This window comes from Pleurodeles waltl, chromosome 12 (genome assembly GCF_031143425.1).
Source record: "Pleurodeles waltl isolate 20211129_DDA chromosome 12, aPleWal1.hap1.20221129, whole genome shotgun sequence".
NCBI lineage: Eukaryota > Metazoa > Chordata > Amphibia > Caudata > Salamandridae > Pleurodeles > Pleurodeles waltl.
This window is the reverse complement of record NC_090451.1, coordinates 714,463,191-714,535,279: the sequence shown is the minus strand read 5'-3', so window position 1 is coordinate 714,535,279 and position 72,089 is coordinate 714,463,191. Positions and strand designations below refer to the sequence as shown.

Below are 72,089 nucleotides of genomic sequence, written 5' to 3'. Positions count from 1 at the left end.
TGGTGCTTTGTGTGTAAAAACAGAAGCCATAGGCCAGGGGATAAGTCCTGTCCAGGTAAACCCCCTGAGCCTACCACCACTAATACATCAAGCTCTAGTGCCCCTAGCAGTAGTGGTACTAGTGGTGGGACTGCTGGCAACAGTCAAGCAAAGGGTGTAGTTGGGTTCACTTATGGGTCCATAGTGGAAACTGATGTCATCAGTCCCAAGACAGTTTCTGTCACACCTAGTGGCATTGGCCTTGCCACACTGGCTGCTTGTCCCCTTACAATGGATAAGTACAGGCAGACAGTTTCAATAAATGGTGTTGAGGCCTTGGCCTACAGGGACACAGGTGCCAGTTTCACTTTGGTGACTGACAACCTAGTGCACCCTGATCAACACATCATTGGACAACAGTATAAAATTATTGATCTCCATAACTCCACTAAGTTTCTTCCCTTAGCTATAATTCAGTTTAGTTGGGGTGGAGTTACTGGCCCTAAGCAGGTGGTGGTATCACCTAGCTTACCTGTAGACTGTCTCTTAGGTAATGACCTAGAGGCCTCAGGTTGGGCTGATGTAGAGTTTTATGCCCATGCAGCCATGCTGGGCATCCCTGAGGAATTGTTCCTTCTCATTTCAAGTGAAATGAAAAAGCAAAGGAGAGAAGGCCTGAAAACTCAGGATCCCTCTCCATCAACAGGTAAAAAGGGTATCACAGTATCCCCTAACCACCCTACCATTCAGGATACCATTCCTGTGGTGGGAGAAACCTCTCCTGGGGTGGCACCTGTTCCAAGGGAATCATCAGTTGGCAAAACTGTACTCCCTGAGGTGGAAGTACCTCTCTGTGGGATAACTAACATTGGTGAGAAAAAGAGCACCATTTTAGTTAACATGGAGCATCCCTCCAACCCTCCCAGAGAAACTTTAGTGCAGAAACTCTGCACTGCCTCACAACACTTAGGACAGCATCCCTGCCCTAGTGTGGAGCTGATAGGACAGCATCCCTGCCCTGCTCCAACTCAAGAGAAACAGCATCCCTGTTCTCTCTTCCAGCCAAATGGACAAAGTTTTTGTCCAGCTATGGCTTTACTGAGACAGCATCCCTGTCTGGCATTTCCATCACTACAAATAGGTTCAGTGGACAATTCCCACTGCTCTAAACTAAAACTTACTGATAGAAACTCTGAAAATACATCTTCACATTGTTGCTTAGCTAAAAAACTTCAAACAGGGTGGTTTACATCCCCACAGGGAAGTAACCATATAGTGGATGATAAAGGGAGTAACCAGTCTATTGCAGAGCTACTCTCTACTTATCACCACTTAGACAATAAAGTCTCAACTGGCCAAGGTTAGCCTTATTGTCCTTCGTTTGGGGGGGGTTGTGTGAGAAGGTAGCCTCTTTCTAGCCTTGTTACCCCCACTTTTGGCCTGTTTGTGAGTGTATGTCAGGGTGTTTGTCACTGTTTTCACTGTCTCACTGGGATCCTGATAGACAGGCCTCAGTGCTCATAGTGAAAACACCATGTTTTCAGTATGGTTGTTATGTGTCACTGGGATCCTGCTAGTCAGGACCCCAGTGCTCATAGGTTTGTGGCCTATATGTATGTGTCACTGGGACCCTGTCACACAGGGCCCCAGTGCTCATAGGTGTGCATGTATATGTTCCCTGTGTGGTGCCTAACTGTCTCACTGAGGCTCTGCTAACCAGAACCTCAGTGGTTATGCTCTCTCATTACTTTCAAATTGTCACTAACAGGCTAGTGACCATTTTTACCAATTTACATTGGCTTACTGGAATACCCTTATAATTCCCTAGTATATGGTACTGAGGTACCCAGGGTATTGGGGTTCCAGGAGATCCCTATGGGCTGCAGCATTTCTTTTGCCACCCATAGGGAGCTCTGACAATTCTTACACAGGCCTGCCACGGCAGCCTGAGTGAAATAACGTCCACGTTATTTCACAGCCATTTTACACTGCACTTAAGTAACTTATAAGTCACCTATATGTCTAACCTTTACCTGGTAAAGGTTAGGTGCAAAGTTACTTAGTGTGTGGGCACCCTGGCACTAGCCAAGGTGCCCCCACATTGTTCAGAGCCAATTCACTGAACTTTGTGAGTGCGGGGACACCATTACACGCGTGCACTACATATAGGTCACTACCTATATGTAGCTTCACCATGGTAACTCCGAATATGGCCATGTAACATGTCTATGATCATGGAATTGCCCCCTCTATGCCATCCTGGCATTGTTGGTACAATTCCATGATCCCAGTGGTCTGTAGCACAGACCCTGGTACTGCCAGACTGCCCTTCCTGGGGTTTCACTGCAGCTGCTGCTGCTGCCAACCCCTCAGACAGGCAGCTGCCCTCCTGGGGTCCAGCCAGGCCTGGCCCAGGATGGCAGAACAAAGAACTTCCTCTGAGAGAGGGTGTGACACCCTCTCCCTTTGGAAAATGGTGTGAAGGCAGGGGAGGAGTAGCCTCCCCCAGCCTCTGGAAATGCTTTGTTGGGCACAGATGTGCCCAATTCTGCATAAGCCAGTCTACACCGGTTCAGGGACCCCTTAGCCCCTGCTCTGGCGCGAAACTGGACAAAGGAAAGGGGAGTGACCACTCCCCTGACCTGCACCTCCCCTGGGAGGTGTCCAGAGCTCCTCCAGTGTGCTCCAGACCTCTGCCATCTTGGAAACAGAGGTGCTGCTGGCACACTGGACTGCTCTGAGTGGCCAGTGCCACCAGGTGACGTCAGAGACTCCTGCTGATAGGCTCCTTCAGGTGTTAGTAGCCTTTCCTCTCTCCTAGGTAGCCAAACCCTCTTTTCTGGCTATTTAGGGTCTCTGTCTCTGGGGAAACTTTAGATAACGAATGCATGAGCTCAGCCGAGTTCCTCTGCATCTCCCTCTTCACCTTCTGATAAGGAATCGACCGCTGACCGCGCTGGAAGCCTGCAAACCTGCAACATAGTAGCAAAGACGACTACTGCAACTCTGTAACGCTGATCCTGCCGCCTTCTCGACTGTTTTCCTGCTTGTGCATGCTGTGGGGGTAGTCTGCCTCCTCTCTGCACCAGAAGCTCCGAAGAAATCTCCCGTGGGTCGACGGAATCTTCCCCCTGCAACCGCAGGCACCAAAAAGCTGCATTACCGGTCCCTTGGGTCTCCTCTCAGCACGACGAGCGAGGTCCCTCGAATCCAGCGACACCGTCCAAGTGACCCCCACAGTCCAGTGACTCTTCAGCCCAAGTTTGGTGGAGGTAAGTCCTTGCCTCACCTCGCTGGGCTGCATTGCTGGGAACCGCGACTTTGCAAGCTACTCCGGCCCCTGTGCACTTCCGGCGGAAATCCTTCGTGCACAGCGAAGCCTGGGTCCACGGTACTCTAACCTGCATTGCACGACTTTCTAAGTTGGTCTCCGGCGACGTGGGACTCCTTTGTGCAACTTCGGCGAGCACCGTTTCACGCATCCTCGTAGTGCCTGTTTCTGGCACTTCTCCGGGTGCTACCTGCTTCAGTGAGGGCTCTTTGTCTTGCTCGACGTCCCCTCTCTCTGCAGGTCCAATTTGCGACCTTCTGGTCCCTCCTGGGCCCCAGCAGCGTCCAAAAACGCCAAACGCACGATTTGCGTGTAGCAAGGCTTGTTGGCGTCCATCCGGCGGGAAAACACTTCTGCACGACTCTCCAAGGCGTGGGGGATCCATCCTCCAAAGGGGAAGTCTCTAGCCCTTGTCGTTCCTGCAGTATTCACAGTTCTTCAGCCTAGTAAGAGCTTCTTTGCACCAACCGCTGGCATTTCTTGGGCATCTGCCCATCTCCGAGCTGCTTGTGACTTTTGGACTTGGTCCCCTTGTTCCACAGGTACCCTCAGTCTGGAATCCATCGTTGTTGCATTGCTGATTTGTGTTTTCTTTGCATTTTCCCTCTCACACGACTATTTTGTCCTTAGGGGAACTTTAGTGCACTTTGCACTCACTTTTCAGGGTCTTGGGGAGGGTTATTTTTCTAACTCTCACTATTTTCTAATAGTCCCAGCGACCCTCTACAAGGTCACATAGGTTTGGGGTCCATTCGTGGTTCGCATTCCACTTCTGGAGTGTATGGTTTGTGTTGCCCCTATCCCTATGTTTCCCCATTGCATCCTATTGTAACTATACATTGTTTGCACTGTTTTCTAAGACTATACTGCATATTTTTGCTATTGTGTATATATATCTTGTGTATATTTCCTATCCTCTCACTGAGGGTACACTCTAAGATACTTTGGCATATTGTCATAAAAATAAAGTACCTTTATTTTTAGTATAACTGTGTATTGTGTTTTCTTATGATATTGTGCATATGACACTAAGTGGTACTGTAGTAGCTTCACACGTCTCCTAGTTCAGCCTAAGCTGCTCTGCTAAGCTACCATTATCTATCAGCCTAAGCTGCTAGACACCCTATACACTAATAAGGGATAACTGGGCCTGGTGCAAGGTGCAAGTACCCCTTGGTACTCACTACAAGCCAGTCCAGCCTCCTACAACCTTAAGTTTCAGATACATTGAGTTTTGTATCAAATTAATGTATATAATAAATTCCACAACTTACAATTGTTGGATTTAATATAACTAGTTCAGGGAAAGAGTTTTAAGACTCTGCCTGAATGTTGTCAACTTCAGCGCTGCAGTGCCATTCTCTGGTTGGCCAGCCTCTGGCAGCCTGGCCAGGCTGCCTTGATGAGGTGTGAATTGGCCTGGGCTGAACACAAAGGATGTGCCTGGGGGAGGAGATCTGCCTCAGTGGATAGGGAAGCAGGAAGGGGGAGGAGAGGCGGCCAAACTGGTCTTCAAAGGCAGGGAAGGACATTTTGAGCAGCCCAGCAACACCCTCACATCCTACAAACCCAGACAATTAGGTGCCCTCTTGATTAGATTAGGAGAGGGCAGGAGAGGGGTGTATTTAGGATTTTTAGCCACACCAGTAGGTGGGCTCAGCCACATCTAACCTCCAAAAATCACTTTCAGCCATGTTGGAGTTTTGAGGAATGTTGCTCCCTGGGGTTGATTTTGCCACACTTCTCAGGAAGTGGTCGTCAAAGGGGGAGGAGCCTGTCTGTGACTGGAAACCCAGGACCCCCTGTTTTTCACCCAGGAACATGGATAAATATGGCAGCGCTGCACCCACACCTCAGATCCCTACAAGGAACAAGACAAAGAAGAAGAAGGCCTGCCCTGCTGGACCCCTCACCTGCACCTGGACACTGCAGTCTGAAGGACTGCACCAGCTGGACACTTTGGCTTCACCACTAAAAGGACTTTACCTGTCTTCTACTGCTTCAAGAACGGACTCCATGTTTGCTACAGGTACAAAGGAGCTTCCCACAGTACCCTGCATCAAGTCCTGCAAGCAGAGCCCAGCTGATTAGCCTCCAGCAGCCATTTGAGGATTCTGAGCAGGTGCATTCTAGGAACTGTAGTCCTGATTCCCAAGGAGCAACTCAGGTCTTCTGGAACCTTGGATCAAGTTGTGGACACTTCAAGGACCCAAAAAGGTCCTCTGGAAGAAGATCCAGAAGTTTGGAGCCGTTTGGAGAAACAACATAAGTTGAAGAGGTTCATTGTGGGAGTTGTAGTCCCAGGCCCCAAGAGGCAAACAGAGCCTCTCAACCCTTGGCGGGTGCTGTGGACCACTTTCCTAAATCAAAAAACCTTTCTGAAAGTAAGTGTGACAGTATTACCTCGTGTGTGGCCTGAACTCTGGACTTTGTCCCTTTCCAGGGATAAGCTAGTTGCTTATATGCACTAGAAAATATTAATTCTTTAAAAATTCATATCTCCTGTTCCCCTTGTTGGATTTTTATTGTGTTTTGTGTTTTACTTATTTACTGTTTTGTGATTTTTAAATACTTTACATATTTGTCTCCTAAGTTAGGCCTTGTCGCTCATTGCCAAGAGTCCAAGGGTTGAGCTGGGTTAAATTTATTGAGACTTACTGGTCCTAAGTGGACGTTAGTGGCCTATTGCTAAGTGTAGGTACGTACCTGCCCTTACCAATAATCCACTTTCCTACACTGATCATCACATTTGTTAGAATACGCTTATTATTTGTTGTATTAGATTAATAGGTAGGTAAAACGTAATGAGTACGTAGCTTTGGACATCGAGACAGTGCAGTGGGAGAGACCTTCCTGTACCAGGCTGACTGGACTGATGTTACATCCTAGGACACTCAGATGATCGCTTCTTTGCTTGGTGTTGGGAAACTAGGGAGTCCACCTGCTCATAAAGGGCACTGTCTCTGGATTGCTCAGTTGGAAGGGAACTGATGGAGAGTGTTCTAGAAACTTCTGTCATGCTTTTACTATGTGTTCTTTACAGTGCTTATCAGATTCCGTCCTGACTGTTGAGCGGAGACTCCTTCTTGTCTCTGCTGATTTACCTGCTCAGAGTATTGAGTTTCAAGCTGGAGCACTCATTCTTTTTTCCTGAATCTTAAACTTCGTTCCTCTGATGCTGATAAAATTTCCCCTTGCCACTTTCAATAGTTTATTTAGAATAAGGAAGCCCGGTTATGGAACCTGCCTGGCTGATATTTTACTTGTTATATGCAATTCTAATTTACATCTTTTCCCACTAATGTACAAATTCAGATGGCATGATCATTTAAATGTGTGTTTTTTTACAATATTTTTCCTCCAGTTTTGCTGATTGATTTAACCTGTAACCTGAATTAGACCGTTAATAAAACCCCTAATGTTTGGACAGCATCCTCTCTGTCGTTTCTTGTGAAGCCACATTGGTTTCAATTGTACTTGAAATGTATTGCACTTCAGGTTGACAGTGAAAAGTGCATATGACTAGTGAGGAGTCCTCTTTGATGCCTTAACTAAGAGATTAAGGGGGTCATTCTGACCTCGGCGGTAAAAGGCCCTTACCGCCGGTCAGAAGACCGCCATAACACCGCCGCGGCCGCGGTCAACCGCCACGGTCATTCTGACCCACAACGGCCAAACCTCCAAAATTCCGTCCTCCACTGCAGGCCGCCACATCAGCGGGCAGCGATAAACTGGAGATGACCAAACCTCCACCGTCACGCCAACAGAAATACGCCCATGCCATTACGACCCACGAATCCACACGGCGGTCATTCAAACGCGGTATTCCATTGGCGGTACACACCGCCGCGGTCAGAATACACACACAGCACCAAAAAACAGCCACATTGGACAATTTGAAATACACACACCTGATACACATACACACACCACTCCCACACAATCAACCAACTATAAAACACACACCCACATCACCCACAAACTCCTGCGACCATAATTACTGAGAGAAGGAGAGAGAGACACAGCAGACAATCCAAAGCAAGACACACTGAGGCACACTACACCATCACACACACCACATAGTAGCACAAAGCACCACTCACCAACATACTTATCATCACATACACCACCCCACACCACACCCACACCACCCCATGGCACCCCAAAGGCACCCACGCTTTTCGGACCAAGAACTCCGGGTCATGGTGGAGGAAATCCTAAGAGTGGAACCCCAGCTCTTCGGCTCGCAGGTGCAGCACACCAGTATAGCTAGGAAGGCGGAGCTATGGCAGCGGATCGTGGACAGGGTCAACGCGGTGGGACAGCATCCCAGGAATAGGGAGGACATACGCAAAAGATGGAACGACCTACGGGGGAAGGTCCGATCGATGGTCTCCAGGCACAACATCGCGGTCCAGAAGACTGGCGGCGGACCCCCACCCACCCCTCCCGAATTCACATCGTGGGAGCAAGACGTCTTGAACATCCTGCATCCTCAGGGCCTCGCAGGAGTAGCCGGAGGAATGGACTCTGGTAAGTCCAATCTCAACTACTAGATCCCCCCCACCCCACCAGCATGCCAACCCACACCCCCACCCTCACCCCCAACCCCCCAGCACACATCCTCCCTGACAATGTCTCACCAGCACAACCCACCCATCCCAACACCAACTCCTGCATGCCAACACAAATCATGGGCACCCATCACCTAAGCATGACCACTGCACTAACCCCCCCCCCCCCCTAACTACCCTCACAACACCTCCCTCAAGGGAATGCCTGCACTGGGGGACAAGGGCACCCATAACACGCACGCTATTGCACACACAGAAACAATAACCAAACTCTCTTACCCCATGCAGGACCCGAACGACAACACACCAGCCAGGAGGGTCCAGAAGTGTCCATCCCACCACCGGAACAGGCCCACACTGAGGATAGCAGCTCTGTCGACAGTGAACCTGATGACCAGCCCGGACCATCGGGGACCTCTGGGCAGTCGGTTCCCCTCAGGCAGCCACAGGCCACACCAGACCCGACCCCCTCTGCCAACACCAGCACAGCTCCCACCCAGCGGGCCCATGCCTCTGTCTCTAGGACAGCTCAATCAGCGGTGTGTCCGCCACTACAGGGCACCCAGGCTAACCCAACACCCCAACAACAACAGGGACCTGGGGGCAGTGGTAGCGGGCACACCGTCCAGGGGACAGAGGCCGGGGGAAACCGGGCAGCTCGGAGGGCTGCTGTGCGACAGGGGGGGGAGGAGAGGCCCAGGGAACCCACTCTCCAAGAGGCCCTCACCACCATCATGGGGGCATACCACCACTCCCAAGAAACGATGGCGACGGTACTGGCCAGGTTCACTGAGATCCAGGCACAGCAGGAAGAACGCTACATGGGGTTCAGGGAGGAGCTGAGAATCATCGGGACCGCAATGGGGACCATCGTCCTGGCCCTCCACAGGATAGAGGACGCGTTGCGGGACCATGGTGCACCACACAGGGCCCCTGTCACTAGGCCGGACCAGGAACAGCCTACCACCTCCGCCGGCGCTAGTGGACAGGAGGTCCCAACACCTCGACAGCCCCCCAGAACCCCACCTCCTGCTGAAGAACAACCACCCCGTAAGAGGAGCCTGAGACCAAAAAAAAAGACAGAGTAGGATGTCAAGACCCCCGCCAGCAGGACATACCCCCTCAAGTCTTCCCACTGTCCCACATTGCCACCCTGTCCAACCATGAACTGCCTATGCTCCATCCTTCCACAGGCAAAAGAACAATGCACCTGTGAGACTGAGAACTGGACTCTGCCATGGATATTCCTCCACCCCCACCCATCACCCTTAGAATCACATGTACCGATATCTAGCACTGTAAATAAATCACATTTTGCACACAAATCTGTTTTGAGTCATGCTGTATTATTAACAAATGTATTACATATTACTGTTCAATTTCTGTTCTGTGAATTAGTCATGACAACATACCAATGTCAATACGCTGTATTTCATGGGCGAACCAAGCAGAAGTCAGGTACTGAGTCAGACAGCACTGAGAAGGGAAGGGAAAGGCAAAAATTAATGAAAAACATCTGTGGGGAACTACAGAAAGTACAGATGCAGGAGGCTATAAGCAATTGTGAAATGGCGTGGGTGATTCTTACCTGGGTGTTACTGGAAATACTGTTGTATCACTCTGTCCCTATTGTCTGTGTCGTCCTCAGAGTCTTCCTCCTCTTCACTCTCCACAGGCTCCACGGCTTCTACAACACCACCATCTGGACCATCCTCCTGCAGGAAAGGCACCTGGCGTTGCAAAGCCAGGTTGTGGAGCATACAGCACGCCACGATGATATGGCACACCTTCTTTGGTGAGTACATTAGGGATCCACCTGTCATATGCAGGCACCTAAACCTGGCCTTCAGGAGCCCAAAGGTTCGCTCAATCACCCTCCTAGTACGCCCATGGGCCTCATTGTACCGTTCCTCTGCCCTGGTCCTGGGATTCCTCACTGGGGTCAATAGCCACGGCAGGTTGGGGTGACCAGAGTCACCTATTAGCCACACACGCTGTCTCTGTAGCTGGTCCATCACATAGGGAATGCAGCTATTTCGCATAACATACGCGTCATGCACTGACCCTGGGAACTTGGCATTTACATGGGAGATGTACTGGTCAGCCAAACAGACCACCTGGATATTCATTGAATGGTAATTCTTCCTGTTCCTGTACACCTGTTCATCGTCATTTGGGGGGACTAAAGCCACATGGGTCCCATCAATTGCACCAATGATGTTGGGGATGTGTCCAAGGGCATAGAAATCAGCTTTCACTGTAGGCAAATCACCCTCCTCTGGGAAAATGATGTAGCTCCGCATGAGTTTCATCAGGGCAGACAACACTCTGGATAAGATCTTGGAAAACATAGGCTGAGACATCCCAGATGACATGGCCACTGTTGTCTGGAATGAGCCAGTTGCAAAGAAATGGAGGACTGACAGAACCTGAACCAGAGGGGGAATTCCTGTGGGTTGGCGGATGGGGGACATCAGGGCTGGCTCCAGCTGGGCACACAGTTCATGGATGGAGGCACGGTCAAGTCGGTAACGTAGTATTATATGGCGTTCTTCCATTGTCGACAGGTCCACCAGCGGCCGGTACACGCGAGGATTCCTCCTTCTCATCGCTAGTGGTGCCTAGGAAGGAGAATATGGAGTACAGAGTCAATCCACTCACAGGTACGTACAACACAGCTTGCACAGTACAGGTACATTTATGGTTTGATATGTTTGTATGTGTGCCATTGCAAGGCCTAGGCCTGTGTGACGCATTAGAAATTAAGCCATGTGGGCCCTTGAAATGGCCGATCCCTGACCTGTGAAGTGGGACAATGGGATGTGAGGTCACTGCGCTGGCGGGGCACACCGTGGCGGTAGGCGGTCGAAGACCGCTGTGCGAAGACGCATTGGTTAACATTGAAGCCTATGGGTTTCAGGAGCCAATGACGATGTGCGCCGGCGGTCACGGGACTCACCGCCGCGGTACGCACCGCCGCGGGCGTGACCGCCATTTTCTATCAGCTCAATCATTCGAGACCTGATCATCCACAGGAGAGGACCTATACTGCAAGTGCTGCTGTGAACTCGGTCTGGAAGTGACAATGGCTGCTGCTACTGGTGAAAGGGCCCCCGCCTTCAGTTCAGAAGAGTTGGAGAAGCTCGTGGACGGGGTCCTCCCCCAGTATGCGCAACTCTACGGTCCTCCAGACCAACAGGTGAGTACACTCAGTGCACATTGAATGGGTTATGCCTGTGTGGAGGGGGGGGGATGTAAGTTGGTGGGGTGTGGAGGGAATGGGGAGTGCAACGCACGACAGATGAGAGAATGGGAACCATGACAAGGTTGGGGAGGCGGGGCATGTACTCCAAACATGCAGATATGTGACGGTTTCTCTTTCCCACCCTGTACATGTCAAACAGGTGAGCGCCCACCAGAAAAACGATATTTGGCGTGCCATCGCCGAGGAAGTCCGGAACTTGGGGGTCCACAACAGACGGGGCACCCACTGCCGCAAGAGGTGGGAGGACATCCGCCGCGGAACGAGGAAGACCGCAGAAACACTGCTGGGGATGGCCTCCCGACCTAGGAGAGGTGCCACCATGACCCCCCTGATGTCCCGGATCCTGGCGGTGGCCTACCCTAATTTGGATGGGCGCTTGAGGACAGCACAGCAGACACAAGGGGGTGAGTATCCGCACATTCTCCTATCTGTATGCGCATTGGAGGCGTCTGGGTGGGGGAGGAGGGCTGTGGGTGACATTAGGCCCGGGCGCTCTCTGTAGTGTAGTCCGCTCCCTTAGGCATGGCCCTGTGCCCCCGCCCCCCACCTCTGTAGGGTGCCAAGTGCAGCTACCCATGCTCCAGCATCACCCATGTGCGCGTGTGTTGTCCCTAGACCTGTTTGCCTAGTCAGAAGTACTGAGTAGTGTACCCCAAGTTCGCGACTTAGTGCACGAGGCACCTGTGTCTGTCCTCTCAGCAAAGGGTATTGCTAAGGCATGCACTCAACTTAGTTTAATTTCTCCCCCCACCCTAAATCTTTGTCTTCTTGTGTTTTAGCATCATCAGGCGGAGGAGATTTGGCGTCGGAGCAGGAGGGAGCTGCAGGTCACCAGGCCCCGGTGGGCACTGACACAGACACCGAGGGCACCAGTGATCCGGAGGGCGAGGGGAGCACCACAACGGGGGCCGGTGGAGACACCAGCGACACGGACACGTCCTCGTTTGGGAGCTCCCTAGCGGGGGCGGCACCATCTGTGCCCCCCGCAACAACAGGTACAGCCGCCACCCAGCGCACCAGCACCGCCCTCCCAGCAGCCCCTCAGTCTTCGCTCCGTGGCCGCTCGGCCAGGAAGGCGCGCGTCTCCTTCGCCCCAGGCACCTCAGCCCCTGCCTCTGTTACCCCTGCTGCCCTCAGTGCGGAGCTCATTGACCTGGTGAGGACGCTCATTGTTGGGCAGACTACCCTTCTGAATGCCATCCAGGGGGTGGAAAGGGAGGTGCATCGGAGCAATGCCTACCTGGAGGGCATTCATTCGGGTCAGGCTGCCCATCAACGAGCGTTCACTGCTCTGGCCTCAGCACTGACGGCAGCCATTGTCCCTGTCTCCAGTCTCCCTCTTCTATCTGCCTCCACCCTTTCTCTGTCTCCTGTACCTCAACCTATCCCATCCACACCATCAGACCAGCCTGCACACACCTCAACACCCAAGGCCAGCTCATCCAAACATAAGCACCACAGAAAACACAAGCATTCACCCAAGCAACACACAGATGCAGACATATCAACAGTCACTACCACCTCTGTGTCCCCGTCCTCCTCGTCTCCCTCCTCCCTCCCTGTGACGTCTACACTCACACCTGCATGCATCCCAACATCAGCCAGTTCTTCCACCACCAGCAAACCCTCCACTACAGTCCGCACACCTGCAGTCACCACCCCCACTGGCATTTACACGTCCCCTGTGTCCTCTCCCACTGTGTCTGTCACCCCCTCTTCCAAGACACATAAACGCAGGCAGACACCCAAACAACAGCCAACCACCTCACCACAGCCTACGTCCCAGTCACCTGAACCCAAGGACAGCACACCTGGCTCTCATACAACCACATCCTCTTCCTCCACTTCTCTCACCACTACTCCTACCCCTTACCTTGGTCCCAAGAAAAATTACCTCTCCAGTTTTGACCTCTTTCCCTCCCCCGACCCACCCCCTCCAACTGGGAAAAGTCCCAAGGGCACCTCAGCCACCACCAGCCCAACTACTACAGTGCAAGTGGTGCATGGCATGTGGAGTCCACCCTTTGGCGGCAGTAACACTTCGGTGAGCAGCAAGGGGACAGCCAGCCCCCCCCCCCAGGCAAGAGGACCCGGAAATTGAAGGGCCGCCGTGAGCGGACAGAGACGGCTGCCCCCAAGGAGGTGACTCCGGCCACTTCACTGGCCACAGCAGCCAGGGGAGGCAAGGGCCCGAGAGCCCCATCTAAGGAGCGGAAGGACAGCAGGGCGGAGAGGACAACCACCAGGAGCGCGGAGCAGGAGGGCCCCACAAGCCCCATCCCGGCTGCAAGGGACGACACCAAAGGGCCCAGGACTCACTCCCCGAAGGGGCCTGACACAGCACGGTCGGAGGGCGAGTGAGCAGGGTGTCCAGGCCAGGTATGACTCCCTTGACATACTGCAAGAGCACCGCTGAACAGGGCCCCGCCGTGAAGACAGGTACCGCTGAAGAGGGCACCGCCGTGCAGAAGAGCACCGCTGAAGAGGGCCCCGCCGTGCAGAAGAGCACCGCTGAAGAGGGCCCGCCGTGCAGAAGAGCACCGCTGAAGAGGGCCCCGCCGTGCAGAAGAGCACCGCTGTAGAGGGCCCCGCCGTGAAGACAGGTACCGCTGAACAGGGCCCCGCCGTGAAGACAGGTACCGCTGAAGAGGGCCCCGCCGTGAAGACAGGTACCGCTGAAGAGGGCCACGCCGTGCAGAAGAGCACCGCTGAAGAGGGCCCCGCCGTGCAGAAGAGCACCGCTGAAGAGGGCCCCGCCGTGCAGAAGAGCACCGCTGAAGAGAGCCCCGCCGTGCAGAAGAGCACCGCTGTAGAGGGCCCCGCCGTGAAGACAGGTACCGCTGAACAGGGCCCCGCCGTGAAGACAGGTACCGCTGAAGAGGGCCCCGCCGTGAAGACAGGTACCGCTGAAGAGGGCCCCGCCGTGAAGACAGGTACCGCTGAAGAGGGCCCCGCCATGCAGAAGAGCACCGCTGAAGAGGGCCCCGCCGTGCAGAAGAGCACCGCTGAAGAGGGCCCTGCCGTGCAGAAGAGCACCGCTGAAGAGGGCCCCGCCGTGCAGAAGAGCACTGCTGAAGAGGGCCCCGCCGTGAAGACAGGTACCGCTGAACAGGGCCCCGCCGTGAAGACAGGTACCGCTGAAGAGGGCCCCGCCGTGAAGACAGGTACCGCTGAAGAGGGCCCCGCCGTGAAGACAGGTACCGCTGAAGAGGGCCCCGCCGTGCAGAAGAGCACCGCTGAAGAGGGCCCCGCCGTGCAGAAGAGCACCGCTGAAGAGGGCCCCGCCGTGCAGAAGAGCACCGCTGAAGAGGGCCCCGCCGTGCAGAAGAGCACCGCTGAAGAGGGCCCCGCCGTGAAGACAGGTACCGCTGAACAGGGCCCCGCCGTCTCAAGCACCGCTCCGCTGGGCCCTTCCTGTCAAGCACCGCTCCGCTGGGCCCTTCCTGTCAAGCACCGCTCCGCTGGGCCCCGCCGTCTCAAGCACCGCTCCGCTGGGCCCTTCCTGTCAAGCACCGCTCCGCTGGGCCCCGCCGTCTCAAGCACCGCTCCGCTGGGCCCGCCGTCTCAAGCACCGCTCCGCTGGGCCCTTCCTGTCAAGCACCGCTCCGCTGGGCCCCGCCGTCTCAAGCACCGCTCCGCTGGGCCCTTCCTGTCAAGCACCGCTCCGCTGGGCCCCGCCGTCTCAAGCACCGCTCCGCTGGGCCCCGCCGTCTCAAGCACCGCTCCGCTGGGCCCTTCCTGTCAAGCACCGCTCCGCTGGGCCCCGCCGTCTCAAGCACCGCTCCGCTGGGCCCTTCCTGTCAAGCACCGCTCCGCTGGGCCCCGCCGTCTCAGGCACTGTTTATGGTTCACTGTGCCCACCATGCCTCCTCCTTGACCAGTGGACTCTGTAATCCACCTGAGAGACTGTGGCTTTGCACTCCCCAGGATGGTACAGTGGGCAACCCACCCACTGTAGAGACATTGAGAGACTGTGGCTTTGCACTCCCCAGGATGGTACAGTGGGCAACCCACCCACTGTAGAGACATTGAGAGACTGTGGCTTTGCACTCCCCAGGATGGTCCAGTGGGCAACCCAACCACTGCAGAGACTTGAGAGACTGTGGCTTTGCACTCCCCAGGATGGTACAGTGGGCAACCCACCCACTGCAGAGACTTGAGAGACTGTGGCTTTGCACTCCCCAGGATGGTACAGTGGGCATGGTGGCTCCTCGTGGATCTGGCGTCGTGGACTCATGTGGCTGTGGTGGCCCCCCCTTCCCTTCCCCCTGAGGTGCCTGTAGTTTTGACATCGGATGCCCCTGCAGTGTTCTCTCCAAAGGACTCAGGTCTCGTGTGTGGGCTTTGCCCTTGTTTCGCAGAACCTTGGCCCACGTACATGTTAGATTCGTAGGATGTGCAGGACTTGTTACTTCAGTGATACACTGATGTGTATATCTTTTTGGTTTTTGTAAATATTTTTCACGGTTGCTCAATTATTTCCAATTGCTTTTTTTGTAAATGAAAATGTATTCCAAATTTGGTTGTGTCATTGTATTTTTAAAGGGTCTTTGTGTGGTGTCACTGTGACTTCCTGCTCTGCATTGGTGTGTACATATTGGAGGGGTGGGGGGGGTCGCATATGTGTATGCCCGTAACCTTTCTTCCTCCCCCCTCCCGTGTGTCGTAGGTGCAGTACTCACCGTTGACGTCTGCGCCGGAGTTCGTACTCGTGGTAGATGAGCAGGTAGACGAGAGCAGGTATGATGTTCAATTCGGGTTCCATGCTGTCCGGATTCCGCGTGGAGTGTCTCGAGGTGAGCGTTTTCCATTGGAAATGTCTGTTTCCGCCGTGTTTTTATCGGAGGTGCTCCCGCCCCGGAAAAGGTGGCGGATTGGTGGGTCGTGATAGGGTGGGCGGTACATTGTCTGCCGCCTGGCTGTTGGCGGTGACCGCCGCGCTGTTTGTTTGTTCCGCCGTGGCGGTCGGAGTGTTAATGCGGCGGGCTGTGTTGGCGGTTCCCGCCAGGGTCAGAATTGCATTTTTTTGACCGCCGGCCTGTTGGCGGGTTGGCCGCAGCTTTATCACCGACCGCCAGGGTCAGAATGACCCCCTAAGATTCAAGGGTCCCTGCTCCATCAACTGACCGCTGGGAGTTCGCCGTTACAAAAGACATTCATGGCTTTCTGCAGTGTCACCTCGATCAACTACAATGAGATCACCATTACAAGAGGCATTCATGGCTCTCTTCAGTGTCACCTCGATCGACTGCAGGGAGATTGCCATTACAACAGACATTTATTGCTCGCTTCGGTGTCACCTTGATCAGCTGCAGGGAGATCGCCATTACAAGAGGCATTCATGGCTCTCTTCAGTGTCACCTCGATCGACTGCAGGGAGATTGCCATTACAACAGACATTTATTGCTCGCTTCGGTGTCACCTTGATCAGCTGCAGGGAGATCGCAGTTAAAAGAGACATTCATGGCTCCCTTCGGTGTCACCTTGATGGACTGCAGGGAGATCGCCATTACAACAGACATTTGTCACTTGCTGCGGTATCACCTCGATTAGCTGCAGGGAGATCACTTATACAAGAGACATTCATGGCTCTCTTCGATGTCACCTTGATCGACTGCAAGAGATCATGGTTACAAGAGACTTGGAGTGCTCTCTGCAGTGTGTCAGCTCGATCAACTGCAGGGAGATTGCCATTGCAACAGATATTCGGTGCTCGCTGCAGTGTCACCTCGATCGGCTGCAGGGACATTCAAGACTCTCTGCGGTGTACCATTGATCGACTGCAGGGAGATCACCATTTCAACAGACATTCGTCACTCTCTGCACTGTCACCTTGATTGGCTGTAGGGAGTTCGCAGTTACAAGAGAAATTAATGGCTCTCTTCAGTGCCACTTCGATCAACTGTGGGAGATCCCGGTTATAAGAGACATTCAGCTGTGTCACCTCGATCGACTGCATGGAGCTCATCGGTACAAGAGACATTCATCGCGCTCTGTGGTGTCACCATTTATCGACTGAAGGAGATCACGGTTACAAGAGAAATTCATGGCTCTTTGCTGTTTACAGTTCATCAACTTGTTGCTTGCTGCGGTGTCACCTCGATCAGCTGCAGGGAGATCTCCGTTACAAGAGAAATTAATGGTTTTTTTCCGTGTCACCTTGATTGAGTACGGAAGATCGTGGCTTCAAGAGACATTCCGTGCTCACTGCGGTGTCATCTCGATCGACTGCAGGGAGATCACTGGTACAAGAGTCATTCATGGCTCTCTTTGGTGTCAACTTTATCGACTGTGGGAGATCGCGGTTACAAGAGACATTGAGCGCTCTCTGTGGCGTCAGCTTGATCGACTCAGGGAGATCAGCCTTACAGCAAACGTTCATCCTTTAAAAATGTTTGCCTCAATAATTCTGGTTTAACAATGCTCTTGCAAATCACTCTCTTAAGAAGGGTTCTCATTAAATGACTAAAGTGGAGCACCCCTGGGCCCTGCCCCCCAAAACCTGTGACTACACCCCCGGGTCCTGCCCCCCAAAACCTGTGACTACACACCTGGGTCCTGCCCCCCCGACCTGTGGTTACAATCCTGGGCCTGTCCACCAAACCTGTGACTACACTCCTGGGCCCTGCCACACCCTCCCTCCCCCAGACCTGTGATTACACCCCTGTGCCTGTCCACCAAACCTGTGACTACACAGGTAGGCCCTGACCCTAGGATGACCACCCATCTGTAAATTTCACGGAGTGCCTGTAATTTCGCCCTGCCGTCTGTTGTCCGTGATGAAAGGCTTAACGGACAGCATTTGTCCGTAATTTTAGCCTTTCACCTAAAGGACAAAATGTAATTAGAACAAATCGGTTTCCCCATCTGGACTGGAAGGCAGGGAGTCTCCTGTGCTCTAAGGGAGGGAGGGGCAGACAGATAAGAAAAGGCCTTCTTGCCAGGGGATCTCTTTCCCTAAAGAAATGCAAATGTGGGCAACTAGTAAATCTGCAAATGTAAAGGGCTTGGAAATCTGCATTGACTTTAATCTAAGGAGTCACTTGAACCTTTCTGATGACAAAGATATTTTTTAGAGAGGTACTGTAAGATTGTTTCAAGGTGAGCTATGGAGTGTGTTGTTTTATTGGACTGTTATAAAAAAAATGTTAGTACTAGGTATAAACTGTATATTACTCAAATCTGTATTTTAGAAGGACTTTTTAATTTATTTAACCGAAATGTAATGGTGCATTTTGTAGCAGCCCATATCATGATGTGTGTAATGTATGTTTAAAATGGGGACTTACACATTCACAGTTCTTTCAGGGACCTCGGTACCTCATAGTACTAACAAACATTGGCAAAACCAGTAGGTCTCGTCTACACCAGAGTTATTGGCTTTTGCCTATGTGTTTTAGCTTTGTTATACACCAGAGTGGCTGCTGTTCAGCATGGCTAAAAGTTAGTGGCATAGTGCTGTAGAGTGGACTAAAGTGGCATTGGAGCAGTGGCGTAGAGCACAGTTGTGCAGAGTAAAGTGCAGTTGGGTACAGTGCAGTTGTTTAGAGTGCATTGGCATAGAGTGCAGTGGCATGGAATGGCGTGGGGCAGAGTAGAGTGACAAAGTGCGGCAGAGTAGAGTGGCATACACTAGAGTGGCAGAGAGTGCAGAAGTGTAGAGTGAAGCAGAGTAGAGAAGAGTGCTGTAGAGTGCAGTGGCATGGAGTGATGCAGAGTAGAGTAATAGAGTGCAGTGGTGTAGAATGCACTAGTACAGAGTAGAGTGGTGTAGAGTACAGTGGCAGAGAGTGCAATGTTGCAGAGTAGAGTGTCAGTGCAGTGGTGTAGAGTAGCACAGAAAGAAGTGGTGTGGAGTACAGTGGTGCAGAGTAGAGGGCAGTGGCGAACAATGCAGTTTAGAGGGTTTGGGCATAGAGTGCAGTGGCACAGAGAGACATGGGGCAGAGTAGAGTGGCATAGAGTGCAACGGAGTAGAGTGGCATACAATAGAGTGGCAGAGAGTGCAGTAGTGTGCAGTGTGCAGGGGCACAGAGTGCAGAGTAGACTCAAATGGCATAGAGTGCAGTGGCATAGACTGATGCAGAGTGGAGTAGTGTAGAGTGGTGCAGTGCAGAGTAGAGTATAGTGCTGTAGAGTGAAGTGGCACAGAATGCAGTTTTGCAGAATAGAGTGGTGTAGACTACAGTGGCGGAGAGTGCAATGGTGCAGAGTAGAGTGTCAGTGCAGTAGTGTGGAGTGGTATAGAGAGCAGTGGCGTAGAGTACAGTGGTGCACAGTAAAGGGCATTGGCAGTTTAGAGTGCACTAGTGTAGAGTGCAGTGGCATGGGGCAGAGTAGAGGGGCATAGAGCACAGTGGAGTAGAGTGGCATACAATAGAGTGGTGCAGAGTGGAGTAGTGTAGCGTGGTGCAGAGCAGAGCTGAGTATAGTGCTGTAAAGTGTAATGATGTAGAGTGGAGTTATGCAGGGTAGAGTGGTATAGAGTGCAGTGGAATAGAGTGTATTGGTGCAGAATGCAGTAGTACAGAGTAGAGTGGTGCAGAGTGCAGTAGCGTACAGTGCAATTTTTTAGAGTGCATTGGCGCAGAGTGCATTGAAGTAGAGTGCAGTAGTTTAGAGTGCAGTGGGGCAGGGTGGTGTAGAGGGCAGTGGTGTAGAATAGATTGTTTCAGAGAAGAGTGCAGTGGCGTTGAGTGGAGAGGTATAAGGTAGAGTGCAGTGGCATAGAATGCAGTGGCGCAGAGTGCAGTCGCGTAAGGTAGATTGTTTCACAGTAGAGTGAAGTGGTGTAGAGTGGGGAGGTGCAGGGTAGGATGGAGTTGTATAGAGTGGCATATAGTGTGATGGTATAGAATAAAGTGGAGTAGAGTGCCATGGCACAGAGTATATTAGAGTGACGTACAGAGTACTGATGTAGAGTGCAGGGACATGGTTGAGTGTTACAAAGTAAAGTGCACTAGCATAGAGTGTATTAACATAGAGTAGAGTCGCGTACAGTGCAGTGTTGCAGAGTGGAATAGAGAGGAGTTGTGCGGACTAGACTGCCTAGACTGGAGTGGTATAGCGTGCAGAGGTGCAGAGCGCAGTGGTGTACAGAGGTGTAAAGTGCATTGGCATAGAGTAGGGTGGTACAGAGTAGAGAGGTGTAGTGTGAAGTAGCATAGAGTGGATTGCTTCAGAGTGGAGAAGAGTGCAGTGGCATGGAGAGGTGTAAAGTGGAGTGATGCAGAGTTGAGTGGAGTATGCAGGGTGTGGTAACACACTGCCATTGCAGATGTTTTTGATTGAAATGACAATTACACTGCACAGATATACAGTTTTTCAAATACAACTATACTGTTCACAGATGGTGATGTGTGGAAATTGCTTCACCTAATGCAGTGATTTGTTTTAATCATATAAAGGTATTTGTTTCCAGCTCAGTTCAAAATTAACAAAAGTGCTTCATTTGCACTCCTAAATCTGATATATTCTGAAGTGTATTTAAATGTTTTCATGTGATAGAAAAAACTCTTTCCTAACCCCAGTATCCAGCAAGATTGTTGCAGAAATCCTCTCACTTTGAAGTCAGAGAAAGAAAAGTAAACACTAAGGGGCATATTTATACTCTGTTTGCGCCGAATGTGCGTAAAAATTTTTGACGCACAATCGGCGCAAACCCTGCCCCATATTTATACTTTGACGTCCGACGCCGCGGGTGCCAAAATTCCACCATATGCGTCATTTTTTGGAAGGGGGAACCAGCCTTGTGTTAATTATATGCACAGCCTGATGGGCGCCGTTTTTTAACGCCTGGGTCAGGGCAGGCGTTAAGGGACCTGTGGGCTCAGAAGGAGCCCAGAGGTGCCCTCCCATGCCCCCAGGGACACCCCCTGCCACCCTTGCCCACCCCAGGAGGACACCCAAGGATGGAGGGACCCATCCCAGGGAAGTTGAGGTAAGTTGGGGTAAGTATTTTTTTTCGGTTTTTTTTTGTGGCATAGGGGGGTCTGATTTGGGCCCCCCTACATGCCACTATGCCCAGTGACCATGCCCAGGGGACATAAGTCCCCTGGGCATGGCCATTGGGCAAGGGGGCATGACTCCTGTCTTTGCGAAGACAGGAGTCATGTCAATGGAGGTTGGGCGTCAAAAAAAATGGCGCAAATCGGGTTGAGGCCTGAATTTTGCCTCAGACCTGACTTGCCCCATTTTTTGACGCCCAACCTCCATTTTCCCATATGCCGGCGCTGCCTGGTGTGAGTCATTTTTTTTTACGCACACCAGTCCGCAGCGCCGGCTAACGTCATTCCATAAATAAGGCGCCCGCATGGTGCGTTGGAATGGCGTTAGCCGGCGGTAAAATTTTTGACGCACAACTGTGTTGGCACAGTTGTGCGTCAAAAAGTATAAATATGGGCCTAAGTTCACCGAAGACAGAGCCTGACATTTCACCCTGTTCTTTGAATGCACAGCAAATGTGATGAGATAAGAACAAGATTTTCAGGCCTGATTACAAAAGGGAGCACTCAGAAGGACACTGTAAATAAGGTTTAGATAAGGGAAGAGATGAACTCAAGCTACATAGCCTAAAACAAATAAAGCCAGCTAATTGAAAGCAATGAAATGTGAGTTACAAACCACAAAGCCAATGGCAAGCCATGGGAGGAATGCATTCCCAAGGAAGCTCTATGATTGTACTTAAAGTGACAGCTGTGGGATACTTTGTGGGGAAAGTCCAGTATTTTAGTCTAGTCCGTATCTTGCAAAGGTTTGGCCACAATCACCCATGTAGTATGAAGAGAAAGACCTGGAGTGGTTTCCAAGCCAAGTTGCAGGAAAGGTCTGTACACCCATTCTATCAGTTTGCCACCAGTTCCTATTGTGTAGAGCTTCTGGCACACCTCTTGTAGGGTTAGTGCTAGGTGGCAGGCATGAAATGGGGCATTTAATGATTATTTAAGGTGGTTGTAAGTGAGGTGTTGACTGGGGTGAAGATGGTAGTCTGCCACAAGGGTTTAGAAGTCTAGTAGCTCGCCATGCAGAAATAATTCCCCCAATTTTAAGACGCCTGCAGCATGCCACTGATGGAATTGTTCTGAGCACAGCCGCCCTGTGCGAGTGGGAAGGCTTAGCAAAGGTAGTGCAGGAGCACAGGGTTTCTGCGTGTCCGTGAGTTTACAGGTTCTAGCAAAGCAAGAGAAAGCTGTGCATGATAACCCCGGATGGTGATCCGTAGAATGGTCAGTAGGAAAAAATTAGCAGTTCAGTAAGCCTTCCTTAAAAGTCTTTACAGATAATCCCCATTTCATGCAGGGGGGTGGGCAGAAAGCCAGAGAGCCACCCATTGGACCTGTGCAGCTGAATAATAACGTTCTAAGTCCAGAAGGCCTAATCCACCTGCAGTCACAGGTAGCTTTAGAGTGGAAAGAGCTACTCGACGGCGCCCCAGCGACCAAATCAGATGTGTGGCATATCTGAAGAAGGAAAGAAGGATAAGGAGGAGGAGAAGGTTTGCAAAATAATACTATCATTGGGGTAGCAAACCATCTTCACTATTGCCACGTGGCGCACTGAAGAAAGCGGAAGAGAAGATCGAAAAGCACACTGGGCTCGGAGGGACCGTGACGCTCTGCTGAGAATTCCATCCTGCAAATCAGTGTGAGAGTGGTTGATAGTAATCACTAAATATCAAAAGGTAACTGGTTCCCAGTTCAATCTGAGGCCTAATTGTATATAAAGGGGGAAACAGGGAAAAACAGTACGTTATGTTAAAGAAACACTATTTGCATTTAAAACAATTTACATTTTGTTTGTGCAATTAACAACCCAAATATTTTGAATATACTATGTGTACTTGACATTTAGGGATAACCCAGATCGCTAGTTTAGCTTTTGCTCAATTTCAAAACCATTTTAAGACATGGGCAAAGTGGGCAATTGCCTTGCACAACGTTGCAAGGGGTCTGACCCGTGCTCACCCTTCACAAGCACGAACAGCGGACCATTGCACCAGAAGAGTTGGCCAGGGTGGATGGGTGTTGATTGTTCAACCACTTGACAGTGCCCCTTCTGTTTCTCTCCTGTGTGCAGACAACTCCCCAGGTACCCAATACCTTAGAATAGTCTTGGTGGAACCCTCTTGTCTGATTTTACGAGTTGTTCCACCTTGTTCTTCTCTTCCTTATTTGTCCGGTTCTTAGCAACAACCTCACATTTGGTCTTGGTTTCATCCTTTTCTATTATTATCTTTGATTGGTAGTCCAGGCTCCCAGCTCTGAGATAAATGTAGAGTCCCAGACATACACTCTATTGCTGTGAGACTACAGACAAGTTGTGGGTACATCACATCCAGACATTAGGTGTGAGACTGTCGCCCAAGTCCATGGGTGGTTGGGGTAAGCCAGATGTTTTTGTTCAATTTGTTTAAACTAGCCGAAGGTTAATTACCTTAATGTTTCCCAAACTGTTTGCCAGGGGTTTTAAAATGTTCAGAAATATAATCAAAATGTTGTTGTTACTTTCTCTTTGAGAAAGTTCGGGCAGATTTGGGTAGGGGTGATGTCCTTGACACAGTGCTGAAGGGCATTCATTTCCTACTGAACAAGCAGGTAATGTGACCCCTGAATGTAGCATACCAGAGGCAATCACAAAAAGACCACAGTGAATAAATAGTGCTGTGTTAAAAAAATAGTAAATAAATGCACTGACAACATGGTGAGGCATGGCCTCTCTTGGGTGTGTCTGTAAAAGTGGTGTTTGTTCTTGAATTTTTGCCCTGAATTTTGACCCTTCGTCCTGATTTTTTTACAGTCCGGTCCAGAAATTGCCTCAATGCCAGGTGGTCACCCTACCTGGCCCCCAAAACCTGTGACTACACCCCTAGGACCTGACCCCCCAAACCTGTGACTACACCCCTCTTGGAGAGTCTGCAGGTAAAGATGCGCGCTGTGCTCGGTGGTGGCGTTTAAGCGAATCTCTGCTGCCCTTGGGGCAAATACTTGTAGCCAAGTGAAGCAGTGAACAGTCTGTGGTGGTGTCGTGTGTGTGTGTGTGTGTGTGGGGGGGGGGGGGGGCGGGGGGGGGGGAGGGGGTGCACTAGGGAAGATTTGGACGTTTTCGGGTTAAAATGTAGCGAGAAGCAGGAAGGGAGATCCCTTGCAAATCTTTAAGGAGAAAGGTCCCTTTGGGCCACCGACAGGAGCGGGGGTCTGTGGGATGAGGGAATGTACAAGGACTGCAGGCAGGGGAGGGTCCTGGGGGGGCCGAGAGAGGGGGTGCCACCATGACCTCTCAGGGGGCGGCTGTGGCCACCTTCCTCCCCTGATGAGCAGCCCCCGGCACCCCACGGTTACCAGGTGCCCGGTTGGCTCTTTGCTCTGAGCTCAGCCGCAGGGACTCGAACCCACTGTGCACTGCGCTTCTTTCTTGGACGAGGCTCCCGTTGACGGGTTGAAATAAAGGCTGCTGTGAACCAGAGAGCACTTGAAGTCTCCAGAGAAGACCTAAGCCTCTTCCCTTAGACTTACACTGTCTCGGCGCTCGTGTGTATAGCATAGCGCCTTCCTAGGTGGGCGCTATAATAATTAATTTCATCTTGGCCGCTGGAGCTAAGCCCATCTCTTTTGTGCACAGGAGGAGGGATACGCAAAGAGAACGACGGGGAGAGAGAAGGTGTGCGTGAGTGTGTGTACGTGTGTGTATGCATGTGTTTTAAGTGTTGCAGCATCTCTGCACAGCGCATGCGTGTGAGTTGTGAGGGAGTGTGTGAAGTGTCTCCACAGTGTGTGTGAGCTGTGGTTTCCCTACAAGGAGGGAGAAAGAGCAGTGTCTCGCTCTGGAGCCTGGGTGTTGGGAGCCCTACGTGTGCATGTGTGATCGTCGGCAACACCCTGGAGGGACGGCACAGGGAGGGCGCTGTGCAGATGGAAGCAGTGTCTCCCCCCTGAGCTTAGAGCTGTGTGTGCAGGATACCCTATGGGTCGATAAAGAGAGGGAGCTGTGTGTGTGGCAGAGGGGGAGCTGTGTGGGAGGACAGGTCACCCTGTAGGAGGGTCAGAGGGGGAGTTCTGTGGGAGGACAGGTCACCCTGTGGGAGCGGTAGAGGGGGGAGCTGTATGTGTGCAGTTCACCCTATGGAGCAATAGAGGGAAGAAGCTGTGTGTGTGCAGGTCACCCAGTAGGAAGGGCAGAGGGGGAGCTGTGTGGGAGGACAGGTCACCCCATGGGAGTGGTAGAAGGGGGAGCCCAGTAGAGGGGGGAGCTGTATGTGTGCAGCTCACCCTGTGGGAGCTGCAGAGCGGGGGCTGTGTGGGAGGACAGGTCACCCTGTAGGAGTGGCAGAGGGGGAGCTGTGTGGGAGGACAGGTCACCCTGTGGGAGCGGTAGAGGGGGGAGCTGTGCACCTCAGCTGTCTCCCCTCTTTTGCCCTCACTGCTCTCCGCGCCGTGCACTGAACACAGCAGCGATATGTCCCAGCCACACTCAGAACAGGTGAGTGGGGTCTGTCTTTGGGGCCACAATCCTCTAATGACCCCCTGTCCCCCATGTGAAGTGCCTGGGTGAGGTGGGATGGCCGGTGTTCATGAGTATCTCACTTTGTAAACACTTTGGGTTTGATCCATCACTGGGTCTATCTTTAAATCTGGGATCCGATGAATCTTCTTCTCAGTTCCGAGGGAAATTATTCAGAGCAATTACCGTGTAACTCAGTGAGCAACACACTAAGGCCCTCATTGTGACCCTGGCGGTCTTCTGACCGGCAGGTCCACGGTGGCGGTTTCACCGCCGCCGGGCTGGCGGTGAAGACCACCACATTATGAGTGTAGCGGATTGGCCTCTGCCAATCCGCCACATCTCCACTTGTACTGCCACAGCAGTTGGACCCGATGGACTGGAGATTAACATTTCTGACCCGGCTGTCCAATGTAGACCGCCGGCGGTATTAGGAGCCAGAATTGCACCAGGGTTTTCGCGGCGGTAGCACTGCCACGAAAATCCTGGTGGAAAGGCTACAGGTGACAGGAAATTTCTTTCCTGTCACCGGCAGGTGACTCCCCTCCTACAAGTCCAACACCTCCCACCCGACTCCATACCTGATCCCCCCGCCCCGCCTACTAGAACAGCGCCACCCTCCACCCCCACCCTCCCCTCTAGTACAACACGGCCCACCTCTCCTAGTACAGCACTCCCCACCCCGGCATGTACACACGCACCTCACACACTCATTCACGCACCCCGCATACACTCATTCATGCACCCCGCATACACTCATACACAAACACTGACAAACACACTCACTCACAAGCATCCATGCACACACTCACTTCAACATCCATACACGCACTCACTTCAACATCCATACATTCACTTACTTTAACATCCATACACGCACTCACTTCAACATCCATACATGCATTCAACCATGCATACACACATACACATTCAATCACGTTAACACCAACGCATACACACATACATGCGCACACGGAGACAACACTCACACACACACGCACACACAACACACCCCACCCTCCCACCCCCCTCCCTTGTCAGACGCCCGACTTACCTTGTCCGGCAAAGAGGTCATGCGGCAGGAAACAGGCGCTTCCACCGCCGCAGCGCCCCACCATCAGGACACCACCAGGACGTATTAGTGCTCCGAATACAGCTGGTGGAGTCCTTTTGGTGGGGGGGGGGGGGCGGTAGTGGAACCGCCCATGCGCCTCTGACCGCCAGCACGACTACTGGAGGATTTCAGCCCAAAAAGTGGCGGAAATCCTTCAGTACTCGTGATCTGGTGGGCGGAAGACTGCCAGCATTGGCGGTCTTCTGGCGCCCGTGGCTTTGGCGGTGTTTGCAAAAGACCGCCAAAGTCAAAATGAGGGCCTAAGTCTCAGAGACCATCTTAAAGTTTTGAAGGGCTTTATGATGACATCAACAAGTGGTTTTCCCACTTGAGAGGGCCTGTATGGTACGGGGGCCCCTCAAAGGCAGTGGGCTGCTATTTTGTGGCTATCTTTCACTGGAAAGGGTAGGGATAGGCTCCTTACTGTTAGAGAAAGAGATGCTAACAATTTTGCAGTTTTGAAGGATGCACTCTTGGATGGATTTGGCTTAACCACTGAACAATACAGGATTAAGTTCAGAGACACCAGAAAAGAGTCCTCACAAGACTGGGTAGACTTTGTTGACCATTCAGTGAATGCCTTGGAGGGGTGGTTACATGGCAGTAACGTTTCTGACTATGAAAGCCTGTATAATCGTATTCTGAGAGAGCATATTCTGAATAACTGTGTGACTGACTTGTTACACCAATATCTAGTGGACTCAGATCTGACCTCTCCCCAAGAACTGGGAAAGAAGGCAGACAAATGGGTCAGAACAAGTGTGAACAGAAAAGTTCATATAGGGGGTGACAAGGATGGCAAGAAGAAAGATGGTGAGAAATCTCAGGATAAGCATGGGGATAAGGGTAAAACCAAAGATCCTTCTTCAAATCCTAAACACTCTTCAGGGGGTGGGCATAAATCAAAGTCTTCCTCTTCTTCATAACATACACACATTAAAAGGCCTTGGTGCTATGTGTGTAAAAATAAAGGCCATTGGCAAGGGGATAAGTCCTGTCCAGGTAAAGCCCCTGAGCCAACCACCACTAATACATCAAACTCTAGTGCCCCTAGCAGTAGTGGTAATAGTGGTGGTACTGCTGGCAACAGTCAAAGTAAGGGTGTAGTTGGGTTCACTTATGGATCCATCATAGAAACTGGGGTAGTCAGTCCCAAGACAGTTTCTGTCACACCTAGTGGCATTGGCCTTGCCGCACTGGCTGCTTGTCCCCTTACAATGCATGAGTACAGGCAAACAGTTTCAATAAATGGTGTTGAGGCCCAGGCCTACAGGGACACAGGTGCCAGCATCACTTTGGTGACTGAAAACCTAGTGCCTCCTGAACAACACATCATTGGACAACATTACAAGATTATTGATGTCCATAACTCCACTAAGTTTCTTCCCTTAGCTATAGTTCAACTTAGTTGGGGTGGAGTTACTGGCCCTAAGCAGGTGGTAGTGTCACCTAGCTTCCCTGTAGACTGTCTCATAGGTAATGACCTAGAGACCTCAGGTTGGGCTGAGGTAGAGTTTTATACCCATGCAGCCATGCTGGGTATCCCTGAGGAATTGCTTCCTCTCATTTCTACTGAAATGAAAAAGCAAAGGAGAGGGACAGGCCTGAAAACTCAGGATCCTTCTCCAACAACAGGTAAAAAGGGCGTCACAGTATTCCCTACCCACCCTGCCATTCAGGATACCATTCCTGTGGTAGGAGAAACCTCTTCTAGGGTGGCACCTGTACCAAGGGAACTATCAGTTGGCACAGCTGTACTCCCTGAGGTGAAAGTACCTCTCTGTGGGATAACTAATATTGGTGAGAAAAAGTCCACCATTGTAGTTAACATGGAGCATCCCTCCAACCCTCCAAGAGAAACTTTAGTGCAGCAACCCTGCACTGCCTCAAAACACTTAGGACAGCAGCCCTGCCCTAGTGTGGAGCTCATAGGACAGCATCCCTGCCCTGCTCCAAAACAAGAGAAACAGCATTGCTGTTCCCTCTAACAGCCATATGGACAAAGTCTTTGCCCAGCTATGGCTTTACTGAGACAGCATCCCTGTCTGGCATTTCCATCACTACAAATAGGTTCAGTGGATAATTCCCACTGTTCTAAACTAAAACATACTGATAGGAACTCTGAGAACATATCTTCACATTGTTGGTTAGCTAAAAAACTTCAAACAGGGTGGTTTACATCCCCACAGGGAAGTAACCACATAGTGGATGATAAAGGGAGTAACCAGTCTATTGCAGAGCTACTCTCTACTTATCACCACTTAGACAATAAAGACTCAACTGGCCAAGGTTAGCCTTATTGTCCTTCGTTTGGGGGGTGGGGGTTATGTGAGAAAGTAGCCTTTTTCTAGCCTTGTTACCCCCACTTTTGGCCTGTTTGTGAGTATATGTCAGGGTGTTTTCACTGTCTCACTTTGATCCTGCTAGCCAGGGCACAGTGCTCATAGTGAAAACCCTATGTTGTAAGTGTGGTTGTTATATGTCACTGGAATCCTGCTAGCCAGGACCCCCCTGCTCATAGGGTTGTGTCCTATATGTATGTGTTACCTGTGTGATGCCTAACTGTCTCACTGAGGCTCTGCTAACCAGAACCTCAGTGGTTATGCTCTCTCTGCTTTCCAAATTTGTCACTAACAGGCTAGTGACTAAATTTACCAATTCACATTGGCATACTGGTACACCCATATAATTCACTAGTATATGGTACTGAGGTACCCAGCGTATTGGGGTTCCTGGAGATCCCTGTGGGCTGCAGCATTTCTTTTGCCACCCATAGGGGGCTCTGACAATTCTTACACAAGCCTGCCATTGCAGCCTGCGTGAAATAACGTCCACGTTATTTCGCAGCCATTTAACACTGCACTTAAGTAACTTATAAGTCACCTATATGTCTAACCTTCATCTGGTGAAGGTTGAATGCAAAGTTACTTAGTGTGTGTGCACCCTGGCACTAGCCAAGGTGCCCCCACATCGTTCAGGGCAAATTCCCCGGACTTTGTGAGTGCGGGGACACCATTACACGCGTGCACTGTACATAGGTCACTACCTATGTACAGCGTCACAATGGTAACTCCGAACATGGCCATGTAACAAGTCTAAGATCATGGAATTCTCACCCCAATGCCATTCTGGCATTGGGGGGACAATTCCATGATCCCCCGGATCTCTAGCATAATACCCGGGTACTGCCCTGGCCCAGGAAGGCAGAACAAAGGATTTCCTCTGAGTATTGTGTAACACCCTCTCCCTTTGGAAATAGGTGTCAGGGCTGGGGAGGAGTAGCCTCCCCCAGCCTCTGGAAATGCTTTGATGGGCACAGATGGTGCCAATCTCTGCATAAGCCGGTCTATACCGGTTTAGGGATCCCCCAGCCCTGCTCTGGCAGGAAACTGGACAAAGGAAAGGGGAGTGACCACTCCCCTGACCTGCACCTCCCAGGGGAGGTGCCCAGGACTCATCCAGTGTGTCCCAGACCTCTGCCATCTTGGAAACAGAGGTGTTTGTGGCACACTGGACTGCTCTGAGTGGCCAGTGCCAGCAGGTGACGTCAGAGGCTCCTTCTGATAGGCTCTTACCTCTCTTGGTAGCCAATCCTCCTTCCTAGGTAGCCAAACCTCCTTTTCAAGCTATTTAGGGTCTCTGCTTTGGGGATCTCATCAGATAACGAATGCAAGAGCTCATCAGAGTTCCTCTGCATCTACCTCTTCTCGTTCTGCCAAAGGATCGACCGCTGACTGCTCAGGATGCCTGCAAAACCGCAACAAAGTAGCAAGACGACTACTAGCAACCTTGTATCGCTTCATCCTGCCGGCTTTCTCGACTGTTTCCAGGTGGTGCATGCTCTGGTGGTAGCCTGCCTCCTCTCTGTACCAGGAGCTCTGAAGAAATCTCCCGTGGGTCGACGGAATCTTCCCCCTGCAACCGCAGGCACCAAAAGACTGCATCACTGGTCCTCTGGATCCCCTCTCAGCACTACAAGCGTGGTCCCTGGAACTCAGCAACTCTGTCCAAGTGACTCCCACAGTCCAGTGACTCTTCAGTCCAAGTTTGGTGGAGGTAAGTCCTTGCCTCCCCATGCTAGACTGCATTGCTGGGTACCGCGTGATTTGCAGCTGCTCCGGCTCCGGCTCCTGTGCACCCTTCCAGGATTTCCTTTGTGCACAGCCAAGCCTGGGTGCCCGACACTCTAACCTGCAGTGCACAACCTTCTGAGTTGTCCTCTGGCGTCGTGGGACTCCCTTTTGTGACTTCGCGTGGACTGTGGTTCACTCTTCTTCCAAGTGCCTGTTCAGGTACTTCTGCGGGTGCTGCCTGCTTCTCTGAGGGCTCCCTGAGTTGCTGGGCGCCTCCTCTGTCTCCTTCTCCAAGTGGCGACATCCTGGTCCCTCCTGGGCCACAGCAACACCCAAAAACCTCTACTGCGACCCTTGCAGCTAGCAAGGCTTGTTTGCGGACTTTCTGCGTGGGAACACCTCTGCAAGCTTCTTCACGACGTGGAACATCCATCCTCAAAAGGGGAAGTTCCTAGTCCTCTTCTTTCTTGCAGAACCCCAAGCTTCTTCCATCCGGTGGCAGCTTCCTTGCACCCTCAGCTGACATTTCCTTGGCGCCTCCCCACTCTCGACACTGTCGCGACTATTGGACTTGGTCCCCTTGTCTTACAGGTACTCAGGTCTGGAAATCCATTGTTGTTGCATTGCAGGTGTTTGTTCTTCCTGCAGAATTCCCCTATCACGACTTCTGTGCTCTCTGGGGGTAGTAGGTGCACTTTACACCTACCTTTCAGGGTCTTGGGGTGGGCTATTTTTCTAACCCTCACTGTTTCCTCACAGTCCCAGCGACCCTCTACAAGCTCACATAGGTTTGGGGTCCATTCGTGGTTCGCATTCCACTTTTGGAGTATATGGTTTGTGTTGCCCCTATACCTATGTGCTCCTATTGCAATCTATTGTAACTTTACACTGCTTGCATTACTTTTCTTGCTATAACCTTCATAATTTTGGTTTGTGTACATATATCTTGTGTATATAACTTATCCTCATACTGAGGGTACTCACTGAGATACTTTTGGCATATTGACATAAAAATAAAGTACCTTTATTTTTAGTATATCTGTGTATTGTGTTTTCTTATGATATTGTGCATATGACACCAGTGGTATAGTAGGAGCTTTACATGCCTCCTAGTTCAGCCTAAGCTGCTCTGCTATAGCTACCTTCTATCAGCCTAAGCTGCTAGAAACACCTCTTCTACACTAATAAGGGATAACTGTACCTGGCACAAGGTGTAAGTACCTCTGGTGCCCACTACAAGCCAGGCCAGCCTCCTACAGCAGTGAGTCCCGGAGTGAGGGGTGGATCGCAGGCAGAGGGCAGGAAGGGCGGAGACCAGTATCCGGCCACTGGTACCTGTATAGCAAGCTTCTCCAAAGAACCATCACACTCGCGGGCTGCACTGAGTAGCTGGCACATCTGAACTGCTGGTCACTGAAATGGAAATAAACCGCAGGCTGAGGTTTAAAAGTCTTTCCCCAGCTCTGTAAGGCTGGGCAGCTGCCAGTGCAGCCCTTCAACCCACCTTCTTCCGAAGACTTACCCAGGTTAAGCTTATTTCCTTACAGTCGCAGCTGCCAAGCTAATGTGTATTTGTTGTGCTTCAGGAAAGTTGGCTGTGCACGTGCACTCGGCGCTGGAGATGACTTTCCTTCTGTCATTCTAGCTTTTCTCATTCTCGTTTGTCCACTTTTTCTCACTTACAACAGTTTTTTTAGCATTCTTTCTATCTTTCTCTACATTTTCCGTTCCTTCTCCTTTATTTATTTACTCTTTTTTTCTTTTCTACTTCCTTTCACTCTTTTCCATCTCAGCTTCTTCTCCTTTCCTTTTCAGTCTCTTTAGTTTTATTCCATCGCTATTTTTCTACTCTGACTCCCACTATTTCTGTATTCCTTTTCCCCTTTCTCTTCTCTACTTTTCTCCTTTTTTCTCTCATTCTCTCCCTCTGCATCCGTCCGTTGTCTTCTTTTCTTCTATTCTTTTCTCACTCCTTCTTTCCTGTTTTGCTTTTCCTTCTTTCCTCTTTCCTCTACACTTTTTCCTACCGACCTTCAGCTCCTTTCCCTCCAAGTCTTTCTCTTCTCCTTCTGTTTGTTCCCCTTCTCCTTTCTTCATTGCTCCTTTAATTCTCTCTTTCTTCTTTCTCATTCACCTTGCTTCTTCTGTCCATTTGCTTTACGTTCTTTTTTCACTCCTTCCTCCTTTTCTTTTATTTCCTCTTTCCTCCTCTTGCTTGCTCATTCTCGCTCCATTCTCTTCTTTCCTATTTTACCATTGCCTCTCTTATTTTTCTCCTTTTCCTTCTGTCTTTTTCTCATTTCCTTTTTAGCCTGTCCTCCTTTTATTCTCTCTTCTTGCTGATCTCCATTTCTCCTCCTTTTCTCATTAACTTCTTTCCTTTTCTCCTTTCCTTCTGTCCACTCACTTTTCTCCAATCTTTTTCTCATTTTCTTCTCTGCTTTTCCTATCTTCCATTCCTTTTCTGTTTTACCTTTCCCTCTCTTTTTTCTCAGTCTCTTTTCCTTTTTATGTTTTCTCCCATTTACCCTCTTCTTTTCCTCCTTCTCCATTTTAACAATTCATCATTTGCTTCTCTTCCTTGCAACTTTTCATTCTCCAAGTCTTCTAATTTCTTCACTCAATTCCTTATTTCATTTTCTATTATCCCTTTCACAGTTCCTTCTTTTTCTCCTTCTGCTGTCTCTATTCTTTCTTTTTGCCTAGTTTCTTTTTGTCCTATTTTTCAAATCTTTGTTGCCTTCTTTGTTTCTCATTTTTCTTCTGTATTTTCCATTTACTTCTCTCCTCTAATTTTTCTCCTTCTCATTCTTCCCTGTTCTCTATTCATTTAATTCTTTCCTTGTTTTTCTCTTGCTTCCCTCGTTGCTTGCTTCTCTTGTCTTGCTCTCTCTTCAAACATTAATTTGTGTTTTATGTTTCATAATATCTATATCTAGGAGCATGGGGGGCTGCAGAGGTAAGTTGATTTGAATAAAGGTGATTACTTTAGCTAATGGTCCTTTCTATTGTTTGTAATGTTTCTGAGCATCAAACAGTTTTCTTCATGGAACCTCACCAGATCATGGAAGTCTTTAAGGCCCTGGGTCTCGCAGCGGGGGAAGTGTTGCCCCATGTCTTGAAGGACAGAGACCACCAGCCCCAGTGCGGTGCTCGCGTTCCAGAGGTGATTCATAAACAAGTGCAAAGGGACAAAACTGACCCATGAGGACCCCATAGGCAAACCTTTCACTTAGTATCTTTGGTGCCATTCATGCTGTGTGTGCAAAGCAGCTGAACTGAGGTTCTCCAGCTGCAGCTTTTAAGTTGTGTGACCTTTATGTACCCTTATCTAACTACTTCATATATCAGGACATAGCTCGAGATAGTGTTCATCCATCAGAAGAAGCTCTCACTATAGGAATGGTTGGTGAGCCCATCTCCATAGAGCTCCTGTGAGGGGTTGCTAACACACAGGTGAAACTAGGCACGAGCCGCAGACCTCACGTGGTCGCCAAACATGTGTGGGCCTACACCAGAGTCTTGGAAAAAGCGGGCAGTCGTTATACCCCAAATAACAGAAGCTCTGTTTTGCATGGGTCACGGTGCAGATTGGACCCCACAGCTTCAGCAGAGCCTCGCACCATAATCCCACGGAAGACTGACCATGCCGGGTGTGAATAAAACAAAGAGCAAGGGGTCAAACCTGGGCACTTATGGGTTAATTTAGTCACTGCTTAAACAAGCCCACACCTGACTTGCTGCTGGTGCACTAAAAACTCAAGGTTTAAGTTCAGTGCAAATTGCACATATCCCAGTTTTCACCTCGTGGTAATTGCCTGCGCAAATGTGTGGACCAGGCTAATAACATACAAAACATGAAAATACCATGTGATGGTGCTAAGTATGTCTTCTATGTCCAGCTCTTCCAGACACCAGTCACATTCCATGATGTTGCTGCCTATTTCTCCGACGAGGAGTGGAAGCTGTTGCACGAATGGCAGAAGGAGCTGTACAACAACGTGATGAAGGAAATTCACCAGACCCTGGTATCGCTGGGTAATGTTGTTCCACCTACCTGTGTCCGTGGGAGTGATGGGGAAGAGACAGTCATATGTATCTGCCAGGTGGCACCCAGTGGAGTGTTTGCGGTGGCAGGAGAGGTGAAATTTGCTCTTGACACCAGTTGAGATAAGATTTTATGTCTACAGAGAAGGAGTGCTTGGTAGTGTGTATGTAGCGCTAGCGTAGGAGACCTTGTAGTGTCATTCTCAGGAGTGAGGGTCACGTGAAGACAGTGCACAAGGATTTGTGTCTTGGGTGAAAGGAGAGATCAAGCATAATGTAGGTAGAGAGTCATGTTTGTACATTTTCGGTGGAGAGTACGTACTGGGAAATAGTGGGTTTTGTGGGTATGTGACGATAAAACAGATCAGATGATATCTGTCTAGTGATGGGGATGTGTGCCGGTTATACTGCACAGATACTAATGTATGTCCGTCAGGGGTGACAGATAGTTGTAGCTAAACTTGGCCAGGAAAATGCCATGCTGCAGCCTTGGTCCTGATAGCTGCTAAATGTTGCTTCCCTGTCCTATAGTCAGGTTCTTCCTGGGTATACAAAGATACCCAGGCACTCAAATAGTATTCTAAATGTGTTTGTAAGTCCATAAAGTAAAGATTTGTTAATGATGAGTCCGATCAAAGAACTTTTTATTGAATCATGGAAGGTTCCATGCTTCAAGTTACATATATTATCACAACAATAGCCGACACGTGTTTCGTCACCATCTGTGACTTTTTTCAAGGCTAGAAGTATAAAAAAGTACAAATAGCAGTAATAGACTTCAAAAGGTTGATTCAATGTAAAGCTTCCAAGTCTGAAGTTCTGAAGAAAACTTGTAAAACTTGTCAAGGAAAAATCGTCTGTGACTGAGCCTGTATAATTGGTGTTTCTGGATAGTCTAGGTAAGTTGACCGATGGCCAAGCTAAGGACCATCTTCCAAGTACACGCGTCCTGGATAGCACTCCTGTCTCTCCACACAGTCAAAGCTGTGCAGCGACCAAAGTATACCTATTACTTTTGGAATACTATTTGAGCGCTTGGGTATCTTTGGGTATCAATGACTCTAGTATACAGTGGACCTATTGGACCATTGTTGTTCGTGACTTGGTAGTAGGGCATGTAATACCTGCCAAGCATCCCCCTGTATATGTAAGGTTCTTCCTAGGTGTGGGGAGGGCGTTCATCGTGTTCCTGTGTGGACTCTTTAGTACGCATCCCTCGACCAGGCCCCCTTTCCTTCACTCCGTCACATGAGTGCTGTTCATTGGTGAGCTTGGCTTCCTGGCAACTCTGGCGTCTACTCCGAGAATGGGAAGAATGATCATATTATTTGCTCCTATTAACAGGTCCTCTTATTGCTGCCTCTGTCTTTTCATTGAGCCCGAAAGGGAAGCAGGAGATGGTCATCACGGATCCGCCGGACAACGAGCGACGGAACAGCAGCACTGGACCTCCTCCAAGTGAGTGCTTTGTGCATGGCGCATGTGTGAGTACAATCTAGGTACATCTGGAGGAGATCACCTGTGCAATGCATGCATGGGCAATAGTGGCCCGCAACAACACTTGGCTACCATCACACCCGCAGTCACAGCACACCAGTAGAGTAGCACCAATATTTGCCACCTTCCTGCGAATGGTCTGTGACTTCTGGTTGCCTGTGAATACCCGTGCAGACCATACATGTCCTCATGTGTAGAGATGGCAAAGGACTAGGTAGGCAGGGGAATCTGCCTGTGATAGTTGGAGTCCACTTGGTGCTGTTCCATCCAGCCCTTGTGTCTACAAAGGTTCTGTCCTGTATCTAGTGTGGTGTACCCCATGGAATGTGAGCCTGTCATTTCATCCCTTGCTGGCATGGGCCAAAGTCCAGCATCTGGGAGCACAAGAGTCGAAGGGTCTTCACAACAAAAAATGTTCAACTTGAGCATTCCTTCCTCATTCCCACTCAACAGACAGATGGTGAACCAATCACCTGCGGAGCTGCCAGTCACGCCAGACGGTGCCCAGACGCGTCATAGATGCTGCCCTGGACGCAGCATTGGCAGTGTCCCTCCATCCAGGGGGACCCTAGCCCTGGCAGCTTCCGAAGGCCTCACAGGAGCACCACACTCTCAAGGCACACACAACTCAACGCTTCACTCCTCAGAACACAGACATACCTTCCTGCTCACTGATGCTCATGTGAGGAACATGATATATTTTGTGGAACCTTCCGGTCTGGACTCTGCAAGTCCACCATGATCCAAAATTCCTTCCTTCCTGGGCTGCCTTTTCTGCTGCTTTACGTACGAGTTCCCAGGCCCTCGAACACCTACATCTTGGAAAGACGAAAAACAGCATAGGATCTCTTTCTTTTGTTCACCTTCTCGCCATCCCCTGGCAGTTGTTTGGGGGCATTTAAACAGAGCAGGAGTTGGAATAAGTGTGGAAGGTGAGGGAGGGGTGGTGTTGTTCAGAATAATGAAACGCGGTTGGTTTATCGGCGAGGGCTAACGACGGATTTCTGCATTTATGTGACAGGTGACCCAACCACAGGCCCTGATCTCTTGCTGAAGATGCAGAGAGAGGATGCACAGCAGCTGAAGAAACTCCAGGAGGCAGAAGCAAGTGAAATGCAAGACTGTCTCACTACAGGTGAGGAAGAGCGTCCGACCTGCCGGCGCTTGTCACAGTAAATATACATTAAGGGGCGCGCGCATGCACTGCCACGCACTCCTGCCTGTACTGTTCCATGTGTGTTGTGCTGCATAGAGGCAGTATGGAGCTGTAAAGAAGGATTAACATACTCACTCCTTCGTATTTCCATTTTTCAAGTCTGAGTTACAACCGCTGTTTGCTCTATTAACATTTACATTTGTGATGTCTTTTTTGTGGTCTTCTTGGCAGGCAAATATTTGAAAAATAGTTCTTTATTTTCTTAACCTATATGCGAAATAAAAGCTTTAGTGCTGTAAAAGCAGTCTTCGTGTCGGGTTTCTATACTTTAGAGATTTGTTCCACCGGACATTCTGCTTTTGGTGAACATCATTTTATGTTGGTTCTTGGAGTTTTACATCCAGAAACATCATCCACGGAATACCAGACATGATACAAAGTAATATGGGGAATTGTTTCAAGGTTATGATACAAGTGAGCGGTCCTTGCAGAGGGAATACTGAATACATAGTATCAGTTCCACCATCAGTATTTAGGGTTAGAAGCGGAAGTGGCCTCTCATCGCATTCCCATCAGACAGAAAAGTACATAAAGGACCCGAAGACGCTCCAGTTGAATGAAACATGCTGGGTGTAACCCTACCCTCCTAATTAACGGAAGTAAACACCTCCTAAAACAACATGAGTGTTTGAACCTCAATTGAAAAAATACTTCTATCTAAGGAAAGAGAAAATCTATAAGTGTGCGTATGTCTCTTACATTAATACAGTTAAAAATAGAGTAAGTGAGTGGAGGACATGAAATGACTTTTTATGTACACTGTAGGTTCGGCAGCAGTAGTTGAATCACCAACCCCGGAACCCCTCTGGTGTTACTAATAATCCACATTGTAAAGGCAAAGGAGGGTGGGGAACTAGAAATAGCCACAGGAATCCGGGCAGAGATTACTGATTCCCCTGGTAATTCCTCATTCTAAGGGGACCCTCAGATTACCACACATAAAGTTTCCAGTGTTAGGCTGCAAAGGTAGCTGATTAGCAGGGGTAGCAAGAGGAGTTGATCTGTGCACAGTAAGGAGTGCCTCAGCCACGGTGTGTTCATATCGAGACCTGCTGTGTTCCGCAAGGAAGCCTGCTCAGAGACTGTAGGGAGGGGAATTCAGGAAGGTGCAACAGAGTGGAAGGAAGAAATACATTAGTGGGGATCCCTCCGAGGAGGCCACCGCTAAAGTCCTGCATGTTGAGGACTAGGGGACATAGTTATGAATTTTTGGCGCAGGGCAGCAAGTCACCTTGTAAATGGAATTTACAAACTTTTGCCAGGAGCCTGTGGCTTCCAGACCGACTCCTATTAACTCCTGTAACTTCACGAAAGACGCAAATATGTTCCAGCGCAAGGACATGTTCATGTGGATGAACTTATGTGTCTTTCTCTAACTCTCCGAAATTATTTGCACATAATTTGTTCATAATGGTTTTACACAGATACTACATTATTTTTTTTAAACAAAAAATATTATCATACATCCAACATATTTTACTAAATGATGCATCAAATGGAAAGTGCTGGAATGCTCCACAATTAAACGAGGCGAGTTCCTGTTGTTTCCCCCTGCGCCGGCACCCTTTTGGCTGCCTAGCACCAACGCAGGTACCCTTGCACCACGGTGCAAGTGTGTCTGCATCACATGCATCACATGCAGGGCTCCTTCCTGGACAAAAACAATCCTGGGAGGCTTTTTCCTCTTTCTATGTGTGCTGAAGGTTCAGAGGGAAAGGTGAACCTTAACCTTGTGGCTGAGAGGGAGGGTAGGAGTTGAATTTGCCATTTTACATTGTCTAAACCTCACAGCACTTTCTGAATTATGTCATCGCTTCTACAGGATTTCCACCAGGATCAACAGGATTTCCTTCTGGCTCAGCCGGCTTCGCAACCGAATCGGCAGTATTTCAATCTGGTTCGGCAGGATTTCCATCTGCGCCTGTTGGTTTTTCATCCGGCTCAGCAGGATTTTCATTTCTTGACACTGACTTTTGTTTGAGGAATGAAGGCGAGCCAACCTCGAATATGACTGGTCAAACCCCGGCAGGAGAAACAGAAAGAGGCCCTGACCCCGGCCAAGGTAAGCCAAAAATGCTCTTAAGTTGTTACATTTCTCAGATTGGTCAATGTGTGCCCACAAATTAATCAGCAACCAGTAACAAATCAAAACATCTGACAATAAGTATTGTCAAAGCCAATAGGTCTCTTCTTTAAAAGGAGAGTGCTGACCTCATGGCTTTGCCAATCCATTGTTAGTTTGCATTGGCGTTCAGTGTGCTTTTTTCTGTTTTCTGTTCTGAAATGGCTGTCACCCATGTAGGAACAATAAAGTAAACAGTAACATAATAAAAAAACAAACTGGCGGTGTGCATTAAGACATATATGTGGGCATGTGTTGTGAAGCATATGCGCACCTACATGTGGGGTCATTTGATGACGGTTCTAGGGTGGCTGCTGGGTGTGTGCAATGCACCTTCATGCATCAGATCCATGCCAATGCATACATCATGATGAGTGGCAACCACCTTGCCTTTTTCCCTTTACCTTTCTAACATAGCCCATAGCCACACTGCAAAGATAAACTGAAAATAACAAGTGCAAGGAGTCCTTGAAGGTGACGTTATCTGCCGGGCCCTCAGAAATTAAAATAAACAAGCATTTGCAAGGCAATGGGTCTCGCATTTGCTCGAATTAGAGCTATTAGCGTTGTAAACTCCTAACCTGACTTTTCTTGCCACACAAATTGAAAATGAAAAGTATAACAGTTTCACATAAGCGAGCCCATTCACAGCGCCACGGCATCAGCGCAAAGCAGCACACAAAAGGATAATGAAGTTCGCTCGCAGTCAAACGTATGGGCAAAAGTGCAATTATCCATGTAACAGGGGCGATGTCCACGGCGGTAACTAAACCACCCCAAAAAGGGACAAATGTGAAGCATTTACCAACGAAAGCAAAGGGTTTTTGAAGGGCAAGCCCAAGAACGAGTGATAGTGATGGGCCTGCGGTGGGCGTGCTTAAAAGCCCAGATACTTACTAACACGTCCGAAAAGCAGCGCTTGCGCGCTGCTATGCTCTACCTAAAAAGTAATGCAGAGCGGGACAGGTTTGCAGAGCGCAGTGAATGGAGTGGGCTGGAGGTGGAGTTAGAGAGTATGGAACTATATAAAAAAAAGCAGGGGGTAAGAGCCCTCCCAAAAAAATGAAAAATCAATTATTTAATGCTAGTGTGTTCATGGACTACTTAAAATCTTGACATCTGCTCTGTGCGGTGACCTGCAGCCAACGATTATGGACAAATCTGTCAGCCAATGAGGGAAGACACCTGAACCGGGGTAGTCAACAGCTGGAAAGGGTGGTCCGAAAGCTCCTTTCTGTATCTGTGTATGTGTGTGTGCAAGCTGTGCGCTGTGTGTTTGTGTGGTATGTGTTTGTGAGCGGTGTGTTTGTGCGCTGTGTGTTTGTGCGCTGTGTGTTTGTGTGCGGTGTGTTTGTGTGGTGTATAGTGTGTGTTTGTGCGCTGTGTCTTTGTGCGCTGTGTGTTTGGGTGGTGTGTGTTTGTGCGCTGTGTGTTTGTGCGCTGTGTGGTGTGTGTTTGTGCGCTGTGTGTTTGTGTGGTGTGTGTGCGCTGTGTGTTTGTGGGCTGTGTGGTGTGTGTTTGTGCGCTGTGTGTTTGTGTGGTGTGTGATTGTGCGCTGTGTGTGCGCTGTGTGTTTGTGTGGTGTGTGGTGTGGTCACATGAGTTCCCAACAAACAGCTGCACCTGTCTGTAGGTAAAACCCAAAAAGCACCTCAGTAACTTGCATCATTTCAGTTACATGGTGACTATGAAAAACAGATTTGTATTAAATATCAGGCAACACATTAGTAAACATATTAAGCAGCAGAAATGCAAACGTTTATATAGATGTATTTATTAAGTGAATACTTGAAGTTGCAGAAGCTATTCGGCGTCTCGTGCCATGTGATAGTCACATTTGGCTTTGTTTGGCTTTGAAACAAGGGTCCGTGCCTCCACTTGCCACAGCACCGCTCGGTTTGGCCTGGTTGGCTTTGTGTCTCGGTGCCTCGGGCCAGTTCTCCGGTGCCAGGAGCCGGGAACCCTTGCCCCAGTGGCTGCTGCTGTCCTTGAAACACAGGCCCCGGTACTGCCGAGCGCCCCCAGCTGTCAGGCACCCTCTTAAGGCCTAATGCGTCCCCCGGAAAGCCTGTGGGGTTTTAAAAATGACCTACCTGCGGGATGGGAGGCCTCAGAAAGCTAGTGCCCTGCAAAAAGATCCACTGATCCCCGCAGGTGGCAAGTTACATCAGCGCTCTGATAAAAGCCCCTCTGATTACGCCAGCGGTTGTGTAATATCAGAGCCCCAGAGGGCTGTGTACTGCAGTCACTCCCCACAGTGGAAACGTTTTGAAACTTACGTCTGTCAAAATCAAGAATTTTTCGAGGGTAGGAAAAAAAGAGGTTATGTAGAAAGTGAATTTGCAGCCACTCATCAGATTTTCGCATGCAAAACTATGCATATTTGCTTATGCAAAAATGTAATTTACAGAATCTTGTTAAGAGCGTGACTCCCAGACCTACTTCTGTAAACTCCTGTCAACTCACCAAAGGCGCAAATTAGTTCAAATACACTGTTGCTTCTTTCTTTAAGACTCTTAAAGAATTTATTTTCATGTTGCACATAATTTGCCCATAATGCTTTTGTAGTAATTCTCCATAATTAATCTTTTTAACAAACAGTATTAGCATGCATCAAACACTTCTTACTAAATGATGCCTCCGAGAAATGATATTTAAGGTGCCCAATAGTTCAGCAAAACGTTTTTTGAGGTGCGTTTTTGTGTACATTTTATTTTGGAAGCACAAAGACACAAGTGTTGATTTAAACTTCTGCATGTAGTTACCTATGATCAGGGAACATTCTGGGAGCATTATAAATAGCCTCAAATTCTTACAGTTGTCAAACGTGCACACAATTTTTACTAGTTCCAATGTCAGTAATGCAAGCTGAGCACACATCTCGAGGCGCTTCTTTAAAGTTTCACCTTATATGTAAAGGCTTTGCATTAATGACTCATGTCCCAACAACCTAACCAGGTGGATACAAACATTGCCCGAGCGCCAGATAACAATTTTTTGTGACAAAAAGTCTGTTCTATTAAGGGCACAAAGGTGAGAATTATGATTCTCTTCTTTTGCTCACTAGTCCACAACAGCGAGTCACAATAATCAACATAAACTACAACTCCCATAATCCTTTGTAGAAAAGCTATAGAACAACGTAGCCAGTTTTGACAGCCCACGTGGGGCCAGACAAAGATTACGCCATCTTGACTGAACTCCTTCTCTCATTGCACATTCCATTCAAACATAGCCGTCCTCAAAGCGTTCCCAAATGGTCTTTGATCTTGTTTTTTTGAGATCTGCAGTTAAAACAGTATTCCAATATCTATGAATGACTGGGGTAACATTTGAAACGAAAAAAGGGGAGCAACAGTAGAGATCACAAAACAGTACCTAGTAATGTTTTATTCCATATATTGTGATTTACAGTAAAGAGCCAAGAGAAGGAAGGGTGGGATAGTCCTTAACAAGGCCCCAGATGTGAGGAAAAAGCTGGAAGGGCAATAAACCTCCTTGGCAATCTAGATGGTTACTGACTGCAGTTGAGCCGAAGACTGACGTTGGGAATGAAGGCACCAAAACCACCCTGAGTCCGGGTTGAGTAGAGCAGCAGAAGTTTTGGAAAAGGCCAGATCCATGAGACATCCTGAGTGGAAAAAAGGCAAAAATCAGGGACAAAAACTACAGCAATGGGCGGTGAACCTGATGTCAAATGAGGGAATTAACGTGCTGTGACGCATCTTTTTCAGAGTTCGAGACTGTGAACGTCTGCTTAACACAGGGAGTGAGATCACAGGGAAAGAGTCCATCTTAGTTTGGAACCCTCAGGCAGAAACCAGGGACGGCATGAGCTTGGACAGGCGAAAAGGTTCGCTCTGTGTACTCTTCTGATTAGATGGTACTTCATAGTCAGGGCCGGTGAAAGGAGAAGAACCCCATGGTTGACGTTCCTCATCACTCCTCACCTCACCGCACTGTCTCCAGCACTGTGGTGGGAACAGAATATTCCCACCACGCACCATGCAGGTGACCCAGAAACCTGCTGTCTGCCTCACATAACACGAGGCCAAAGGAATATGCTGCTGCTAGCGAGTTTTACTCTGAGTCCTGCTCCCAGATAATATTGACCTGGGAGGCGTGCCAGCAACCTGTCTTTGTTCACTGTTGGAGGAGCATCTTGTCTGCACCAGTCAGAGGAGTCCGGCAGGCATCAATCCCACTTCCAATAAAGCAGGCTTTGGGTGAAGTTTAGGAGCTCTGGGCCTTGGAACAAGGGTCCCGTGCTCTTGCATAATCCCAGGTGAGGGCACTTTGGGATAGACGGAAGCAAAGCAAATAAGAACTAGTAAAAAAGGAAGTAGACCAGTGGGATTATTTTGCTATTGGGTTAACTATAATGCCAACCGCTGCTTGGGGCTCCCATTGCCCTTGTTTTTTTACATCACTGGCACTTTTGTATTAGGTTATCCGGTTGCTAAGTACTGTGAATGTATTCTGTTGCTATTGGAGACACTCATACTTGTGAGCAAGACAGTTCTAAGAACGTGGAATATGGAATGTGAGGGATCAAGCAAGGTTCCTTGTGGGGGCAGTTGGCTTTGAACGTCTTGCTGACAGGATGAGGCTTCTACACGTTGAACTTATACTTCAATAAACTTGATGAAACTGAGAAGAGACCGTGTACTCTGTTACCTGAGCCCAACTACACATGTGGCTCAGCATCTGTATCGGCACAAGTGGGGAAATGCTGGGTGGTAGGAATTTTGTGGATTTCTGTGGATCCTGGTAGTTTTCATCACAGAAATGCAAAGAAAATGTGTGTTTTAGCCAATGTTTGAGGTTTGCAGGGCATTGTGGGTAAGACAATGGTATAAGATGCATTCAAAGCACACCACCCCGGGCTCCCCCAGATATCCAGTTTTCAGATCTGCCTACCCAAATGCAAAAAGTGCAGCCGTTGACCTTTGGAAGTGGGATGATACTGGGAGTTAGCCAAACTCTTGTGGCCCATATGTAAAAACACCACCCAAAAAACTCAAATGTCCTTTTGCTTGCGGTTGAGATAAGATGATTTGGTCCGCAGGGGAGCAGAAAGACTGTTGCGGATCTAGGGGAGAGGGTGGGCCTGATGTTAGGCTGGGAAAAACCTACCCCATTATTTTCTTAAAAATATATATTGCTGCTATACAGTGGGATCTCTGGAGGGGGCGAGGGTGGTGATGGCAGAAAGACTGTTTCCCCATTTTCCCCATTCTAATGGGGTAGGGCAATGGCCATACCCATGCTGGGCAGCCCCCACCCTTCTCATAAAAAAGTAATCCCTGATATCTGGTGGGCTTTCTGCCTCCCCGAGGGAGGCAGATGGGGGTAATTGTCCCCATCTGCCCCTCCGGGGTGAGCCAAGAGACTTTGGGCCAGATGTAGGAAACACTTTGCGAGTCGCAAACGGCAAAATCAGCCATTTGCGACTCGCAAATGCGTGTTTCCTATGCAGAAATGCATTTTGCGAGTCGTTACCGACTCGCAAAATGCATTTCCGAATCGCAAATAGGAAGGGGTGTTCCCTTCCTATTTGCGAGTCGCAGTGGTATGCAACTCCATTTGCGACCGCGTACGCGGTCGCAAATGGAGTCGCAGTTACCATCCACTTCAAGTGGATGGTAACCCACTCGCAAATTGGAAGGGGTCCCCATGGGACCCCTTCCAGTTTGAGACTGGACCCCAAAACATTTTTTCAGGGCAGGGAGTGGTCCAAGGGACCACTCCCTGCCCTGAAAAAACCGAAACAAAAGGTTTCGGATTTATTTGAAATGCAGCTCGTTTTCCCTTAGGGAAAACGGGCTACATTTAAAAAAAAAAACTGCTTTATTGAAAAGCAGGTCACGAACATGGAGGTCTGCTGACGTCAGCAGGCCTCCATGTTAGCGAGTGTCTATACTCGCAATGGGGCCGCAATTTGCGACCCACCTCATGAATATTCATGAGGTGGGTCATTGCGACCCCATTGCGAGTTGCAGTCGGTGTCTGAGACACCGTACTGCATAGCAATTTGCGACTTGCAAATTGCGAGTCGCAGGGACTCGCAATTTGCAAGTCGCAAATTGCTTTTTTGCTACATCTGGCCCTTTGTCCCCATTTTTATGGGGATGAGAGCATGGGCACATATGCCCCCCCAGGAGGGGGAAAAGAAAGTTTCCCTTTTTAATGGGGGTGGGAGCATAATCAGTGGTGCCTAATGGGCTTTGTGCCCCCCGCCTCGGGAGGGTAGATGTGGAAAACTGCCCTCATCTGCCCCCAGAGGGGTAGAAAGAATGTTTCAATTTTTTGGGGAGGTAGAGACATGGGCAGCCCCACCCCTACAATAATTAAAAAAAAGTAACCCATGGTGTCTAGTGGGCCTTCTGCTCCCCCCCCACCCCAGGGGGCAGATGTGGGTAATTGCCCCATCCGCTCCCTGAGGAGGCATAAAGACTGTACATTATAAAAGTTTCAGAGGGGGAGCACAAGCCCTTGACTGGAGCCACTCCCTTCCCTTGTATCTAGTGAGTGGATTCTCCGCTTTCCAATGATAACTCTCCCATCTGCCTCATTGATCGGGGTGAGGGGCTCAGGTAGCCCCCTGAGCAACGATGCAATGAAAGTGAAATGAGCCGATTGTTTCATTTCTTTTGAGTTTTCATTGAAATTACGTCAGCGTGCCATGCATACTGATTTGTCATTTCAATGAAAAAACTAGTCTAGGGAGCTGCAGAAGTTCTTCCCCAGCTCCTGAGGCTAATTTTAGTTGCAGGAAATGCCTCAGGTGCCCGCACCACAGGGATTTCCTGCCTTGTGTGAGGGGACGAACTGAAGGCATCCCTCTGCACCGAACAGGTTAAATGTACATATCTAACTTTTTAATTACAATGCACTCTGCCCAATGGGCTGCCTAGGGCCTACTGTAGGGGTGACTTATTTGTAATAAAATGTGAGCTTAAGGCCTGGCAAGAGCATTATTTTTCAAGGCAAATTGGCAGTTTAAAAATGCACAAAGGCTTCAATGGCAAACCTGAGACATGTTTAAAAGGGCTACTCATGTGGGTGGAAGAATAAGTGCTGCAGGCCCACCAGTAGCATTTAATTTACCAGTCCCGGGTACATGCAGTGCCAGGACTTGCTAGTCATTAGTAAATGTGCTATTTGGGTGTAACCCAATATTGTTGTGTTTTAAGGAGCGAGCACAAGCACTTTGTGCACTTTACTCCTGAGGCCAACAAAAACAAATTCAGAAAAATAGGAGAGTGAAGGTAAAAAGTTTAGGCGTAACCATGTAGAGAGGGCCAAGTCCATTAATTTCGAGCAGAATATTTTTGGTGAAATTATATATAATAATGTTTAGAGTCCAATTCAAGCACCAGAAGGTTATTGGACCTTCCTGTTTTCTTTGCAGTGTGTTGTTTTAACTGCCCTCCTTTTCCTGACAGTAAGTAAAGAAATATTGCTCTGACTGGACGTTAACATTTATTCCCTGTGACTGTTGGGTCATCTGTATCTGCGTTACTTACCCTCCAGGAGAAAGCCTTGACCTGAAGAGAGAGGAGGACCATGGGAGTAACTTGCTCACTCAGTTACCGCACAGTAGTACCTGAGGTTTGGGAAATGGGTGGTAAAGTAGAGGTCCCACCAGGGGTCCCGCCCAGTCACAACTGACTGGCCCAGAGATCGGGCCTCTTGATGAAGGAATATTCACATTTCAAAACAAACTTGCAACTCCTCAGATTTAATTACTGATCAGTGTAATAGCATTGACTTGGAGGACCAACTGATCTGAGAAGTTGATACCATCGCTTCAATCGGGCCAAGGCACTTTCTGTCTTTTACTTGGCAGTCTCCGTATCTTTAACGTAGCACATCCCTTGGGGCCTTTCAGTGTAGATTGAAAAGTAAAAGCATTGTGAATCACACATTAATATCGCTATCCAGGACGTTACTTAGACATGCATTCATCAGTGTTTAACTGAATATTTCTATGTACACATAACCAAAGCGACATTCTCTGTCATGGGTCCCGATTACTCGGACCCAAGAGTGAGAGATTGGATTAGGTCTCATCTGGACACGCAACAGTGAGAGCAAGAGCTCATCAAGACTTCATCCTAGTTTTTCTCATCATGAGCAAGGGGTGAGAGTCATTTCATTGGTGTATTTCCCTCACCGAAGAGTGAGCGGTGATGGAATGTCTCATCTCTGTATTTCTCCCACAGCAGTGAGGGTCAAGGAATGTCACTGATGTATGTTACACCCAAGAGTGAGGGTCCAGGAGGCGTCTTATCTATGTAGATCAGATCCAAGAATTAGGAGTCAGTGAAGATCTCAACTGTTGATGTTTCATGCATGGGTGGTGGGTCAGAGGAGATCTCATTTATTTATGTCAGTTGCAAGACCGAAGGTTCACAGGAGGTGTCCCTGTGCATGTCACATATAACACTGAGGAATCAGAGGAGGTCTGATCACCATATGCAACTCCCTATGGTGAGGTGATCAGAGGGGGATCAGAGGAGGGCTCAAATGCATATGTTACTTCTTAGAGGGTTGGAGTAAGTCGTATCCTGACTCCCTCAGAAACAGCCAGGGTCAGACGATTTTTTTATCCACACCTAATAGCAAAGGATAAGAGGAGGCCTCATCCGTCTACTTCACATCCTAGAGCAAGAGGACAGAGGTGATCTCATCTGAGCATGTCACACCCAAAGGTGAGGGGCCAGAGGATGCCTCATCTGCGTGTGTCACATCTTAGAGCAAAGAGTCAAAGGAGGTCTTGTGTGTGAGTGTCAGGTCCTAGAACAAGTGGTCAGAAGAGGTCTCATCTGAGTATGCAATATCCCAGAGCCAAGGGACAGACTAGCTCTCCCCTGGGCATGTCACAACCAGGGACGGCTCCTCCCTAATAGCGCTGCCCTCTTCCTCAGAGTTAGCCAGTGAAAAATAAAACGATATTAATACAATTTTATTATCATTTTATTTATCACTGTTTGACTGTGCCATGTAATCTAGGGTGGGGTGGGCTGGCCCATGGCAGGGAGAAGGAGTGGTGGGCAATGTAAGTGCACACAACGGTTTGGCCGGCCATCTTAGGATGGCCAAACTGACATGATCACATACATTTCTCCAAACCACCTGTATTACACAGTCGGGTAGACACATGGCACAGGCTTCCTGTGCCTGAGTGAGCATCAGACCAGCCAGTTCAGGCGAATCCCAGTGGTTCTGTCATGCTTGGTACCAGCGTCTGGATTGGGAGTCTATGCTTGTGGCCCAGTGACTGCAGGGAGGAAAGGAGCACTGAGGCAGCCGGCAGCGAGAGCAGCAGGTAAGTTTATACATTTGTTTAAAAATGATTATTCCCCTAACATCCCACTACTTTAGATTGGTACCAACTGCTGGGGTCACACCCAAGGGTGGTTGGGGACAGCGAAGGTCTCATCTGTGTATCTCACTTCCTAGAGCAAGGGATCAAAGGAGATCTCATCTAGGTATGTCACGCTGGAGGATGTGGAGGCAGAGGATGTCCCTGCCTGACCTGCCATACTCCACCATGTGACAGGAAAAACAGTTTTTAGCATATTGAATATGTCAAAACAGGTTCTGCTTTCAGGGATGTCTCACAAGAAGATGTTATTTGTTATACACCCAAAGGGAAGGGTAGGTGATGTGGTCATTCATGAGCCACCCAGCTAGGTACCCGTGACATCTGCCTCCGTCTGGCAACCACATTCTTCTTTGGGACAGGCTGGAAAATGCCAGGTTCTGTGCGTAGTTCTTACACCTGGTAAAACTGCCAGGTGTCCCAAACTGCTCTGAGTATTGAATTCATGAGTGCACAACCTAACCTGCTTCAGAACCATGGATAAGAGAGGAGAATGGTGCTGATGGAAGTTGGGCACTCAAGAGGCGTGTTTGGCTTCTAGAGGCATGTGATGGAATATGTGTTTTTCTGTTCATTTACAAGCACCCTTCCTAAACACAAGTCACACATTTATGATAATAGTGCTCAAGTGTTAGTAGTGAGCGAAAGCGAATGAGTAATATGGGATCTCGGCTTGCCATAAAAGCTGTGGTGAAATACGTTAGGGCCTATTCGCAAAGGTAAATTCATACATGAGTAAATCTACACATTTAAATTTATACTTACACTTAGTAGTGAAATTACTGCTATAAGCTTTTCACCTTTTTGAAATGCAGATTTACTACAATGTACACATATGATCAGCTCCTGAAGCAGATGGGAGCCACATTTACGAGTGTAAAGCTGCTACTAGTGACTATTCATATATAGGCGGGAACTCCATAACCAGGGCAGGGATCTCCTAGGATAAATTATAGGGAAAAAGGACCATATTATTAAACATATTTGTATATGTTAAATATTAATGTAAATTAATTTTATCTGTTTATTTTGAATATTGAACAAAGTGCAAAAAGGGTACAGCACTATTTACCTAATCTTGAATTAAATATTTAACTAATATAAACAGGTGCTTATGCCCCAGCTCCCGCTTAAATAGTCTGGTAATCTAAGGCCTTTTGAGATCTAGCCTTGTACCTCGAGATCCAGCCTCATTCTTGAGCTCCTTCTCTCTCTCACTCTCCCTCCTTGTTGCTCCTTACACTGCTCGTCCTTCCTTTACTCTTTCTCACTCTTTGTTGCCTGTTTGCCAGTTTTTCCTTTTACTCTCTCCCTCACTCTCTGTTGCTTTTTGCCCATTTTTATTTTCCCTCTCTCACTCTTGTTGCATGTGTGCTGTTTATCCTTTTACACTCTCTCTCACCCCTTGTTGCCTGCTTGCTCGCCTTCCTGTTCGTGTTTCTTCTTTGACTCTCCTTTATTTACGGTCTCCCTCTGTTCCTCCTTGATCTCTCCTCCCTCCTGTGCTTTTCTGCCTCAGTCCACTCCTTCCTGGTTCCCCCCCATCTTCCTCGCGTGCCATCTCCCTCATCTGCGGCGCACCTTAGCCCTCTGAACAGGTGCCTAGGCGCCAGCACCCACTTACAGGTTCTCTGACCACTGGCCTTGTGCTTCGAGGTCAAGCTGATTCTTGCACTCCTTCTTTCTCTTGCTCTCAACCCCCGGTGCTCCTCAATTCACTCATCCTTCCTTTACTCTCGCTCTCTCTCACTCTTTGTTACCTTCTTCTCTATTTTTCCTTTCTCTCTCTCTATCACTCTATGTTGCCCATTTATCCTTTCACTCTCTCTCCCACTCTTTGTTGCCTGCTTGCCCTTTTGCCTTTTACTCTCTATTAATCTGTGTTGTCGGGTTTTCCCTTTACTCTCTCTCGCTCTTTGTTGCCTGTTGCAGGAAAGTACCCTCTTTTTGGCATGGTTACCCCACTTTTTGCCTGCTGTCAGTGTGTTTTTACTGTGTTCACTGGGATCCTGCTACCCAGGACCCCAGTGACTGTGCTTTCTCCCCCTAAATTGGGTTGTTCCTGACTTAGTACACCCCACAATTGGCATACTGGTGCCCCATGTTAGTCCCTAGTACATGGTACATAGGTACCCAGTGCAATGAGCGACCAGGGGTTCCCCATGGGCTGCAGCATTTATTAGGCCACCCATGGGAGCCCATGCAAAATGTGTCTGCAGGCCTGCCAATGCAGCCTGCGTGGGAGGGTGCATGCACCCTTTCACAACAGGTCACTGCACCAGATCACTGCAAGGCTCCCATATGGCAGGCCCTCCTAGCCCAGAGGGCAGGGTGCACATACCTGTGTGTGAAGGCACCCACACATGAGCAGAGGTGCCCCTAAGAACTCCAGCTCCATTTTCCTGGACTTCCGGGGAAGCCATTTTACCAGTGTACTGGACATAGGTCGCTAACTTTGCTCAGCTATATAATGGTAACTCTGAACCTGGGCATGTTTTTGGTATCAAACATGTCGGAATCACACCCCAATACTGTTTCCAGTATTGGTTGTATGATTCTATGTACTCCGAGGGCTCATTAGAGGACCCCAGGCTTTGCATCTACCAGTTTGCAGGGTTTTCCAGGCTAGCCTACACTGCTGCCATCCTACAGACAAGTTTCTCCCCTCCTGCTGCTTGACCAGCTCAAGCTCAGGAAGGCAGAACAAAGGATTTCCTTTGAGAAAGGGAGGTGTTACATGGCTTGGGAGGGGTAGCCTCCTCAAGGCACTGGTATGCATTCTGTGCCCTCCTTGCATAAACCGTTTTGCACCAGTCCAGGGACCCCTGGTCCCTGCTCTAGCGTGAAAATGGACAATGGAAAGGGGAGTAACCACTCCCCTGTCCATCACCACCGGAGGGGTAGTGCCCAGAGATCCTCCAGGTGGACAGTTGATTCTTCCAACTTGAATCCTAGGTGAGCAGAGGCCCCTGGGAGAATCTGAGCGGCCAGGTCAGGAAGGTGATGCCACAGGCTCCTCCTTATAGCTGGTCACCTTGCTAAGTGACCAATCCCCCTTCCTGGGCTATTTAGGGTCTCCCTCTTGGTGGGTCCTCAGATTTGACGTGCAAGATTCCAGCAGGACTCTTCTGCATCGTTTACTTCATCTTCTGGCCACTGGAAATGCAACTGGACCCTCCAGGAACAGACAAACTGCATCCACAGCGAAGACTCTGCTTGCAACATTGTTTCCAAAGCTCCTTCCAGCAACTGCAACATTTCCCCAGCTGTGCATCCTCTGAGGGCAAGAAGTCTTCAGTCTGCAAATCTCCCTTGGAGTGAAGGAATCACTCCCCTGCATCCGCAGGCACCAACTGGAACGACAACATGCTGCGTGGATCTTCTCTCCTCCAGAGCTGCTTGGATCCTGCCTTACAGGTCGTGGTCTGGAGTGGTCCCATTGGTCTACCAGCTATCCAACTTGGATGGTAAGCCCTTGCCTCTCCATGTAGGACAGTACCCCTGTGTACCACGACTCTTGCAGCTACCAAGGCTCTTTGGCATCTCCTCCAAGGGCTCTTCAGGCTCCATGTAGCCCCAGCCCCCAGCATTCTTCCCTGCGAAGCACAGACCTCTGCATGATGCTCCTGCGACGTGGAACTCCTTCCAAGGTGTGCTGCGTGTGCCTCATTGTGACTTCTGTGCTTGCTGCCTGTGGGTCGCCTGTGGGGGCTGCCTCCTCTTCCTGTGACTCTCCTCACTGCTGAGGGTCACCCGCAACTCCCCTCCGTGGTTTGAGTCCTCCTGGACCTTGCTGGTCCCTGGCAGCCTGAATTTCTTCTTCCATGACATTTGCCTTTGCCAAGGCCTGTTGGTAGTTTTTCCACACCACTGACCAACTGCAATCCTTCTTCCGGCATGGGATGTCAACTGCATCACTTCTAGAACTCTATAGCTGCTCCAGTGCTGCACTGCTGACCGTCGTCGTCCACCGTCAACCTGGTCCTGCATCCATAGACGGGAATATAGTGGCACCTGCGCCACCGCACAATCCAATGTGAACTGGATCTGGTCTCCTTCCCTTACAGGGCATCCTCTACCAGTATCCATATTTGGTTTCTTGCAGCCTTGCCTGGGTCTTGCATTATCCTTTTCTGAAGTCCCTTTGGTGGGTTCGGGGAGAACCAGGTATTTACCTCTCTTCTCCTGGTAGCTTGGGGGGGCACTCTTGTACTTACCTCCTGGGGATCCTAGCTCCTCCCGCTCCCCTCTACTGATTTCACATCCTTGGTGGGGGCCCGACTTTTGCATTCCACTTTTTAGTATATGGTTTGCCCCACTCCCAGAGCCTTCAGTAATTACTATTGTTTTCACTGTTTTCTATTATCTTTATGCTAATTCATGACTTCTAATGTGTATATAATAGTGTGTTTACTTACCTCCAGTTGGAGTATTGCCTATATAGTATTTTGGTAATTGTGTAACCATAATAAAGTACCTTTATTTTTGTAACACTGTGTGGTTCTCTCATGTGTATAAGTGCTGTGTGACTACAGTGGTATTGCATATGCTTTGCATGTCCTAGATAAGCTTTGGTTGCTCATCCACAGCTACTTCTAGAGAGCCTGGTTTCCTAGACACAGACTACACCTCATTAACAGAGGATACCTGGACCTGGTATAAGGTGATAGCACCATAGGTGCTCACCACACACCGGTCCAGCTTCCTACACCTCTTGCCCATTTTTCCTTTCACTTTCTCTCTTACTCTTGTTGCCTGTTTGAATGTTTCTCCTTTTATACTCCCTTTCACCCCTTATTGCCTGCTTACTCATCTTTCCGTTCTCATTTCTCCTTTGACTCTTTCCTTCATTGTCGCTCTCCCTCTGTTCCTCCTTGAACTCTCCCATGTCCACCTCCTGTGCTTTCCTGCCTCCCGCCTCCTCTGCTCTTTACCTGTCCTCCTGCGTCTTTCTTGCGTGCCTTCTCCCACCTTCTGCACACCACCAGTCCCTATTGTGCTCCTTCCCACTATGCTTCTTCTCCCTCCAGGTCCTATTTAATGGCAGTCACCATCCCATCAGGAAACAAGATCTCCCGCCAGGACGCGCCCAACAAACCAGGAAGAGGCCTTGCCATCATCCACAAGGAATCCATCACCTTCACTGCCAACAACTTCATCCTACTTGGCAAGCTCAACTTACACCTCGATGACCTCACAGATCTCAACTCCACTGGCCTACTCGAGAGACTCAACAACCTTGGACTGAGCCAGCTTGTCCAATGCCATACCCACAATGCAGGGCACACTCTCAACCCCATTTTCACAGCCCGCAACAAAGTTGAATTCAGTCACCTCACCCCACTCACATAGACTGACCACTCCATCGTTCACTTCTACATCAATGCACCCCAACTGCCCACAACGTAGCTAATTAGCAACCCTGGCTGAAGGTGGAAAAAGATAGTGGAAGCATACTGTACCAACATCCTCTCAGCCAACGAACCTGACCTCACAGGAGACCTGCAGACTGACATAAGAACCTTCAACAGCTGGATCACAGGCTGTGCGGACACCCTTATCCCCCTGAAGGCATTCTAGCAATCAAGAACCAACCCACAAGACAGCTGGTACACTGAAGACCGAAGAGACTCCAAATGTTACTGCAGACAGCTGGAGAGAAGATAGAGAACTAGCCAGGACACCAATGCAAGAAACACCTACAAATCTGTTGTTAGAAAATAGCCCACTTAGATCAAAGAGTCAAGCAGCCCTTGCACTAAGGCTGGAAACCAGCTCCAACAACTGCAAAGAACTCTTCAACATCGCCAGAGAATTCTCTAAACCTTCAGCAATCACCAACACCGTCACAAGACCTCTGCAACAACCTCTCTGACTTTTTTCACAACAAAATTCTCAGGATCTACAGCAACCTCAACTCCCAGCACATAACACAAGACCTCATAAACTACCTGCCCTCCACCACCAAGTTTGACTACCAGCTAACAAACTGAAGCCCCCTCCACCTAGAAGACACAGCTGAAATCATGAAAACAGTTAATTCAGGGGACCTCATCAACCCCTGCCCCTACCACACCTACAACCTAGGAGGAACCGTGATCAGCTCCATTCTCACCACTGTCATCAAAACCTCCATCCATGGTGGGACCTTCCTAGATACCTGGAAACACACAGAGGCTGCAGCTTTCCTAAAGAAACCTCAGGCAGACCCAAAAGAGCTCAGCAACTACAGAACCATCTCACTACTCGCTCCTGCTCTTCCCATCCAAAGTCATGGACAAAGCAATCAATAGGCAACTCTCCACCATCTCTCATTGCACCCTTGTCTCAAGACTCGACAACTATGAAATACAGTACCCGCTCTGAGATGGCTTGCCTCCTTCCTCTCTGACAGAACCCAATGAGTCGGACTCCCTATGTTCATCTCCGAACTCAAGAAATTATCTGTGAAGTCCCTCAGGGGTCCTCACTGAGCCCTACCCTCATCAATGTTCACTTGGCACCACTCACCCCTGTCATAAGATCCCATGGAATCAACATTGTCTCCTACGCAGACAACACTCATTTCATCCTCTCCCTCACAAACACCCACATCACCAGGACCAATGTCGCAACCTGCAGCTCAGGCGTGGATGAAACAGAACTGCCGAAAACTCAACACTGACAAAACAGAAGTCATGATTTTCGGGAACAAGAGCTCTCTGTGGGACATATCCTGGTGGTCAACCATATTGGGACCCATGCCCACCCTCATTCTGGATGACAAATCCACAATGACCAAACAGGTGAACACTGTAACCTCTTTCTGCTACCTCATCCTACGTACGCTCTGCAAGATATTCAAATGGCTCCACACAAACACTAGATGCACAGATACCCAGGACCTCATCAGCAGCAGGCTGGGCTACGGCAACACACTCCACACCTGTATCATAACTAACTCATACTAAGACTCCGGAGTACCCAGGATGCCGCTGCCATACTCCTCCTTGGCATACCGCACAGTGCGCACACCACGACCCGCCCCAGAGAGGTACACTGGCTGCCCCTCCAGAAGCCTGCAAATTCACCTGCTCATCCACACATACAAAGCCTTCCTCAATGCTGGAGTTCCTTCTCCCAACCACCGCCTTAACTTCCACCACCAAGCTAGGCAGCTGAGCTCAGTCGCACTCTGCATCATACAGATACCATATATCTGTACAAGCTAAACAGGAGGACACTCCTTTTCCTATACTGCAGCCAAAATTTGGAACAAATTTCCCCACCACATCAGGACCTCCCCATCTCTTCTCGAGTTCCTCAAGAAACTCAAGACCAGGCTTTTCAACTAGGAGCTCCAATTGGCATACACATCTGCTCTTGCGCCTGGATACTCCTTTGGGTGATAAGTGCGCTATATAGATTCTCATAACATAAACATAATACACACATATATATATTTTTTAATGCGCACAGTACAATCGTAATATTGTGGAGGTTTTCACATTCATTGCATGCTGCGGATTACCACCTACATTCTCATTAGCCATTGAGACCATGGGGCCCCACACACACATATTAAATGAAATTAAAATTATCTTTTTAGAGTTATATTAAAATCCCACCTAAATGAATATTATTATTTATATGCATTAAAATGTATATAAAATTATGTACAGAATTTATTGAAATTAATGTAATTGTTTTTTTTAAATGGTGTTATGCTCATTTTCTTTTAAAAAGCAGTTATTAAAATATTTTATAACATAATACTTATGTTGTATTTATATGTATTCTTAACATTAAATTATATTAACATATATATATTTTTAAAGTCAATAAAACGATGTATTTTAACATTATTTCTTATGGGGTTTTATTTTAAGTCTGTGACACTAATATTTTGTAACGTAAGGTGTTGCGGTACCAGTGGTTGGCCATGTGTGCGACTGGACTTATTCCAGCTCTGAGCTAGATCACATTCACATTATTGGGTCTTTTCTGGGCTTTGGTAACTTTAGAAGTGCAGTCTGTGAATAGCATTGGGCCTACATTTCCCTACAGCCTCATTAACCCTTTCTAAGCCGCTACTTTCTCCACCCTGGGCTCCTCACATTTAGCAGTTGATATTTCCACCCATTCCACCTGAATACTGCTGTAGTATTGCTTTGTACCACAAAATAAAGACTGCAAACCAGTCCCATTGTGTTTGAATGGTTTATGCTGCATTTGACCAACCTGTTTTTTCATTTTAATTGACAGGATATGAGGTAATTCCAGATGTTGTCTTAGTGCAAATAAAAGAAGAGAACGAGACGTACCCCGCGGGCCACCAGGACTGTGAAATATTGGAAAACATCAGTAGCACAAGAGGTGAGTTATTTGGTACCAACCTAGTTTGACTTGTAATTTAGGGGTGCACTGAATAGGTCTTGTGGTCAGCAGCACTTACATAAAAGGCATACTCAACCTATATCAAACTTACCGTAACTCACCTGCTTCAACATCATGCTACAAACACACCGCATTATCTCCGACTGAAACCACTCACTGCTACACCCTCGCAGTCAGAGACACATTAACAGGTTAGCTTTGTCTTGGGCTCAGCCAACTCCCCGCAGCCCACTCCCTACACTGCACAGCCGTCAGCAGCACTAAAAACACTGAACCGGATGCACATTATTAACTTCTTCCTAGACGCCCACAGCTCTGGAAGTGGACACTTCGGGCCTTATTGCGTCCTTGACGGAGGGGGGGTTTCCTCCATCACAAATGTGGCGGCTATCCCGTCGGCCGTATATGATTCCATTATATTCAATGGAGATCGTAATAAGGCGGACGGGATATCCATCACATTCGTGATGGAGGAAACCCCTCCGACAGGGTCGTGATAAGGCCCTTGATGTTGGAAGGTAACTGTGCCACCGGGATCTAGTTTTTTGTCTCTTACCTGGGGTTAACTTGATCCCTGAGAGTAGGAGGGGAAGAGGAAGCTCTCAGGTCGCAAACGTACTCAAAACAGCACCACAGAGCTGGTTATGGAGAAAAGCTACTGCTCAAGGCTGTAGGCATGATTTGTGTAAGGGTGGAGTGTCATCACGTGGTGTTAAAGCTGAAGACAGATATTTTGTAACATTGAATCTCACAGATTTCCTTCGAAGCCAGGCAAGGATTTCAGTGTCGGTTACCCCCCTCTCTCAGGTTGAGTTTAAAGATCTGCAAAGTGTCAATTCCTGTTAGGCCCTTTTCAGAGAGTTGTATATTTTTTCTGAGTTAGATTTTGTATAATTGCAGCAAAGAATGTTTATTGAGATAATTCTGTGCATAAAAATCAAATACAGAAATAAAATTCCCATAAACCTTATACAGAATATCTTAAGAACATTCTGGAACTGTTAGGAAAATAAACGATTTTAGCTAAAGTTTGAGGCCTGCCGGGTACAGGAGGTAAGAAAATGTAGTGGGATCTAGGCAAGTCACACCACCCTAAACTCTCCTCGGTATCTAGTTTTCAGGAATGCCTGAACTTAGTAGGTTTCCCTTGGTAGACATAGACCCGGGCCAAAATTCCGCAGCCACCCACATCGTTAAAAATGGTAATTTTTCATGCGAGAATTGTGATTTCTCTATACCATAGTTTAGGGCCAATTCCTTACACAGGAAATTGGTTTAGCCAACCAAGTGGGAAACTGTTTTGTCAGGAGAAGTGTGAGAATGCCTGAGTACAGTCAAAGGTCAATATTTGCGGCATTCTGCGTAAGAAAACTGAATTGGGTCCACACAGCGGGTCGTAATAGTTTACCCCCCTGGAATCACCTAGGTTTTCAACCATCAAAAACATCAAGAGTTGTTATTGTTCCCTTGGAGCTGGCTAACACAGGGCTAACCCAGAGTACAATTTGGTACCTAATTTTGCTGCCGTTTTAGGAAAAGCTGAGCTTATCATGTGCATTAGAATGATTGTAAATATTAGGAATAACTCAGCAATTATTTTGTATATGAGGGAAAAAGTTAGATAGGCCACAGTCCTATTTCATCACAGATCCCTTCCCAAAGATATAACCAGATGTCCAACAGTATTGGTCATAATAATATGCCAAGCCAAGTAAAGTCTCCTACTTATATTGTTGTGCTGTCAAGCCTGAAGTCAGGCATTCATTTTGTGCACCCCCTCAGCATCTGATCTGTGTGTCTAACCACATCCTTGCCCTATTATCATATAAACCTTTCTTCCATGAAGTGAGCAAGGAGGGGAGAGTTCACGTTTGACTCTTCTGGGGTTGCACAGGACAATAAACAATACTTCTTGTTTAAAAAGTAGGAGGTGCTTGGAATCTTTCTACCACGTTCTCCTCTTTTCTACCGGATGGAACTTGCAATGTCATTTTGCTTTTGTGCATTAAGAAAATAGATTTTATTTTCTTTGGCCTTTTAGTGGGAGTCTCAGAAAACACATATTTCATTAGCTTCACCACTAACCCTGGTCTTTGTTAGGAACGAACAGGCCTGATTCCTGGACCCCGTAATTGCACCAAACACTTCAGATAGAATTTATTCATAAGCAGTGACCATGTTGGAAAACAACTTGACCTGTATTGTACCTACAGTAAGATATAGATATTGAAGCCTTGCCACGTGTTACCCCCTCTTGTGCACAGATTGTCGTGGTTGACACTCATTACCCCTGCTTTTATCGTATGTGAGATTAAGAGGTACATATTCCACGGTTGAGGTTTCAATAAGAGTCATGGTTGGACCAGTAAGCGCCACGGTTGTTGTCTGTTCAGGCTAATGGGAGGGTCCCGGGTTGGGCCAAGTTTACAAGGAGAGTCACAGCTGGGATTAGAGCAGAGCTAGGAACAATGTTGATACAGTATTTCTTTAGGTGACAGCTTTTTGTGGGTGAACATTTCTTGTGACTTGTGTTAAAACTGTATTCAAAGTAATACTTTTATGGTACATAGAACGCTTATTACTGGATCTTTCCTTTTATAGGTAATGGAAACATGAACATGCGAAACATTGGTAATACTCTGCATAAGCCTGACAAAACCTCGGCAAGCGAAGGCGTGACAGTAAAAAGCAAAGTAAAAGTGACAAGGAGTCTGCACACAGGACCCACACCTAGAGCTCACGTCTGGCCAGAAAGCAAAGCAACGAGAGAGAAGGCGGCTCAAAGTGGAAGTGATTTCAACAACCCAGACCCTTTAATGTCACATCAAGGAAGCCCCAGTGCTGGCAGACCAGATAGGACTAATGAATGGGAAAGTAATCAGAGCAATGTACAGCTCAGCAGAGGTCCTCCCAACGTGCAGCAGAATCCCAAAATATTCACATGTACTGAATGCGATAAAAGCTACGATCTTAAGGGGAAGCTTATTAGGCATATGGTAACACATTCCGGAGTGCGGCCGTATCCCTGCACTGAATGTGGGAAGAGTTTCTACCAGATGCCGCATCTCATCAGGCACCATCGAACCCACAGTGGTGAAAAACCGTACGCCTGCTCCTTCTGCCACAAAAGATTCAACCGTAAGGACAATCTCAATGGGCACGAAAGAATACACACAGGAGAGAAGGTATCTCCAACCAAGTACAAACCATAAACCTTCTCCACACTGGGTGAAAATCCGCCTCATAGCGTGGCCAAGAAGAAGCCGTAACAAGGTGGATTCATAGCAAGGAAAACGCCTCAGGCTCCAAGGTTCCCATAGAAAAACCTTATGGACACCACAACCTTACAGCCAAAGAGGTAAGAACGGAAAGGGCTGCAATTGTCAGTTGTACAAACATAGTTGCCTACGTCAAAATGCCACAGATACCAATTGATTTGTTCCATAAAGATGAACTATCAAGTGCTTCATCACGAGGTTTGGAAATTAATTTCACGTGGTCAATGGTATAAATAAAGATTCTCCACAAAGAAAAGAAGCAAAATAGCATAATTGACAAACCAGGAAAATGACTGTCTATGAATTTGGACCAACAGACGATAAAAGACTAGAAGTGTGGACGATGATGGCACCCCCACATTACTCCCAACCTGCCTTGTGAGTGTTTATCAGAAGGAGAACTGATAACTAAGCATGAGCAATGGACCTTGGCCGTGTTCTGCATACCAAATAACTCACAGCATGTACAGAGAGGCATTGTCAGTGCAGAATGAGCCTTGGGAGATTAGAGACAGCATCAGTTCTGGGACTGATAACATCTGGGCTGAGGAATAGGGCACAAAGCGACTTAGGAGGTGATGTTGTGGATACTCTGTAAGCATACAACCAACACCAGGATGCACAAACTACCCAAAATTACAGAAAACGATGAATGTGGGATCGCTTGGGATCTCCAGCTAAGGAGAAAACCAGACGTGGTGGTGAAATAAGAGGATACCTGAGACTTATCGTCCTAGATGCATCGGTTCCCGCTGAGGGCTCAGTGCTCCACATCAAGACATTGGAGAACAATTTCAAAACGTGGAGTACAATCCTAGGACCATTTGTAATGGCTACAGAAAGGTGAATGTTAGTTGTGACAGTGTATGAACTCAAGAAAAAAGACGAACAAAACGAGATGCTAAGAACAGTTGTCTTTAATTTTAGGGCACCTGCTGCAGAACATTTTGAAAAGCTGCCCCACCTCAGAAAGGAGTTTCATTCTTGTGTCCTCTTGCACACAAAAATAATTGTGAGACATTGACCGTGAGCGAGACTTAAATGTAATGAATGTGAGAAAAGCTTCATATACAAAACTGAGCTTCATTGAGCGCGTGAGGCTGGAAGTGGCTTCACTTGGCTGCTTGTTTGGTGTTGAGTTGGCTGCAGTGCCCTGCTTTATGCTGACAGCACCAGGGTGCGAACCAAAACTTCTTTCACGTTAGCCAGCTCTGGTAACCAGGCTGTCATTATCAGTTAATTTACATAACATTTAGTAGAATCACATGATTAAGTAGATCAGTGTTTGCAATATTTTTTTAACATTAAAGCCTCAGTTCTTCCCAGCACCTGCTCCTTGGACTTGCCATGTGTGGAGCTCCTCTTTGTGAAGGTAAGCAGGCGGTTTCTGCTCTTTACATAGTCCTGGCGCAGTTGTTGTACGGGTGATATAGGGGGTTATTCTAACTTTGGAGGAGGTGTTAATCCGTCCCAAAAGTGACGGAAAAGTGACGGATTTACCACCAGCCGTATTACGAGTCCATTATATCCTATGGAACTCGTAATACGGCTGGTGGTATATCCGTCACTTTACCGTCACTTTTGGGACGGATTAACACTCCTTCAAAGTTAGAATAACCCCCATAGTGTTTGCAGTACCCAATAAATGAACACTGATGTTCCTCGACAGGGACCTTTTTCCCAGTGAGAAGCAGAGACACGCGGGTTGGGGACGACAACTGTATTGTAAAGATTTTCACTTGCACCCTTTAGAGTTTCCAAGAGATGAGGGGTCCACAGACCATGCTTACATTTGTCTGGACCCCACCTGCTTTGGTCACTGGTAGGAGTTGTCCTTCTCTGTCAGAATTTAGACACACTTAGGTTTAGCCTAATGAGAATGACCCTTGCTCCCCAGATGCAAAATATGTGCACTTAAGACAAAAATCTCACTCACTATAATGCTTCTGTTATTAAGTGACAAACTCCCTGCACCAGGCATGCCATTTTATGACATGCATTTCATTTATGTAAATAGTTTTTAATGTGCATAAACCACACCGTCCTGCTCTCGAAGCACATCACCCCTGAGGCGTGGAAAGTAAACTGTGTGAAGGTTACGCTGAGGGGGGCAGAGAGGAGGAGTTACATGTGTTTGGCTTTAGTTTCTTGGCCTCCAGTTCTAGGCCCTGATGCTCTTCCAGGTTCTCTAAGTGTCACACCCCCTGGATTGTGGTCCAGTCCTGAATGAGGCGATGTGTGGTGCACACCGATATCCTTCCAGCACAACCAGGCCTTCTCTTGGTCTGTCCGTGGGGAGGTGCCCAATCAAAAGGATGTTTCTTGCTCTATTATCCATAAACCGAGCATTACATTTTCCACTTGTGTCTCTAACACACATTTTAAACTATTTGCTTCAAGTCTGTTGCTAGTTTTGTGCATAGTTATAGTACCCAAACATGGTTTTTGTTTTCAAAATCAGGTGTTTTTTAGAGGCAGGTTATGTTTCCTTTTACATTTATACAGCAGTACATCACTAATGTCTCACGCTGTTATCATGTGTGAGTGCTGGTGGCTCATAGGCTGCTGCTATGTATGGTCCGCGAAGGGTTGTTTGGCTTCACAAATAACCGTTTTGGGGTCTTGCTACAATAGAGGGTTGTTTATCATTGATATTTTTGGATATGGGAAGTGTGATTCTGGTTCAAATTGCTTAAAAGCATATTGTTAATTAATATATTGGACTATTAGGAAACAAATGAAAGTAAACTAACCTTCTAAGATATAGGCAAATGGCACGATATATTTACTTTCAGTACATATGGTGGTGCCTGTTCTATGCTTTGTAAAATATTGTTAGATCTTTCTGGACACCCAGAGCAGAGCTTGTCGCAGGCGGGAAGGATTCTGGCAAAGGTGTTAGAACGCTCCACAGGAGGCTATGAACCACTTGGGCTCTAGTTAGGAGTCAGATGAAGCAGTATCCCCTGATCACAGCTGACAGCACCAGGTTTTCAAGGGTGTGGAAATACCAGACCTGATTTTAGCAGCAAGTAATTCTGGATAATAAAATTGCTTGAGGCTGTGGCTGCACTCCCAACCAAGCTTCTGTCGCCATCTCTGTCTGAGCATGTTTTTTGGCAAGGGGGGGGGGCATGCTATGCTCTTCTGCTGCCAGTACACTCCCCCCTTCCCTCTTCTGCTCTTCCTACCCCCTACCCTCTACCCCTCCCCCATACAGCACCTGCCCACACCTCACCTTTGGCACATGCTCCTGGAGTAGGAAAAATCATGTGGAATTCTTCGTGGTAAAACAGGGTCCACACACTTATTCCCAAATTGGCGTAATTAACTTGTAATTGCATAATACTGGAGGGCTTTACTGCACCATAACGTTTATTTTGTGTGCGGACCCTGCCAGTGCAGAGAAACTTGTAACTTGTAATGATGGCTTTGGTGGGAAAGCGATTATGGAGAATATTTTAAAATTATTTATATTTCATATTGTTGGGTCAAAAAACAATTGTAGTCAGCCACTTCTCCACCATTACTTGGGTTTCTGGTCGCTCTCTTTCGCTTGCTTCTTATTCTATGGCTTTTCTTTCTCTTCTTGGGTTTGTGTCTCCACTGGGGCACAGACCCCCTACCGCCTTCTGGCTGAATGACTTCCTCTCGTCCGCTCTTCCACTGCTGACAATCAAAGAACTATCCTTCAGTGCTCTCCTGTGTTTTCTTTCTCTCTGCCTTCTGTGTGGCTTATGTGTACAGTTCTCCTGTAATTTCTGTAAATACTTCAGCGGGTTCCTTGCCTGTTGCTCCTCCTCACTTCCTCTGATTGGCTCTCCGCCGCAGCCGGCGTGATAATCTCCCTCCTCTCTCTGATCCTGCGTTGCTCTTCTGAAACTTTGCGGTGCTTCCCTGCCCTTTGTGAACTCATGTGTGGTATCATGGAGCATCTTTCACGTAAACTGTCTCAGAGGTGGCTTGTCAGTGACCCCTTCTTTAACATACAATAATCATCCCCATTCATTGCCTCCTCCATAGACCGCACTAGATCTAAGGCTTCACGTAGAAGTCTCATAGATGCACTCAGTACCTCTGCATCAAACGTGCTATTTTTTTTCTCTCATGGTGTTTTACGTGAATGCATGGGTAGTTTATGGGTACTCTTTAGTTTTCATGTGTACAATCCTTTCAGCATGTCCGTTTTTGGATTTTTCTGTTTCCGCCTCTACATGTTACTGTGAATACTTTCTGAGGTTCATTTTTGTTGTCCCCTCACTGCTTCCCGCTGTTCCGTTCCTTCCCTTCTTTGGTCTCACGCACACAACTTGTCTGTTACTCCTGTCCCCTTCTCCCAACCCTCGGTTACTTTGGTAACGCTTTGGCACTTCTTCAAGAGGTACACCGAGAAGTGCAGGTTTGCACCTGCCTGTGCTAATTAATGTAGTGTTTATAGATGTGCACGTCAGAGACGCTCCACTACACACATTCAAATGTTCTGTCATTATTTTGTACCTTTCTCTGGTTTACTTCTAAACCGTAAATGTTTCATTTTTAAACCACCATGCTCTTTAAAGTATGCCAACTAGAATCTTGTAATTGTAAACACCCTCAAAGGTGATTTGTAAATCATTATTGCTATTTAACATGTTATATGCAGCTGACCGTTTCCATCCAAAAACCAAGCGATGCCAAAGTTTAGTTTGAACATGTAAATATAAGAATGCAATGTGATCAGTGGAGCATTCAGAAATGAGTATAGCGAAACAAAATAATGATAGTATTGTGTATAGCAAAGATGACTATTCTACAACATATGGTAATGAAAAGGAAATGTCAAAAATATGTAACATTATTTTAACAATGCACATAGTGTGGCCATCAGTAATGAATCACTACGCAGGGCCTTATGTCCTTTCTACCCAACTTGTTCACATTATAGGTCTCATCTGAGGCAGCTCATGGGGTATCTCTTGCGAGACGTTATTATCGTGCAGTCGGCTTAGACCCAGCCCATTGTTTAACGTTGGTGGACTTCACTTCCTCCCACATTTGTTTCCTCCTTTTCGGTTGGCGTGTGTGGGCTTTCCTTGCTCTTCTTGCATTTGTCCCTCCCTTGGAGCATGGACAATGAGTTCGGCGGACGGTTTACACCATCTGCCGAACTTCTGACGGGGACGTTGCCACCATACAGGCTACCTCCCCGCCGGCCACAATAAGAGTTTCCCGCTAGGTCAGCGGGCGGAAACCTCAGTTTCCACCTTCTGGCCTAGTGGGAAACAGCCTACAGCATTTTCTCCAGCTCGTGATCTAGCCGCGGCAATGCTGTAGTCCACAGGGTGCACCAGCTCACTCACAATGTTCACTGTATGCAAAGCAGAGAATGAACATTGCAGTGGTGCTGGCCAGGGGGGGCCCATGCACCCGTTTTCTGCCAGCATTTGCATGACGGTGGTATCGCCATGAAACCGATGGCGGTGAAGTGGGTTGTAATCCCCTGGGCAGCTCTGCCCTGGCAGATTAGGACCGCTGCCACCTCCAGTCGACCACCAAACTGAGGTACATTTGTAACAGTACACCACCCATGTTTGCAGGGTTGGACACAACATTAAACAACCTACAACTGCACTACAGAACAGTGCAATTGGCCAACAAAGACAATCTAAAGGAAGAGCATTGCCTCTTCGGTTACACATTTATTCTTTTAAATACACGTTAGGGTTACACGGTGGAAGCAGTTTGTTTCCTATTTGTCAAATGCAGCTAAATACAAGCTGTGCATGGAGCAGCGACCACTGTGACTTTCTGTTACATTGTTACATTATTTAATCTTTACTGTGAGCTTTGTTTTCGACATCCGGAGCTACACAAAGGCCGGTCCATGGAACTGTTACCACTGTAACTTAAATTAACCTTCACATGGCCCGTAGTACCTTTACTTGACAATGCGCTTGTTTTTAGTTTCACTCATGAACAAGGCAGGGAGATGGGAGGACGTGTAAGGAATGAATACAACCGTGAGTTAAAATAACCATCCCTCCTCTTACGCCTTCATTTTATATTGAAATTCCTGGTTTTCGTGTTATTTTCCCTTGTCTGTTTGCTTGGTTTTTGTTTGTGAGATGAATACAGGCTGTCCATGAAGTGTGTATAGATGTTAACATTGTTTGTGTATGCTGCTGCCACCAGTGTGCCTCAGCCCTCATCCTTCGCTGCTGTCCTATGGGACATTTATCATTTATTAAGAACTTCTTGCCAATGAAATTGTTGCATTTTTCAATTACATTTAAAATGCCCTTGATATTCATTTTCATGTGTTTTCTGACATAAGATATTTTAACATTAAAAATTAAATGTTTCTTTAGGCACAATTACGATGGAGTCACTTTATATTTCTCACACACAGCTAAATTAAGGCTGTCCATCTATTCCATACAGCTGTGATTTAAAATGGCCATTCAGCTGTAGATGGAATGGATACAACCATGAATTAATAAAACAGTGCTGCATTCCTTTCACTTCACAGCGCGCTTGTACAGCGTTTCTTAAACACTGCTAAATAAAGGCTGACTGTGCAGGGGACCCAACCATACCTTCAAATAACCACCCCCTGGCGAAGGATGTAAAGGCTGAGTGTGCAGTCGATCTAACCATACCTTCAAATACCCGCCCCCTGGCGGAGGCTGACCTTGGATTCACGGTGCTGTGCAGTGATTCTTACACACTGATGAGTAAAGGCTGAGTGTGCAGCGGATCCAACCATACCTTCAAATACCCGTCACCTGGCGGAGGCTGACCTTGGGTTCATGGTGCACTGTGCAGTGAATCTTACACGCTGCTGAGTAAAGGCTGAGTGTGCAGCGGATCCAACCATATCTTCAGATAACCATCCCCTGGCGGAGGCTGACCTTGGGTTCATGGTGCACTGTGCAGTGAATCTTACACGCTGCTGAGTAAAGGCTGAGTGTGCAGCGGATCCAACCATATCTTCAGATAACCATCCCCTGGCGGAGGCTGACTTTGGATTCACGGTGCACTGTGCAGTGAATCTTACACGCTGCTGAGTAAAGGCTGAGTGTGCAGCGGATCCAACCATATCTTCAGATAACCATCCCCTGGCGGAGGCTGACTTTGGATTCACGGTGCACTGTGCAGTGATTCTTACACGCTGATGAGTAAAGGCTGAGTGTGCAGCGGATCCAACCATATCTTCAGATAACCATCCCCTGGCGGAGGCTGACCTTGGGTTCATGGTGCACTGTGCAGTGATTCTTACACGCTGATGAGTAAAGGCTGAGTGTGCAGCGGATCCAACCATATCTTCAGATAACCATCCCCTGGCGGAGGCTGACCTTGGGTTCATGGTGCACTGTGCAGTGATTCTTACACGCTGCCAAGGAAAGGCTGTACATGTAATGGATCCAGCCACACTGTTAAATAGGCGTCCCCTGGATACACCCATGACTTTAAATAAACATAACCCGAGTGCCGTACTTCTTTCAGACTATAGGATGCGTATTTTTGTGACTTTCATGCATTATTATTCTTTAACTGTCTGCCTTCCTGTCTGTCTATGCACTATGTGGAAAAATATTATTATTATTAACGAATTATCCTAATATTTAACAACATCCAGTTCCTTTATATAACTTTTATTTTTTTTCATCAACGTGAAAAGGCTAGAAAAAATTACTTTTCAGGCACATGTACATATTTCCATATTTGCAGGAAAAGTGCTGTAACAATCAACATTCTATTCTAATTATATTCTGGCAACTAATGTAAACAACACTTTTGTTTACAGTTTGCTCACAGCCGATCCATGAGTGAGATAACCCTAATTTCTTTATCCTTATTATTTGTGTTTACCTCTCAATTGTTCTGCAAAGCAGACTTCATCTTTATTAAAATGGCAGATAAAAACACCACCTACAAACATTTCCATTGGCTTGCCGACAATTACCTTTCCCTCCTACACACGGCATCTTAGCTGCATTCATAACCTACTGTAAGTATGTTCACAATTTTCTGGTTTCCAACCACATTTTGTCATGTATCTCTGATATTAGCTGTTCTTTCTTTTTATTTACTACCCCCTGATTGGACCATTACCCGTGCTTTACATTTGGTTATCTCGGTACTAGCTTTTTTAACACAGCTTCAGTCTTACCCACCTCCGTCCCTGATGTTTTTTGGCCTGCATGAATCTTTGACGTGGAGTATTCATTATATTTTTTTCACACTTTTACAAACTCGTTCATCAAAAAACAAAGAACAAAAAGGCCACCCTGCAATGATGTCCAGGACACACTTTCACATTTGTTTTTTTCTGTTTACTGTCATCCTAACGTTGGTTGCATTCACATTGTTATTTCATCCTTCTTGTATCGACCATTTAGTTCTTTTTTTTGCATGCTTTGCCCCTTATAATGCTTTTCATGTCCATGTTTCCAAACAAATCTATTTAAATGGGGGTTCAAATACAGTCTGTTCATTTTACTAAAGAAACATTAACTACTACTACAATAAAAAAATGTTGGCCGGTGAAACTCTCAACTCAGTTATTAAAAAGATTACCTTAACAAATATAAATCCGTTGCTACTTTCATCTACAATTACATTCATCAGCAGAGAAAACACATTGCTACCCACATTACAGACACCATATAAAACTCATCTACTACAAAAGTCAGACAAAAAAACACACCTGTACAAAAAACATTAACAATTAATACGCTAAAAAAAACCGTCAAACTACCTTAACAGTTACAAAAAAGCCAAGGGCAGTAGCACAATTTTAGACATTGGCAGTGTCACTAATAATGAACCTACATGAAGTAGAAACACTAAAACAGATGGGTTTCTGCCCGCTGACCTGGCGGGAATCTCTTAATTACACCGGCAGGGAGGTCGCCGCGTATGCAGCGGCCTCCCTTTCGGGAGTTTGGCGGACGGGCTTTCCCGTCCGCCAAACTCAAAATAGGGCCCTCATTGTTTATACAATACAATATTACACCCAATCCAACGCAATATATATGTGTTTGTTATGCATACTTTATTAACAATAAAGTGCTACCCTGCTCTTTTATCAACAAAATGAAATTTACCTAATTGAGCAACAATTACTTTTAAGAACAGTAGAAGAAAAATGTATTTCACCAAGAATACTGTTTATACAAATAAAAACGTTATCACTAGATTCACATCTATAATTATCTAGTGCAGTAGTTAATGTACCAGTCGTGAGAATTTTTACAATTTTACCTAGAAAAATAGTTGATGAAATACCAATTCCAATTAAATTGAAAATGGAATTAGTATATAATAGAGTAATATAATTCTTTCACACACTTTTAAAATGTTAGACCACATATAGTAAAATAATGCTGCACACTTGCTTGCACTGTATAGCATAGTATTCCAAGAATGTGGAGTAACAGCTAATCCAAATTTGCCCATGTACCACAGTAAATAGCACATCACAGTGAATCATCACAAATATTAGATAGTTCAGATAATTTAGACAGTGTACCTGCGGGAAATTTATAAACCATGTTAAATAATGAGACAGGTACCACTGACAACATTAACCCTTTAGGCTTTGCTCCTGCAGACATAAGGCCCTATTACGAGTATGACGGACGGGGAAGCCCATCCTCCCAACTCCCAACAGGGTGGCCGCCGCCTTTGTGGCGCCCTCCACGCCGGAGTTAGTAAGACTTTCTCGCTAGGTCGGTGGGCGGAAACCTCCGTTTCTGCCCCCCTGCCTAGCGGTAAACAGGCTACCGCATTGTCTCCGGCTCGTAATCGAGCCAGCGTCAATGCTGTAGCCCACAGGGTGCACCAGCATCCTCGCAATGTTCAGTGTCGGCAAAGCAGACTGTGAACACTGCAAGGGTGCTGGGTGGGGGGGGCCCTGCAGCCGTTCTCCACCAAGTGCATGGGCAGTGCAGGGGTCCCCCTGTAGGCCCCCTGCACCTGTTCTCTGCCACCCTTTTCATGGTGGTTTCACCGTTATGAAAAGGCCGGCAGAGAACAAGGTCGTACTCCGCCATGGTAGCTCTGCCCTGGTGGATTACGATCTCTGCCACCGCCAGGCCGCCAGAATCATGGATCCTGGCATTGCTGGCACTTCCCTGGCGGGCGGTTGTAATGTGGTGGTTGGACCGTCGCAAAAGTGCCTGTAATGACTGCACCGCAAGTCTGGCAGTCTGTAGACGGCCACACTCATAATGAGGCCCATAATATTTTCCGAGGTTTATAAGAAGACAGATGTATAGCATTTCTAGTTTTTCCAACTATTTTTCTGTGGAGAAGGCAGATCTGATAGTCAATAAATTCATAACCTGTACATTACAGTACAATATGTCAATGGAAATTAGTTGCAATATCTATTACTAACATTTTCTTTAACCCAAAAAATACACATTAAAAAAATCATGACTATTTAACAATGGAAAAATAATTTCCGCTAAAGATATTAAACACAATTTAGATGCTATAATTATAATGAAGGATTCAAAATACCAAAAACAATTTCAAGTTTACCACCATATTGAGAACATTCACGAAAAATATATTTTTGCAATGATAAGACCAATTAAAAGATCAACATTTTTTCATAACTTTATCTGCAGCTGAAACAAAATGAACTACTCAATACTCTATTACGAATACCACGGTGAAAAGAATACACAACTAAACAATTTGAAACTATGACCTGGGAAAACAAATGCAAATTAATTTAACAAGATCCTTCTTCAATTGCATATTACTACATGAAAGTAATCCTATATACATGCATCAGGGATTAAAATGCTCCACAATACGGAAAAAAAAACTCTGATACCATAGCACTTATTGGTAAATATATTACATGTCCTAAACCAAAGGATCCAAAGTTAAAAAATGTAATGCCTCTACAAAAGCACACAGGCACCAAAAACTGTTGTCAATAACAAAAGAATGCACACATTACTGCCCAAAATACCCCAAGCTCATACTATGAAACTCAAACCATTAACAAATGGAAGACCTGACAATGTACAATACAAAGCTCACCAAATTCACCAAGTTATTCAGAATCCAAACTTTAACAACTGGGCTTTTCAAGAATTCTGAAACTCAACAAAATTGAACGAAGAACAATATAACCCATAGAAAAACCAACTATATTTTTAAAAAGACAGCCTTCAGAATGTTTTATAACAACTATAATTCCATATTTTTACACACTTAGAAAGCAAATATTGACTTTCAGTGCATTTTAGATGCCTATGCTTGTTCAGTCATCACTGCATCCTACATCAGTAAATCACCTATATGCATTAGTAAATTGATAGCTTAAG

General features: G+C 47.8%; 1 protein-coding gene across 1 annotated transcript; it reads left to right on the top strand.

Moving 5' to 3' along the window:
* Positions 1-25,029: 25,029 nt before the first annotated feature.
* Positions 25,030-62,084, top strand: LOC138266957 (zinc finger protein 398-like). The gene is made up of 7 exons (XM_069215759.1): positions 25,030-25,624; positions 34,735-34,870; positions 36,224-36,337; positions 37,398-37,511; positions 39,415-39,654; positions 57,350-57,460; positions 60,083-62,084. Exons 1-7 carry the CDS (start codon positions 25,601-25,603, stop codon positions 60,691-60,693), a joined length of 1,350 nt encoding a protein of 449 aa, XP_069071860.1. The 5' UTR covers positions 25,030-25,600; the 3' UTR covers positions 60,694-62,084.
* The last annotated feature ends 10,005 nt before the right edge of the window (positions 62,085-72,089 follow it).

Coding starts and splice junctions, on each gene's coding strand:
- LOC138266957 (XM_069215759.1), top strand. CDS start 25,601: ATGTCCCAGCCACACTCAGAACAG. Junction 25,625..34,734: donor CCCAGCCACACTCAGAACAG/GTGAGTGGGGTC, acceptor TTCTATGTCCAG/CTCTTCCAGACACCAGTCAC. Junction 34,871..36,223: donor CCAGACCCTGGTATCGCTGG/GTAATGTTGTTC, acceptor TCCTATTAACAG/GTCCTCTTATTGCTGCCTCT.